Genomic DNA, 60,948 nt, shown 5'->3' on the forward strand with positions numbered 1-60,948 from the left:
ACGCTTTTTGGCATTGTTTTTAGGTAGTTTTTAGTATGATCTAGTTACTTTTAGGGATGTTTTCATTAGTTTTTATGCTAAATTCACATTTCTGGACTTTACTATGAGTTTGTGTATTTTTCTATGATTTCAGGTATTTTCTGGCTGAAATTGAGGGACCTGAGCAAAACTCTGATAGGAGGCTGACAAAGGACTGCTGATGCTGTTGGAATCTGACCTCCCTGCACTCAAAATAGATTTTCTGGAGCTAGAGAACTCCAAATGGTGCGCTCTCAAAGGCGTTGGAAAGTAGACATGCAGAGCTTTCCAGCAATATATAATAGTTCATACTTTATTCGTAATGAGATGATGTAAACTGGTGCTCAACGCCAGTTCTATGCTGCATTCTGGAGTCAAACGCCAGAAACACGTCACGAACCAGAGTTGAACGCCCAAAACACGTTACAACTTGGCGTTCAACTCCAAGAGAAGCCTCAGCTCGTGGATAGATCAAGCTCAGCCCAAGCACACACCAAGTGGGCCCTGGAAGTGAATTTCTGCATCAATTACTTACTTCTGTAAACCCTAGTAGCTAGTCTAGTAAAAATAGGACTTTTTACTATTATATTTTCATCCTGGATTGTTTTTTTTATCCTGTGATCACGTTTTGTGGGCTGGTCTCTTGGCTATGCCTGAAACTTCATCACTTATGTATTTTCAACGGTGGAGTTTCTGCACACCATAGATTAAGGGTGTGGAGCTCTGCTGTACCTCAAGTTTCTGCAATTTACTACTATTTTCTATTCAATTCGACTTATTCCTATTCTAAGATATTCGTTGCACTTCAACATGATGAATGTGATGATTCGTGACACTCATCATCATTCTCACCTATGAACGCGTGACTGACAACCACTTCCGTTCTACCTTAGACCGGGCGCATATCTCTTGGATTCCTTAATCAAAATCTTCGTGGTATAAGCTAGAATTGATGGCGGCATTCATGGGAATTTGGAAAGTCTAACCTTGTCTGTGGTATTCCGAGTAGGATTCCGGGATTGAATGACTGTGACGAGCTTCAAACTCGCGATTGCTGGGCATGATGACAAACGCAAAAGAATCAAGGGATTCTATTCCAACATGATCGAGAACTGACAGATGATTAGCCGTGCTATGACAGAGCATTTGGACCATTTTCACTGAGAGGATGCGATGTAGCCATTGACAACGGTGATGCCCTACATACAGCTTGCCATAGAAAGGAGTGACAAAGATTGGATAAAAGCAGTAGGAAAGCAGAGATTCGGAAGGAACACAGCACCTCCATACACCTATCTGAAATTCCCATCATTGAATTATATGAGTAACTCTATCTTTATTTTCTGTTTAAATTTATTATTATTATTTGAAAATCCAATAATCTCTTAATATAGTTGAATCCGCCTGACTGGGATTTATAAGATGACCATAGCTTGCTTCATACCAACAATCTCTGTGGGATCGACCCTTACTCACGTAAGGTATTACTTGGACGACCTAGTACATTTGTTGGTTAGTTGTGCGGAATTGTGACTAAGTGTGATTCACGTTTGAGAGCACCAAGTCTTTGGAGCCATTGTTGATGATCACAATTTCGTGCACTAGGTTTTTGGCGCCATTGCCGGGAATTGTTCGAGTATGGACAATTGACGGTTCATCTTGTTGCTCAGATTAGGTAATTTTCTTTTTATTTTCTTTTCAAAAATCCTTCAAAAATTTGCCTTTATTTTCGTTTTTCTAAAGAATATTTTCAAAAAAAATAATAAAAATACAAAAAAATCATAAAAACATAAAAATAAAAAAAATTTTGTGTTTCTTGTTTTAGTCTTGAGTCAATTTTTAAGTTTGGTGTTAATTGCATGTTTTAAAAAAAATATTTCTAGCATTTTTCGAAAATTCATGCATTCATGGTGTTCTTCATGATCTTCAAGTTGTTCTTGGTAAGTCTTCTTGTTTGATCTTGATGTTTTCTTGTTGTGTGTCTTTTATTGTTTTTCATGTGTATTTTTGCATTCATAGCGTCTAAACATTAAAGATTTCTAAGTTTGGTGTCTTGCATGTTTTCTTTGCATCAAAAATTTTTCAAAAATATGCTCTTGATGTTCATCATGATCTTCAAAGTGTTATTGGTGTTTATCTTGACATTCATAGTGTTCTTGCATGCATCATATGTTTTGATTCATAATTTTCATGTTGTGAGTCATTTTTATGTTTTTCTCTCTCATAATTAAAAATTCAAAAATAAAAATATCTTTTCCTTAATTTTCTCATAATTTTCGAAAATTTGAGTTGACTTAGTCAAAAATTTTTAAAATTAGTTGTTTCTTACAAGTCAAGTCAAATTTTCAATTTTAAAAATCCTATCTTTTCAAAACTTTTTCAAAAATCAAATCTTTTTTATTTTTATCTTATGATTTTCAAAAATATAAAAATATTTTTCAAAAAATCTTTTCCTTAATTTTATCTTTATTTTCGAAAATTATGCTAACAATTAATGTGATTGATTCAAAAATTTGAAGTTTGTTACTTTCTTGTTAAGAAAGGTTCAATCTTTAAATTCTAGAATCATATCTTTTAGTTTCTTGTTAGTCAAGTAATTAATTTTAATTTTAAAAATTAAATCTATCTTATCTTATCTTTTATATCATATCTTTTTCAAAATTTTATCTTTTTCAAAAATTTGATTTTAAAATATCTTTTCTAACTTCTTATCTTCTTATCTTTTCAAATTTGATTTTCAAATCTTTTTCAACTAACTATTTGACTTTTTGTTTGTTTCTTATCTTTTTCAAAACCACCTAACAACTTTTTCCTCTCTAATTTTTGAAAATACCTCCCTCTTTTTCAAAAAAATTCTTTTTAATTAACTAATTGTTTTAAATTTTAATTTTAATTCTATCTCATCTTTAATTTTCGAAAATCATTAACTCCTTTTCAAAATTAATTTTCGAATTCTCACTCTCATCTTCTTCTATTTATTTATTCATTTACTAACACTTCTCTTCACCTCTCTTCATCTCCAATCACTGCCTCTATCCTTTCTCTTGTGTTTGGATTCTCCTTTCTTTATTCTTTTCTTCTTCTACTAATAATAAGGATCCTCATTACTGTGACATAGAGGATTCCTCTTCTTTTCTTGTTCTCTTCTCTTTCATATGAATAGGAACAAGGAAAAAAGCACTATTGTTGAAGCTGATCCTGAACCTGAAAGGACTCTGAAGAGGAAACTAAGAGAAGCTAAATTACAACAATCCAGAGGCAACCTTTTTGAAATTTTTGAACAAGAGAAGGAGATGGTAGTCGAACCCAACAACAATAATGCAAGGAGGATGCTTGGTGATTTTACTAAACCCACGTCCAAGTTTGATGGAAGAAGCATCTCAATTCCTGCCATTGGAGCAAACAATTTTGAGCTGAAACCTCAATTAGTTGCTCTAATGCAACAGAACTGCAAGTTTCATGGACTTCCATATGAAGATCCTTACCAGTTTTTAACTGAGTTCTTGCAGATTTGTGAGACTGTTAAGACGAATGGAGTAGATCCTGAATTCTACAGGCTCATGCTTTTCCCTTTTGCTGTAAGAGACAGAGCTAGAACATGGTTGGACTCACAACCTAAAGATAGACTGGACTCCTGGGATAAGCTGGTCACGGTCTTCTTGGACAAATTCTTTCCTCCTCAAAAGCTGAGCAAGCTTAGAGTGGATGTTCAGACCTTCAAGCAAAAAGATGGTGAATCCCTTTATGAAGCTTGGGAAAGATACAAGCAGATGACCAAAAAGTGTCCTTCTGACATGTTTTCAGAGTGGACCATATTAGATATATTCTATTATGGTCTATCTGAGTTTTCCAAGATGTCATTGGACCACTCTACAGGTAGATCCATTCACCTAAAGAAAACGCCTGCATAAGCTCAGGAACTCATTGACATGGTTGCAAATAACCAATTCATGTACACTTCTGAGAGGAATTCCGTGAATAATGGGACGCCTCAGAGGAAGGGAGTTCTTGAAATTGATGCTCTGAATGCCAGATTGGCTCAGAACAAAGTGTTGACTCAGCAAGTTAACATGATTTCTCAAAGTCTGAATGGATGTCAAAATGCATCCAACAGTACTAAAGAGGCATCTTCTGAAGAAGAAGCTTATGATCCTGAAAACCCTGCAATGGCAGAGGTAAATTACATGGGTGAACCTTATGGAAACACCTATAATTCATCATGGAGAAATCATCTGAATTTCTAATGGAAGGATCAACAAAAGCCTCAATAAGGCTTTAATAATTGTGGAAGAAAGAGGCTCAGTAATATCAAGCCTTATCCATCATCTTCTCAGCAACAGACAGAGAATTATGAACAGAATACCTCTAACTTAGCAAACTTAGTCTCTGATCTGTCTAAGGCCACTTTAAGTTTCATGAATGAAACAAGGTCCTCCATCAGAAATCTGGAGGCACAAGTGGGCCAGCTGAGTAAGAAAATCACTGAAACCCCTCCTAATACTCTCCTAAGCAATACTGAAGAAAATCAAAAAAGAGAGTGCAAGGCCATTAATCTAATCAATATGGCCGAATGTAAGGAGGAGGGAGAGGACGCGAATCCCAATGAGGAAGATCTCATGGGACGTCTCTCAAGTAGGAAGGAGTTCCCTATTGAGGATCCAAAGGAATCTGAGGCTCATATAGAGACCATAGAGATTCCATTAAATCTCCTTCTGCCATTCATGAACTCTGAAGATTATTCTTCCTCTGAAGAGGATGAAGATGTAACTGGAGAGCAAGTTTCTCAATATCTAGGAGCCATCATGAAGCTGAATGCCAAGTTATTTTGTGATGAGCGGATAATTTATACGCTTTTTGGCATTGTTTTTAGGTAGTTTTTAGTATGATCTAGTTACTTTTAGGGATGTTTTCATTAGTTTTTATGCTAAATTCATATTTCTGGACTTTACTATGAGTTTGTGTGTTTTTCTGTGATTTCAGGTATTTTCTGGCTGAAATTGAGGGACCTGAGCAAAACTCTGATACGAGGCTGACAAAAGACTGCTGATGCTGTTGGAATCTGACCTCCCTGCACTCAAAATAAATTTTCTGGAGCTACAGAACTCCAAATGGCGCGCTCTCAATGGCGTTAGAAAGTAGACATCCATAGCTTTTCAGAAATATATAATAGTTTATACTTTATTTGTAATTAGATGATGTAAACTGGTGCTCAACGCCAGTTCTATGCTGTATTCTGGAGTCAAATGCCAGAAACACGTCACGAACCAGAGTTGAACGCCCAAAACACGTTACAACTTGGCGTTCAACTCCAAGAGAAGCCTCAGCTCGTGGATAGATCAAGCTCAGCCCAAGCACACACCAAGTGGGCCCTAAAAATAGATTTCTGTATCAGTTACTTACTTCTGTAAACCCTAGTAGCTAGTCTAGTATAAATAGGACTTTTTACTATTATATTTTCATCCTAGATTGTATTTTTGATCATGTGATCACGTTTTGGGGGCTGGCCTCTCAGCCATGCCTGAACTTTCATCACTTATGTATTTTCAACGGTGGAGTTTTTGCACACCATAGATTAAGGGTGTGGAGCTCTGCTGTACCTCAAGTTTCTGCAATTTACTACTATTTTCTATTCAATTCGACTTATTCCTATTCTAAGATATTCGTTGTAGTTCAACATGATGAATGTGATGATTCGTGACACTCATCATCATTCTCACCTATGAACGCGTGACTGACAACCACTTCCATTCTACCTTAGACCGGGCGCATATCTCTTGGATTCCTTAATCAAAATCTTCGTGGTATAAGCTAGAATTGATGGCGGCATTCATGGGAATTTGGAAAGTCTAACCTTGTCTGTGGTATTCCGAGTAGGATTCCGGGATTGAATGACTGTGACGAGCTTCAAACTCGCGATTGCTGGGCGTGATGACAAACGCAAAAGAATCAAGGGATTCTAATCCAACATGATCGAGAACCGAAAGATGATTAGTCGTGCTGTGACAGAGCATTTGGACCATTTTCACTGAGAGGATGGGATGTAGCCATTGGCAACGGTGATGCCTTACATACAGCTTGCCATAGAAAGGAGTGACAAAGATTGGATAAAAGCAGTAGGAAAGCAGAGATTCGGAAGGAACACAGCACCTCCATACACCTATCTGAAATTCCCATCATTGAATTATATGAGTAACTCTATCTTTATTTTCTGTTTAAATTTATTATTATTATTTGAAAATCCAATAATCTCTTAATATAGTTGAATCCGCCTGACTGGGATTTATAAGATGACCATAGCTTGCTTCATACCAACAATCTCTGTGGGATCGACCCTTACTCACGTAAGGTATTACTTGGACGACCCAGTACACTTGCTGGTTAGTTGTGCGGAGTTGTGACTAAGTGTGATTCATGTTTGAGAGCACCAAGTCTTTGGAGCCATTGTTGATAATCACAATTTCGTGCACCAGCATGTTGTTTTGGTTTATCTGTCCGATTTGACGCTTAGTTGTTTTCTGTGTTTCGCTACAGTGTCAATGTCTGCTGAGGTGACCGGACTTGAGGGTTTGTATAACACCTTTTTGGCCGATAGTGATGATGATTCCGTTACCCCTACTCAAGAGACCGCTGCCAACAACGTCGTTGAGCCGGAGGTCCAATCCCAGTCAGCCCAGGAGGAGGGGCCCGAGGCCAATGTCTCTTTGGGTCCTCGGCTAGAGGCGGGGGATGGCTCAGGCTCACGACCTGACAGGGCTGGGGAGGAAGGCGATAATCCAAAGAAAAGGAAATCTCCTGCCAGGCTTGAATTTGAAATAATTGAGGAACCAAGGAAAAAGAGACCATCTTCCAGCCCGAAGAGGGTTCTCACCGTTATGGATAAGAACTTTGATGCCGGGAACTTTATCGATTCCCAGCTACTTCTCGGCACGGAGGACTTCTTCTATGGTGGGGACCTTGCCTCGCAGGCGAGGTGGATATATCGCTACTTGCTTTGAGGTGCCGCGGTTGCGAGGAAGGCGGAATCCACCTTGGCGGGGGCACAGACTCTGGAAACGAAGCTTGAGTCTTCAGTCAAGGCCAACTCCAAGTATAAGGATGAAGTGAAACTGCTTCGGGAGCAATTGGCTGCTGCCGAGGAGAGGGCCAAGACGGCCGAAGAGAAGGCTAAGGCCGCTAAGAAGGAAGCCGAGGCTGCTGAGGAGAAGGTGAAGACTGTTGATGCTTCCGTGGCACATCTCACCGAGTGGGAGCTTACTTTGGAAAGTCAGCTTAATGTTGCTCAGGGTCGGGTGGTCACATTAGAGAAGGAGCGTGATGAGGCTCTCTCTTCAGCGAAGACTGCTCAGAATGAAGCTGTTGAGTTCAAGAAGAAGTATAAGGACACCGTTAAGCAGGGAAGAAATGCTATCTTGATGACCGAGGAGGCTCTAAAGGCACAAGTAAAGCTCCTGGCCCCCGAGTTTGACACCTCCACCGTTGGCGTTTTCAAGACCATCAGAGATGGCAAAATTGTTGATATACCGAAGAAGTGACTTATGTGTATTTGTAACTCATGTACTTTTGTGACTTGTATTCCTTCCTTACAATCTTGTCAAACTGTTTGAATTTGTTCGCCGTTGGTTTGGTGACAATGTTTATTTTCTGTCTTGTCGGCGTTTACTTTTTGTTATTTTGTTTACTGTTTGCTGGCATTAACTTATTTGTTCATGAACGTTTTGTCGTTTAGTTGGTAACTCGCGAAGCCAGGTTATGGCCTTTACCGTTTTAACAGCCGCACGTTAGGGCGTTTGTTGCTTTTGTGATCCCCGGGGTGATCAGCCCCGAGACCGTTTATTCGTTATGGTGCCTTAATAACAAGTAGTGTGAAAAGCAAATAATAATAAAGGGGTGGCGAGTAGCAATGGTAACTGATTTGAATGTAACATGATAGCAAATATGACAAGTAAAAATTGGCAAGTGAATTGTCATAAAGTGCTCTTACTAAATTGGCGAGTCTATTCTACGAGTAGAATCTTCTCAGATTATTCGCGTTCCACATTCTCAGGATTTCCTTGCTGTCTAACCGTTCTAACTTGTAGGCGCCCTTACCAGTCACCTCTTTTACCCTGTAAGGGCCTTCCTAGTTAGCCGTCAGCTTTCCTTCCCTGGGGGTCAGGACCCCAATATCATTGCACCTTAGGACCATGTCGTCCCGCTCGAACTCTCTCTTGAGCACCTTGGCATTGTAATGTAATGCCATTCTTTGCTTTAGTGCTGTTTCTGATAAATGGGCCATCTCCCTGGCCTCATCCACCAAATCCTTTTCCACGACCTCTTCAATTCCTTCTAATAGTAGTCGTGGGCTCGGCTCACCGATTTCTACGGGTATCATAGCATCCACCTCATAGGTGAGTCGGAAAGGTGTTTTCTCGGTGGCCGACTGTTGGGTTGAGCGGTAGGATCAGAGAACCGAGGCTAGCTTATCTGCCCATGCTACTTTCTTTTGGTCAAGTCGCTTCTTTAGGCCTTGCAAGATGACCTTGTTCGCGGCCTCTACTTGTCCGTTGGTTTGGGGATGCTCAACTGACGAGAACTTTTGCTTTATGCCCAATCCGGCCAGGAATTCTCCGAATTTTTTATCAGCGAACTGAGTCCCGTTATCCGAGATCACGACTTTTGATATTCCAAATCTTGCTATTACGTGCCTCCACATGAACTTTCGACAATTGGCTAAGGATATGATGGCCAACGGCTCTGCCTCTACCCACTTTGTGTAATAATCAACTGCCACTATTAGGTACTTGACTTGCCCTGGTCCGACCGGGAAGGGTCCTACTAGGTCAATTCCCCATTGTGCGAAAGGTCGGGAAGCCATGAGGAGGCTAAGTTCAGTTGCTGGTGCTTTGTGGAAGTTGGAGTTTCCCTAGCATCTCTTCCACCTTCTCACAAACTCCTTAGAGTCTGTAATCATGGAAGGCCAGTAGTATCCAGCTCTGATGAGCTTCCTAGCTAGGGCCTTCCCTCTGATGTGGTGACCGCAGCATCCTTCGTGGACTTCCCGAAGGACGTACTCCGTTTGGTCGGGGCGCATGCATTTTAACAGTGGTTGGCTAAGTCCTTTTTTAAACAACTAGCCATGTATGATTGCATACTTGGCCGTTTTCCGCCTTGTCGTTTTAGCCACCTTCTCGTCGCTGGGGAGCCTTGCCTTCTCTAGAAAATTAATGATCGGGTCTATCCAAGAGGGTTCTGATTGGGTCAGCTGCAAGACCACCGCTGGTTCCTTTACCAAACTTTGAATGAGAGACCGGTTACCCATCCCTAGTTTTGTGCTTGCTATCTTGGACAGGAGGTCTGCCCGTGTGTTCCTTTCTCTCGAAATGTGTTGGATCGTGACCTCCTCGAATTGTTTGCTTAACTCTTTGACCTTCTCCAAATACTTCTGTAACAGTGAGTTTCTGGCTTGGTCGGTCCCATTGATTTGAGAAGTAACGACCTGCGAGTCGCTGCACACTTCTAGTCATATGGCTCCAACTTCCTTAGCCAGGATTAAGTTTCCCAGAAGGGCCTCGTACTCCGCTTGATTGTTTGACATCGGGAATTCGAACTTGATCGACTATTCATAAACGACTCCAGTCGGGCTTTCCAAGATTATCCCGGCTCTGCCGAACATCTGGTTGGAGGCTCCATCTACATGGAGCTTCCATCGTATGCTCGGTGTCTCGGTTGGGTCTCCCGTTACTTCTACCAGGAAGTCGGCCATGGCCTGCGCTTTGATCATGTGCTTGGGTTCACACTTCAAGTCGTATTGAGATAGCTCGATAGCCCAGGTCATCATTCTTCCCGCTATGTCGGGTTTCTAGAGCACCTGGCAGATTTCCTGGTCTGTCCTCACGACTACTTGATGACCTTGGAAGTACTGTCGTAATCTGCAGGAAGAGGTCAGGAGCACGAGTGCTAGCTTCTCTAACTTGCTGTACCTTAGTTCCGCTTCTTTTAGTGCTTTGCTCACAAACTAGATTGGTTGTTGGGTCTTTCCTTCTTCTCATACCAGGACTGTCGCCGTCGCTTCATCCGTTATGGCCAAGTACAGGTATAGTGGTTCCCCGTCCTTGGGCTTCCTGAGGACGGGTGATGTTGCGAGTACTTCCTTGAAATGCTTAGACGCCTCTTCACACGCCGGGATCCATTCAAATGCTATCCCCTTCCTCATCAAGTTAAAAAATGGTAGGGCTTTAGCAGCTGACGCCCTGAGAAAACGGGACAGCGCAGTGAGCCTTCCTGCCAACCTCTGAACGTCTTTGATGCATCCTGGGCTCTTCATTTGGAGTATTGCTTCACACTTTTCTGGGTTGGCCTCCACCATTCTTTGGGTTATCATAAACCCCAGAAATTTTCCTGCTTCCATGGTAAAGGCACACTTAAGTGGATTGAGCCTTATGCCATGTTGCCGAAGGGAAGCAAACACATTCTCTAGATCGCTTATGAGCTCCTCAGGTCGGGTGGTCTTTACTAGGATATCATCTACGTATACTTCCATTGTTTTGCCTATAAGGTTGCCGAATATCTTGTTCATCAACCTTTGGTATGTGGCCCCAGCATTCTTCAGCTCAAACGGCATTACTTTGTAGCAGTATATTCCCCCTGGCATTATGAACGCCATTTTTTCCTCGTCTGGCCGGTACATTGGCATCTGATTGTAGCCAGAATAAGCATCCAAAAAACTTAGATACCGATATCCCGCCACCACATCAACGAGTGCATCTATGTTGGGGAGGGGGTAGGAGTCCTTAGGACATGCTTTGTTAAGATCGGAATAATCCACGCACATCCTCCGTTTTCCATTGTGCTTTCTGACCAGAACTACGTTCGACAGCCAAGTCAAGTAATCGAGTTCTCAGATAAATCCCGCTTCAAGAAGGCTGGCCATCTGCCTGGCCACCTCCTCTGCCCTTTCTTGTGACATTTTCCTTCTCCTCTGAGCTATTGGCTTGGCTTCTGCCTTAACGGCCAAATGATGTGACATGAGCTGAGGGTCTATCCCTGACATGTCGGCTGGTATCCAGGCAAATAGGTCGCCGTTAGCTCTGATCATTTCCATTAGAGGTTCCTTCAGGTCGTGTGGGAGGTTTCTGTTCACGAAGGTGAACTTCTCCTCTGAGTTGCCAACCCTGAACCTTTCCAAGTTCCCTTCCGGCTCGGGTCTAGGGTTGTCATCGACCCTTGCATCCAGGTTGGCGAGGAACATTCCTGATGCCTCCTTGGATTTCTTCCTTAAGGAGAGACTGGCATTGTCGCAGGCGACTGCCGTTTCCAAGTCTCCCTTTATGGATCCCATGGATCCGTCATCAGCGATGAACTTCATTATCAACATCTTTGTACTGATCACTGCCCCAAGATCGTTGATAGTCTTTCTTCCCAGGATGACGTTGTAGGCCGTGGAGTCTCGCAGAACCACGATCTCTGCCATTACCGACCTTCACCCCTGTCCTAGTCCTACGGAGACCGGTAGGGAGATTATCCCGTCGGGCTTGATAAAGTGGTCGCCCAACCCTACTACACTGTGCTGTGAGTCCTTAAATCAGCATCCTGGAGACCCAAAGCATCGAGGATCCGCTTGATCAGGCCGGTTCCCACTCTGGCCGTGGTGACCATGGGAGGGTTCTCCGCGACCTCATCGAACCACTGGTCCTCCGGACCGAATGATATGGACAGAACCCTCTTGGAGCCTCGCGCGGGGGATGAGGATATTACCAGGACTTTGGCGTCCTTCTTGTGTGCCAATCTCGACCTTGGAGCCACGTCTCTCCCTATTACCATGTTTACTATGGTAAGGCCGTGCGTTGTCCTCTGGATCTTGACGTTGCTTTACTGCGCGGATCTTGTCTTCCTCTTCGCGGTCGCGATCCCGTCTCCTCAGCTCCCTGATGAGGTGGGAGAATTCGGCTAGCTTTCCATCCCTGATCGCTTGCTCTAGTGCATCCGTTAGGTCAAAACAATCATATGTTTTATGTCCATAGCCCTTGTGATAATCACAATAAAGGTTCTTGTTCCCCCCGGTTCTGTCCTTTAGAGGTCAGGGCTTCGACAGAATTTCTTTCTCAGCTATCTGTTGATAAACTTCTACATGGGGATGGCGAGGGGGTGTAATTGGTGAATTTCCCGACTCAGGGAAACAACTTGAATATTTTGGTTAGCCCGCCGTCTCTGGCGTGCTCTTTTAGCCTTTCCCCGCCACTGTGCTGCCAAGGTTGATTGTAGGCAGGCTGCCACTTGTTGGCAGCCACCACTTGACTGACTTCTTCATCGTTGATATATTCCCTAGCCACGCTTTGGATTTCTTGCATCGTTCACACCGGCTTCGTGGTGAGATGCTTTTTAAAATCCTCATTCAGAAGTCCATTCGTTAAGCACAGACTGGCCACCAAATCGGTTAGGTCGTCAATCTCCAAACATTCGTCGCTGAACCTGTCTAGGTATTTTCTGGTCGGCTCTCCAGACCTCTGTGTCATCCCAAGTAGGTTGATCGGGTGTTTCACCTTGGCAATGCGGGTGGTAAATTGGGCTAAGAAAGCGCGGCTAATATCCAAAAATTTGGCAATAGAACCCTGCGGGAGGCTGTTAAACTACCGTATCGTAGATCTTGCCAGAGTGACCGGGAAGGCGCGACACCTCACCTCGTCGCCTACCCCCTCCAAGTTCATTCTGGCCTCAAAGACCGTTAGATGCTCCTGTGGGTCTTGAGTTCCATCGTACCTCATGTCCGTTGGCTTATCAAAGTGCTTTGGTAGCCGGACCTCAAGGACGGAATGATGAAACGGGGTTGCGCCCATTATCACGGGTCATCGCGTTCCCTTCGGCCTTTCTCCGTCGTCTTCCCGATCTCGCTCAGTGGCGCGTCTCCCTTGAGGCCGGGTGTATATCACGGGGTCACGCCATCTTCTTGGACGTTCCTGATCCTCCCAGGTACTTTCAGATTCAAATCGAGGGCTGGGCGTGCTCCGGGAGCGACTTCTCTGAGGAGTTCTTCCACGTCTCTCAAGAGACCGGGAATAGTTTGGTTCGAGAGTTCGTTGACGATGTTCTTGATCTGCCAGCTGGCGTTCCAGGTTCTGCACCCTATGATGCAATTCCTGCATTATTCTGGTGCTATCGCTACCTGTTCCCCCAAAGGGGCGTCTCTCTTGGGATCGTGAAGATGGCTCGGGTCGTCGCAGAGGGGACCTCGTGCGCTCCCGAGAGGAAGCCACGAAGGCTGCCCCCCTGTTCTCGACACCACCACCAGGCTCTACTGGACCTAGTATGCAGTCCATTTAGGCATTCTCACAGACGATACCAATGTTTGGAAGCTCGGGTACCGGACGGTTCGGGGAGATCCCTCGGATGGTGATAAACCCCAATTTTGTGGTTTATCTTGTGCTTAATTTGGGGGTTTTGTCAATATTTCCCGCACTTATTCACAAGAAATACATGGTTTTGTGTTCACTTCCTAATATTGCTCCATGATAGAAAACATGCTTATTTTGCCTTGGAATTACTATATTTTAATCCTCTTTATTGCCATTCGATGCCGTGACGTATTTGTTGAGGGATTTCAAAATTAATAGGATAAGAATGGCCTAGAAGAGAGAAAGAAAGCATGCATAAGAGGAAGGAACATGAAGATTTATATTTTGGAAACTGCAGCGCTGATGAGCGGATAATTTATACGCTTTTTGGCATTGTTTTTAGTATGTTTTTAGTATAATCTAGTTAGTTTTTAGTATATTTTTATTAGTTTTTAGTTAAAATTTACTTTTCTGGACTTTACTATGAGTTTGTGTGTTTTTCTATGATTTCAGGTATTTTCTGGCTGAAATTGAGGGCTCTGAGCAAAAATCTGATTCAGAGACTGAAAAGGACTGCAGATGCTGTTGGATTCTGACCTCCCTGCACTCGAAGTGGATTTTCTGGAGCTACAGAAGCCCAATGGGCGCGCTCTCAACGGCATTGGAAAGTAGACATCCTGGGCTTTCCAGAAATGTATAATAGTCCATACTTTGCCCGAGATTTGATGGCCCAAATCGGCGTGGCAAAACAGCCTCAGAAATTCTAGCGTTTAACGCTGGAACTGGCATAAAACTTGGAGTTAAACGCCCAAACTGGCATAAAAGCTGGCGTTTAACTCCAGAAAAGGTCTCTACACGAAAATGCTTCAATGCTCAGCCCAAGCACACACCAAAACAAGTACTTATTTCACGAAAAGGTCTCTACCATGGAAGGAGCCTTGCGTGCTTGAAGAAGAAGACAGTAGGAAAGCAGAGATTCAGAAGATGGAGCATCTCCAAAACCCCAACCTATTCTCTATTACTGCAAAACAAGTACTTATTTCATGTTCTTTTTCTTTTCACAATCAATCCTGATAATTTCTGATATCCTAACTAAGATTTACAAGATAGCCATAGCTTGCTTCAAGCCGACAATCTCCGTGGGATCAACCCTTACTCGCGTAAGGTATTACTTGGACGACCCAGTGCACTTGCTGGTTAGTTGTGCGGGATTGCAAAAGTGTGATTGCAATTTCGTGCACCAAGTTTTTGGCGCCGTTGCCGGGGATTGTTCGAGTTTGGACAACTGACGGCTTATCTTGTTGCTTAGATTAGGACTGTTTATTTTTGTTGGTTTAGAGTCTTTTAGTTGAGTCTAGTTCATATTTTAAGTTTGGTGTCAATTGCATGCTTTTGTTTTCTTTTAGTTTTTCGAATTTGCATGTCCTTAGTTCCTTTTTGATCTTTAAAAATTCTAAGTTTGGTGTCCTCTTTGTGTTTTTCCCTTAAAAATTTTCGAAAATTAGTGTTTGATTTTCTAAAAGTTTTAAGTTTGGTGTCATTTTGTTGTTTTTCTCTTTCCTCTTTTCAAAAATCAAATCTTTTTCATAAAAATTTTTCAATCATATCTTTTTAATTGCTCCTTTCAAAATCTTTTTAATTAACTAATTGATTCAGTTCTCAATTTGCTTTGATCTTATTTTCTTTTTTATTTTCGAATTTTTATCTTAATTTCCTTTTATTTTATTTTATTTTTTTTGTTTAATTCAAAAAAAAAAAACAAAATATTTTATCTATTTGCAATCCATATCATTTCCCTTTATCCATTATGGACCTAAGTGGAATTGATCAGTCCAGAAGGACTCTGGGGTCATATGCTAACCCCATTACAGCTGCATATGGGAATAGCATCTGTACACCTCCCATCAAAGCAAGCAGCTTTGAGCTAAATCCTCAACTCATTATCATAGTGCAGCAAAATTGCCAGTATTCCGGTCTTCCACAGGAAGAACCTACTGAGTTTCTGGCACAATTCTTACAAATTGCTGACACAGACTATTACTGTTTCCATTTGCTGTAAAAGATCAGGCTAAGAGGTGGTTGAATAACCAACCTACAGCAAGCATAAAGACATGAAAACAGTTATCAGACAAATTCCTGAATCACTTTTACCCTCCAAAGAGGATGACACAGCTAAGGCTGGACATCCAAGGCTTTAAACAAGAGGATAATGAATCCCTTTATAATGCCTGGGAGAGGTATAGAGGTATGCTAAGAAAATGCCCCTCTGAAATGTTTTCAGAGTGGGTACAGTTAGACATCTTCTACTATGGGCTTACAGAAAAAGCTCAGATGTCTTTAGACCACTCAGCTGGTGGATCTATCCACATGAGGAAGACAATTGAAGAAGCTCAAGAGCTTATAGACACTGTTGCTAGAAATCAATATTTGTACTCTAGCAATGAGTTCTCTCCAAAAGAGGAAGTCATGACAGTAGTCACTGACCCTAATCATCAAGAACAGATGATTGAACTTAATCAACAATTGCTCCTGATGACAGAACAGTTAGCAGAATTTAAAGAGATGCTCCATGAAACTAAAGTTGCTAACAAGAACATAGAACTGCAGTTGAATCAAGCAAAACAGCAAATATCTAAACAGATAACAGATGAATGTCAAGCAGTTCAACTGAGGAGTGGGAAGACACTGAATAACACTGCTCAAAAGAGCAAAAGGCCAAATAAGGAACAATTGACAGAGGATAACCAACCCACTGTTCAAAATCCCTCTGAGGACAGTAAGAGCCCAGAGAGGAATACTTTTGGCGTTCAAACGCCAGAGAGGGAAGGAAAGTTGGCGTTAAACACCCATTCCTTGCCCAGTTCTGGCGTTCAAACGCCAGAAAAGGGGGAAAAGTTGGCGTTAAACGCCCATTTTCCACCCAATCCTGGCGTTCAGACGCCAAGGGAAGATCAGACACCTGAGAGTGCTGACAGTAATCCCTCTAACAAGGCTTCTTCAACTACTTCTGTAAGGAATAGACCTGCAGCATCTAAGGTTGAATAATATAAAGCCAAGATGCCTTATCCTCAAAAACTCCGCCAAGCGGAACAGGATAAACAATTTGCCCGCTTTGCAGACAATCTAAGGACTCTTGAAATAAAGATTCCGTTTGCAGAGGCACTTGAGCAAATACCTTCTTATGCTAAGTTCATGAAAGAAATCTTAAGTCATGAGAAGGATTGGAGAGAAACTGAAAAAGTGTTTCTCACTGAAGAATGCAGTGCAGTCATTCTAAAAAGCTTACCAGAAAAGCTTCAAGATCCAGGAAGCTTTATGATACCATGCACATTAGAAGGTGCTTGCACCAAGACAGCCCCGTGTGATCTGGGAGCAAGTATCAATCTAATACCTGCATCCACTATCAGAAAGCTTGGGTTGACTGGAGAAGTCAAACCAACCCGGATATGCCTCCAACTTGCTGATGGCTCCATTAAACATCCATCAGGCATAATAGAGGACATGATTGTCAAGGTTGGGCCATTCGCCTTTCCAACTGACTTTGTGGTGCTGGAAATGGAGGAGCACAAGAGTGCAACTCTCATTCTAGGAAGACCTTTCCTAGCAACTGGACGAACTCTCATTGATGTACAGAGAGGGGAAGTAACCCTGAGAGTCAATGAGGATGAGTTCAAGTTGAATGCTGTAAAAGCTATGCAGCATCCAGACACACCAAATGACTGCATGGGCGCTGACATTATTGACTCTCTGGTGGAAGAGATCAATATGACTGAAAGCCTAGAATCAGAGCTTGAGGACATCTTCAAAGATGCTCAACCTGATCAAGAAGAATCAGTGGAAACAAAGGAATTTTTGAAAATTCCTCAGGAGGGAGATAAGCCTCCAAAACCTGAACTCAAACCACTACCACCATCCCTGAAGTATGCGTTTCTGGGAGAGGGTGACACTTTTCCAGTGATTATAAGCTCTGCTTTAAATCCACAGGAAGAGGAAGCACTGATTCAAGTGCTAAGGACACACAAGACAGCTCTTGGGTGGTCCATAAGTGATCTCAAGGGCATTAGCCCAGCTAGATGCATGCACAAGATCCTGTTGGAGGATAATGCCAAACCAGTGGTTCAACCACAAAGGAGGCTAAATCCAGCCATGAAGGAGGTGGTGCAGAAAGAGGTCACTAAATTACTAGAGGCTGGGATTATTTATCCTATTTCAGATAGCCCCTGGGTGAGCCCTGTCCAAGTTGTCCCCAAAAAGGGAGGCATGACAGTGGTTCATAATGAAAAAAATGAACTGGTTCCTACAAGAACAGTCACAGGGTGGCGTATGTGTATTGACTACAGAAGGCTCAATACAGCCACCAGAAAGGATCATTTTCCTTTACCATTCATAGACCAAATGCTAGAAAGACTAGCTGGTCATGATTATTACTGCTTTTTGGATGGCTATTCAGTCTACAACCAAATTGCAGTAGATCCTCAGGACCAGGAGAAAACAACATTTACTTGTCCTTCTGGCGTGTTTGCCTACAGGAGGATGCCTTTTGGTCTGTGCAATGCACCTGCAACCTTTCAGAGGTGCATGCTCTCTATCTTCTCAGATATGGTAGAGAAATTTCTGGAAGTCTTCATGGATGACTTCTCAGTATATGGAGACTCATTCAGCTCCTGTCTTAATCACCTAGCACTTGTCCTGAAAAGATGCCAAGAGACTAACCTGGTTTTAAACTGGGAGAAATGTCACTTTATGGTGACTGAAGGAATTGTCCTTGGGCACAAAATTTCAAGCAAGGGAATAGAGGTGGATAAGGCAAAGGTAGAGGTAATTGAAAAATTACCACCACCTGCCAATGTTAAGGCAATCAGAAGCTTTCTGGGGCATGCAGGATTCTACAGAAGGTTTATAAAGGATTTTTCGAAAATTGCAAAACCTTTGAGTAACCTGCTAGCTGCTGACACTCCATTTGTGTTTGACACACAGTGTCTGCAGGCATTTGAGACCCTGAAAGCTAAGCTGGTCACAGCACCAGTTATCTCTGCACCAGATTGGACATTGCCATTTGAACTAATGTGTGATGCCAGTGACCATGCCATTGGTGCAGTGTTGGGACAGAGGCATAACAAGCTTCTGCACGTCATTTATTATGCCAGCCGTGTTCTAAATGACGCACAGAAGAATTACACAACCACAGAAAAAGAGTTACTTGCAGTGGTCTATGCCATTGACAAGTTTAGATCCTATCTAGTGGGATCCAAAGTGGTTGTGTACACTGACCATACTGCTCTTAAATACTTACTCACAAAGCAGGATTCAAAACCCAGACTTATAAGATGGGTGTTGCTTCTGCAAGAGTTTGATATAGAAATAAGAGACAGAAAAGGGACAGAGAACCAAGTAGCTGATCGTCTGTCCCGAATAGAACCAGTAGCTGGGGCGTCCCTCCCTTCTACTGAGATCTCTGAGACCTTCCCAGATGAGCAACTCTTTGCCATTCAGGAAGATCCATGGTTTGCAGATATTGCAAACTATAAAGCTGTGAGATTCATACCCCAGGAGTACAGCAGAGTGCAAAGAAAGAAATTAATTTCAGATGCCAAGTACTACCTCTGGGATGAACCATATCTCTTTAAGAGATGTGCAGACGGAATGATCCGCAGATGTGTACCCAGAGAAGAAGCACAAAGGATCCTATGGCACTGCCATGGATCACAGTATGGAGGACATTTCGGAAGTGAGCGAACAGCCACTAAAGTCCTCCAATGCAGCTTCTACTGGCCTACTCTCTATAAAGATTCCTGAGAGTTTGTGCGTAACTGTGACAGTTGCCAAAGAGCTGGTAACTTGCCTCACGGATATGCCATGCCACAACAAGGGATATCAGAGATAGAATTGTTTGATGTATGGGGCATTGACTTCATGGGGCCATTCCCACCATCATACTCAAACACTTACATTCTGGTGGCAGTGGACTATGTATCTAAGTTGGTAGAAGCAATTGCTACACCCACTAATGATACCAAGACCGTGCTAAAATTCCTCTAGAAACACATCTTCAGCAGGTTTGGTGTTCCCAGAGTACTAATCAGTGACGGGGGCACTCATTTCTGCAATAGACAGCTATACTCTGCTATGGTTAGATATGGAATTAGCCACAAAGTGGCAACTCCGTATCATCCACAGACAAATGGGCAAGCTGAGGTCTCTAACAGAGAGCTAAAAAGAATCCTGGAACGGACTGTGATAGCCCGAAGAAAGGATTGGGCAAAGAGCTTGGATGATGCTCTGTGGGCATACAGAACAGCATTCAAGACTCCTATAGGAACCTCTCCATACCAACTGGTGTATGGGAAGGCCTGTCATCTGCCCGTGGAACTGGAACATAAAGCCTACTGGGCAACCAGATTCCTAAACATGGATGCTCAGTTAGCTGGTGAAAAAAGATTACTCCAGCTAAATGAGCTAGAGGAGTTCAGACTCAATGCCTTTGAAAATGCAAAAATTTATAAGGAAAAGGCAAAGAAATGGCATGACAAGAAGTTGTCAACCAGAGTCTTTGAGCTAGGACAAAAAGTTCTACTCTTCAACTCTAGGCTCAGACTGTTTCCAGGAAAACTTAAATCCCGGTGGAGGGGTCCGTATGTGATTACAGGAATATCACCATATGGATATGTTGAGTTTCAGGATATTGATTCTGACAAAAAGTTCATTGTTAATGGACAGAGAATCAAGCATTATCTTGAAGGCAATTTTGAGCAGGAATGCTCAAAACTGAGACTTGAGTGATTCTCAGTAAAGGTCCAGCTAAAGACAGTAAAGAAGCGCTTGCTGGGAGGCAACCCAGTCATTAGGAGGTTATATGATTTGTTCTTACAGAGGCAAGTATCAAAAATGAAGGAATTCACAGAGTTACAGAAGGATTCAGCTCAAAAAGCAGAAAAAAGAGCTTACTGGCGAAAAAACGCCAGTAAGGGGCATTTTGGGCGTTAAACGCCAGAATGGGTACCATTCTGGGCGTTTAACGCCAGGAATGGTGCCATTTTGGGCGTTAAACGCCAGAATGGGCACCATTCTGGGCGTTTAACGCCAGGTGTGCAGCATCCTGGGCGTTTAGAAAAACGCCCAGTGATAAAGGAATTCTGGCGTTTAACGCCAGCCAGGGCACCTGGCTGGGCGTTAAACGCCCAAAAGGGGCAACAAATGGGCGTTAAACGCCAGAATGGGTGCCATTCTGGGCGTTTAACGCCAGAAAGGTGGGGGGGACCACAATTTTGTTTTCAAATCAAATTTTTTTCAAACTTTCCTCTTCTTACCCATATTTTTCTACAAAAACACGTTTCAATCTCTCATCATTCACTTTCAAATTTTCAAAAATCTAAAATCATTCTTCAAATCTCTCAAATCATTCCCAAATTTTATTCAAAAACTCACCCTTCTCTCAATTTCTTTCCATATCTTCTCAAATCTCCTTTCAAATTTTTCTTTTTTTTCGAAATCTCTCCTCCCCACTTTATAAATACACGTTTGGCCCCCCTCATTCCCCACACCATTCGAATTTGCTCTTCCTCTCTCTCTCTTCTTTCCTTTCTTTTGCTTGAGGATAAGCAAACCTCTAAGTTTGGTGTGCTTTTCCGTGATCACTAAGCCAAGATTCATCAAGATCATGGCTCCTAAGGGAAAACAAACCAATTTAAGAGGAAAGAAAGAGAATAATCCAAAGAATCTTTGGAATCAAGAGAAGTTCTTAACCAAAGAACATGAAGACCATTATCACAAAATAATGGGTCTGAGGTCGGTGATCCCGGAAGTTAAATTTGATCTGAAAGAAGATGAATATCCGGGGATCCAAGAGCAAATTCGAAACAGAGGATGGGAAGTTCTAACCAATCCTGAGATAAAGGTTGGAAGGAATATGGTTCAGGAATTCTACTCAAATCTGTGGTTAACAGATGCAGAGAATGACTGGAACTGCTTACCATACCTACAGAACCATGGTCAGAGGGAAAGTTATGTACTTCCATCTGGACAAAATAAGAGAAATCTTCAAATTACCTCAACTGCAAGATGATCCTGAATCCTTTAATAGGAGAATGGTGAGAGCAGATAAAGGGTTGGATCAAGTTCTAGAGGACATATGCCTCCCTGGAACTAAGTGGATAACCAATTCAAAGGGTGTCCCAAACCAACTCAAGAGGGGAGACCTCAAACCAATTGCAAGAGGTTGGCTAGACTTTATTGGGCGTTCCATACTGCCCACTAGCAACCGTTCTGAGGTCACTATCAAGAGAGCAGTGATGATTCATTGCATTATGCTTGGAAAAGAAGTGGAGGTTCATCATGTGATTGCTTGTGAGATCTACACAATTGCAAATAAAAATTCCACTGAAGCCAAATTGGCATACCCAAGCTTGATCTCCTTGCTCTGTAAAGAGGCTGGGGTAAAGATGGGAGTAGATGAATTCATACCCATTGAACATCCAATCACCAAGAAGTCAATGGAAGGACAAATGCAAAACAACTCTATCAAAAGGAGGGCGCAGGAGTTCCTCCCTGAATTCCCTGAAATTGGCTACTGGGCCAGCCTAGAAGCATCTATCAACAAGTTGCAAGAGACTATGGAGCAACTGAAGGAAGAACAGCAGAATCAGAACTGCATGCTCTGCAAATTGCTGAAGGAACAAGAGAAGCAGGGGCGTGAACTCCAAGAGTTGAAACGCCAAAAGCTCTCATCTCAAGTTGAGGGAGCATCTACTTCTCAAAAACAAGGTTGTTGAGTCCTAACTCTGTGAAAACCTCTATCATTAGAAGCCTATTTAAATTTTTGTTTTCTATTTTTATTTTCTAGTCTCATCTTATATTTATTTTTTAGTCTTGTTTTTAATTCATAATTAATAAAATTTAAAATTCATGTCTTAAAGCTATGAATGTCCTATGAATCCATCACCTCTCTTAAATGAAAAATGCTTTAATCACAAAAGAACAAGAAGTACAGGATTTCGAAATTTACCCTTGAAACTAGTTGAATTAGTTTGATGTGGTGACAATAATTTTTGTTTTCCGAATGAATGCTTGAACAGTGCATATGTCTCTTGAAATTGTTGTTTTGAGAATGTTAAAATTGTTGGCTCTTGAAAGAATGAGGAAAAAGAGAACTGTTATTGAGGATCTGAAAAATCATCAAATTGATTCTTGAAGCAAGAAAAAGCAGTGATTCAAAAAAAAAATTTCGAAAAAAAAAGGAAGAGAGAAAGAAAAAGAAAAAGAAAGAAATAAAGTTGTGATCCAAGGCAAAAAGAGTGTGCTTAAGAACCCTGGACACCTCTAATTGGGGACTCTAGCAAAGCTGAGTCACAATCTGAAAAGGTTCACCCAATTATGTGTCTGTGGCATGTATGTATCCGGTGGTAATACTGGAAGACAGAGTGCTTTGGGCCACAGCCAAAACTCATACACTAGCTATGTTCAAGAATCATTATACTTAACTAGAAGAATCAATAACATTATCTGAGTTCTGAGTTCTTATAGATGCCAATCATTCTGAACTTCAAAGGATAGAGTGAGTTGCCAAAACTGTTCGGAGGCAAAAAGCTACTAGTCCCGCTCATCTAATTGGAGCTAAGTTTCCTTGATATTTTGGAATCTATAGTATATTCTCTTCTTTTTATCCTATTTTGATCTTCAGTTGCTTGGGGACAAGCAACAATTTAAGTTTGGTGTTGTGATGAGCGGATAATTTATACGCTTTTTGGCATTGTTTTTAGTATATTTTTAGTATGATCTAGTTAGTTTTTAGTATATTTTTATTAGTTTTTAGTTAAAATTCACTTTTCTGGACTTTACTATGAGTTTGTGTGTTTTTCTGTGATTTCAGGTATTTTCTGGCTGAAATTGAGGGCTCTGAGCAAAAATCTGATTCAGAGACTGAAAAGGACTGCAGATGCTGTTGGATTCTGACCTCCCTGCACTCGAAGTGGATTTTCTGGAGCTACAAAAGCCCAATTGGCGCGCTCTCAATGGCATTGGAAAGTAGACATCCTGGGCTTTCCAGCAATGTATAATAGTCCATATTTGCCCGAGATTTGATGGCCCAAACCGGCGTGGCAAAACAGCCTCAGAAATTCCAGCGTTTAACGCTGGAACTGGCATAAAACTTGGAGTTAAACGCCCAAACTGGCATAAAAGCTGGCGTTTAACTCCAGAAAAGGTCTCTACACGAAAATGCTTCAATGCTCAGCCCAAGCACACACCAAGTGGACCCAGAAGTGGATTTTTACGTCATTTACTCATTTCTGTATACCCTAGGTTACTAGTTTACTATTAATAGGATCTTTTGACATTGTATCTGTACCTCATGACACTTTACATGTTTCTCATTGTATCTTCTACAGCATGAGTCTCTAAACCCCATGGTTGGGGGTGAGGAGCTCTGCTGTGTCTTGATGGATTAATGCAATCACTACTGTTTCTCATTCAATCATGCTTGCTTCCATTCTAAGATATTACTTGTTCTTAAACCGGATGAAGGTGATGATCCGTGACAATCATCATCATTCTCAACTATGAACATGTGTCTGACAACCACCTCCGTTCTACCTTAGATTAAGTAGATATCTCTTGGATTCTTTAATCGGAATCTTCGTGGTATAAGCTAGAACTGATGGCGGCATTCAAGAGAATCCGGAAGGTCTAAACCTTGTCTGTGGTATTCTGAGTAGGATTCAATGATTGAATGACTGTGATGAGCTTCAAACTTCTGAAGGCGGGGCGTTAGTGACAGACGCAAAAGAATCACTGGATTCTATTCCGGCCTGATTGAGAACCGACAGATGGATAGCCGTGTCGTGACAGGGTGCGTTGAACATTTCCACTGAGAGGATGGGAGGTAGCCACTGACAACGGTGAAACCCTTGCATACAGCTTGCCATGGAAGGAGCCTTGCGTGCTTGAAGAAGAAGACAGTAGGAAAGCAGAGATTTAGAAGATGGAGCATCTCCAAAACCCCAACCTATTCTCTATTACTGCAAAACAAGTACTTATTTCATGTTCTTTTTCTTTTCACAATCAATCCTGATAATTTCTGATATCCTGACTAAGATTTACAAGATAGCCATAGCTTGCTTCAAGCCGACAATCTCCGTGGGATCGACCCTTACTCGCGTAAGGTATTACTTGGACGACCCAGTGCACTTGCTGGTTAGTTGTGCGGGATTGCAAAAGTGTGATTGCAATTTCGTGCACCAAGCACCGATACGCACGCGCACATCACGCGCACGCGTGGATGTGGATAGCTGGAAGTGGCGCGCAAGGATGGACGTATCCGCGCAGGCCAAATAATTCCAACCAACGCGCACGCGCACTTGACGCGCACGCGTGGATCACAAAGGCAATCGGCGCGCACGCACGCATGGCACGCACGCGCGGGAAGCTGCACGTGACCTCATTAAAAGAAATCGTGCCTGGCAATTTCTGAGGCTCATTAGGCCCAATTTCAAGCTGTTTCTGCATGGAAAAGACCCAAGGATGCTAGGGAGAAGGGGGGATCAATCATTTTGACACTAAGACACATTTTCTAGTTTTTTGGTTCTTTGTTCTTCTAGAGAGAGAAACCCTTGTTCTTCTCTAGATCTAGCTTTAATTTGATCTTCCCTTGTTGAATTCGAATTGGATTTTGTTAATTACTAGTTTTGATTGTTTAATTTGAATTCCTCAGTATACTTTTGCTTAGATCTTGTGTTAGTTTATAGATTTTTATCAATTGTCACTTTATACCCATTACATGAATGTTGTGAATCTTGACTTGTTGATGTTACATTGATGATTTCTATGCTTAATTGTGTTGTTTGAGTGATTGTAAATTGATATTTGTTAGTGGGTATTTGTTAATTTCAATCCAATTACAAATTGAACATGTCTTTTGTTAATGCTTACCATGTGTTTGATGAATTGTTTACCTTAATTATGGAGTAGTTCTTTCTACTCTTGGCTTAGGCCAAGGGAATTGGGTAAACTTGAGTCATTGGGTCTAATGGATTTGATGATTTGGGAACCCTTAGTGGTCAATTTGATAGCCATTGACACTAGCCTACTACTAGGTTAATTAGTAGTGAGGTCAGACCTTATGGGTAGATGTTGACCAAACCATTTAACATACTTCAAGTATAGAAGTAGACTTCATGGGTTTGGTTCCTCATAATTGTCAAGATATGGTTATTAGACAAGGATAGTGACCCCAATTCTCATGCCTAGCCAAGAGTTGCTTTTATTATTCATATTTGAAAACCCAAATTCTTAATTGTCTTGCTTTAGTTATAGTTCTTGTTTAGTTGAGAGTATAATTAAATTGAATGTTGTCTTCTTAGTTTGAAATTGCTCACATCTTACTCAGTTATTTGAATTAATTCCTTGCAATTTAGATTACTTGTTTGCTAAGATTCCTAGTTTACTTTCTTGCTCATGACTTACAACCCCGGATTTCTAACCAATGTTGAAGCACATGTTTGCCCATTCCTTGTGAGACGACCCGAGGTTTGAATACTTCGGTTACTTTATTGGGATTGAACTTGTGACAACCAATTCCTTTCTAAATTTGATCCTCGAGGATTGTTGTTGGTAGAGCTATACTTGCAACGCAACTTCATTGAGAAATTCTCTTCCGACATGATTCCCTCGATCATCAGATGGTAAGGTGGGGTTTCTTCCTGGTTCAATATTGCGGAGATGGAGCTGGAGCAACCGACTTTCCGAATTCTTGGTGTGGAGAAGGGGTGTCACCTGTAAAGATACTTCGACGCCCAAGTCAGTGTGGTGTACAGGTGGTAAGGGAGAAAAGTTGTGATGACGTACTTTAGGGGAGGGGGTAGGACTCTCCCCTTATATACCTTGTCAGTGGGGTGGGCCCCACAAGGGAAAGCCTCCTTCCAGGAAGCTTTGCTTCCCACAGTTGTCAAGCAGCTGGCAGCAAGAACACGTGTTCGAGCCGGAGACCGAGCAATTCGTAAGCGCCGACCCGGCCATATAGGCCGATTAGTTGCGGGTCGAGCGGTAACTCTACTCAACTGGGTTGGGCCGTAACATATACATAAAAAATTAATTATAAAATATTTATTATGTATTTATATATAATTATATATATTATTTAATTTTTTTTAATATATATTTTGTACTTATACGAATGGTTATATTTTATATATATGTAACATAATAATAATAATAATAATAATAATAATAATAATAATAATAATAATAATAATAATAATAATTGTTAAATATGATTAATCTTTAAAATGTCTAGTTATCAAATTAAAATACTAAAATATTAATTTAAATAATAATGTATAATTTAGAATTTTATTTTTTTAAGTTTTATATTTAAAAAAATTGAATAATTCTTTTCTTAACAATATAATCGAAATATCTCTTTCTTTTTATATATATATATGTCACTAAATGATCATTTAAAAATTTACATCCCATACAATTATTAGCTATTGATGATATTTATAGTTTAAAAAGTTTTTTTCAATTACTGCAGTTATTATAGAAAAAACTAAAACTAATTTTAAAAGAAGAAATATCAATAAATAATATTTTTTTGAATCAATTTTTAAGAAAGAACACTAATCTCATTTAAATTTGAAAATAGATCAGTATAACACACATCTAATACAAAGTTTTCAAATTGAATATCAAATTCTAAAAGTCAAGTAACATATTGTTGTGGAGTCAAAGTAAATAATTTAATGAGGACAAATAAATATTATTATCATGTATTACTAAAAAAAATTTAAATTATAGTGGGACGCCCACACCAATACAAGTAGATCCGTCCTTCCAACAATCTTTATAATTTTATAAAATTTATAATAAATTTTTTATCATACTAAAAATATTAAAATTAATAGAGACCATTCTTTTTCAAATTTAAAATACCCATATTTAAAAGTTAAAATTTTAAACCTGTACATCTTTTTGTTTTTAGAATATTATATTTAATTTATTCTAATTTTTTTACAATAAAATTTAATTATAAAATTTTAAATGATGTAAGAAGTCAATTAGAAACTATAAATATAAAAATTTAATTACAAATTTAATAAAATTATAGAAATCGACAGAAAATTTTAAACACTGATAAATTTACTAAAAAAAACGAAATTAAAATTATACCCATAAAAGATATGCTCCATATGACGAAATTATCCAAATCCTAAAAAACTACTTAAAATCTTTAAATTATCCTTTTTTAAACCCTAATTTTCCTTATCCCTTTTCTATCCTCAGTACAAATACTACAAGCAACACAATAATGTTATAAAATTATCAAAGACTAATTCAATCAAAGAACTAAATCTTAAAAAATTTGTTTTGATTTGATAATTTTTTTTATCATCAACCATGCAACAAAAGACTCTGACAACCTTGTAATATTGATTGAGAGGATCAAAAGAGACAGCAATAATGGCAGTGTAGAGAAAGCAATAGTGACAGGGTCGCAAGAAGCTAACATAGCGGTAGAAAAAAGGGTTGCAGATGACGAGGGAGTGATAGTAGTAGCCGACTACGATGCAAACAAGGCCATGGCTAACTCCAATGACAGAAAAATTTGTAGTAGAGGATGGTAGAAGGGAGGAGGAGGGTAGAGCTAGAGTCGGAAAGGAAGAGATTGTCATGGCAAAGGGAGTAACAAATGACGGTGAATATGAATTTGAGCAAGTGCTTAACCTTCAGTGTCTATCTCCTATCAGCACAAAATGTAGCAAGACATTTATTAATGACCTTTGCTTGATCAAGGTTAGCTTCTGAAAAAAGAATGTGGTCATCCGCAAAGCACATATGAGATAACTTCGACCCATCTCCTTTTATATGGATGGGCTTCTAAAATCCGTGACCGACAGCCGCATTGATGAGTTGAGAGAGCCTTTCAATACAAAGGACAAAAATATAAGAAGAAACGGGGTCTCCTTATCTAATACCTCTCGCAGGAGTGAATTCATTAAGATCCTCACTATTTCATAAGACTCTCATTCTAACATTAGAAATGCAGTGAAGAATGAGATTAATGGTATAGGAAAGGAACCCGATGTCTTTAAGGGTGTCTTCCACAAAACTTTTCTTAAGCCTATTATAGGCTTTTTGAAGGTTAATCTTAATAGCCATCCAATCTTTTGAGCTTTTTTATTTCCCATGAAATAAATCATCTCTTGAGCAATAATGATATTATTAGAACTATGTCTGCCGAAGACAAAACTACATTCGATAGGTTGGACAATCTTATTCATAAGCCTGCGCAATTGATTAGCATGAATCCTGGTAACCACTTTATAAAAAATATTACAACGACTAATAAGACGCATTTGTCTGAGCCTAGTAACAGGGTCAATTTTAGAGATCAGTGTAAGGTCCCACATCGGTTGGGGAGGAAAACGAAGCATGCCTTATAAGGGTGTGGATACCTCTCCCTAGCATGACGCATTTCGACGAGTGAGTGTGGGGGTTTCGGTTATCATCCCTAACGTCAAAGGCAAAATCGTGAGGCCTTGTATGCTAAAGCGGACAATATCGTGCTAGTGGGTGGTCTGGACTGTTACAGATGGTATCAGAGGCGGAGTCCGGATCGATGTGCCAGCGAGGGCGCTGGGCTCCCTTAGGGGGTGGATTGTAAGGTCCCACATCAGTTGGGGAGGAAAAAGAAGCATGCCGTATAAGGGTGTGGATACCTCTCCCTATCATGACGTGTTTTAACGAGTGAGTGTGGGGGGTTTCGCCTATCATCCCTATCGTCAAAGGCAGAACCATGAGATCTTGTGTGCCAAAACGGACAATATCGTGCTAGCGGGTGGTCTGGACTGTTACAATCAGAGTGATAAGGGTTTCGTTAATCTATCCAACCTTCCTTGGATCCAATACAATATGTTGCACTAGAGAATACAAATCCATTCCAACATAATTCCACTAGCTTTGATAAAAAATGGGTTGAATGCCATCTCTCTCTGGCACTTTAAGACTCCCCATATTAAAGGTGGCTTCCTTAATTTCTAAATTAGTAACCACGCTGCCAATACAGTTAATCTCCTTGCCATTAAGATTGGAAAAACAATTATATAGGACAAAAGAGCTCCCGATAGAGTATCCTTATCTATCCATGAAAAAAGTTTTAGCTAGATCCTCCAAGAGACTAGGTTTTGTGATCAAGTTGCCTGCATCATCAACAAGAGAAGATACTTTATTCCATCTTCTTCTAACTATAGTTGATCCGTGAAAGTATTTCATGTTACAATCTCCAAATGTGATTTACTTGCACCTAGATTTTTGGTACCACAAAAATTTTTTGTGGGCCAACACCTCTTTATATTCACTCCAGAGCTGTTTTTGAAGATTCTCAAGGGAATAATTATTGCTAGTAGCCAATTTGAAAGCAATGCCTTGAAGTCTTCTTAATATAGTTCTTTTGTTCTTGAAAATGTCCCCAAACACATCAGTATTCTAGTTTTTAAGGTAGTGTTTGGTGGAGAAACAGAGACGGAAATACCGAGACTAAGAGATAGGGATTGAAATAAATCTCAGTATTCTGTTTGGTGCAAAATATGAGATAGGAATTGAAATAAGAATGAAACTCTAATTTAATTTGCACAAAGGGTAAAATTGGAATTAATTAATTGAAATGAAAGTATTTTAGGTATAAAATGTTATTAAAGTTTCAGTCTCCATCTCTAAAAATTTCAGTCTCCTGTGTCCCTACTTTTTGGAGGTACTAAAATACTAAAATTTTAGAGAAAAAGACATAAATTTTAATACCAGTCTCTGAACTAACAAACATGATATTAAGTCTCAGTCTTTCGGTCTCTATCTCAGTACCTCAAAACAAACGCCACCTAAGAGAATTCTTGAAACTCACAGTACCACTAGTCCAACGGGAAGAGACATCCCAGAAATTCATGACCAAATTATTGAAATTCGGGTGTGACAGCCAAGCCGCCACAAATTGAGAAGTTCGCTGATTCCTGTTATGTATAGAAGTAGCATAAGGTTGCAGGCAGATGGGGGTATGGTCAGTGCAGTAATTCGGCAAATGCTTCAAGATCCCTTCCAGGAAAGTTAATTGCTAATCTAAATTACTCGAGTCTCGATCCAATCTCTCGACAAAGTTCCCCCTTTTCTAAGTGAACGACCAACCAACAAAATCCAGATCAACCAGCTCGCACTCAGAGACGCATCTTTGGAAGTCAGAGCACGCATTATGCGTAGCATTCACAGAATCCCCTTGACGCTCATAGGCATGGAGGATACCATTAAAGTTACCTAATAAACACTAAGGAAGGTTTATATTTCCATCCAGGGATCACAGCTTGTTCCAGAGATTCCTTCTACTGATGCGTTTGGGGCTTCCATAAACCATAGAGAGGAGCCGAGGAATCAAATCAACACCAATAACCTAGAGATGAACCAACTGGCAATTTTGCTCTTAGACATCAATTCCATGTACCAGAGTCCCAAAGGCACCAGACACCACCAGAATGTCCATTGGCTTCGACAATGAAGGAGCTATCAGAACCAATTTTATTTTTGATCTGTAAACCATGCACTCAGTAATTTGAGGTTCTAGCAAAATCATGAAATTAGCATCATACTCCTTTCTGAGGTCTTTGATGAGAGAGTGGAAAGTTTTGCTATCGGCACCCCGGCAATTCCAACAATAACATTCATGATAACAAACTAAAAGGAAAGAAGTCACCAACGACTAAATCAAACCTGGGCATGAGGCCCCGACTTGTCGTGTTTCTTACCCAGGGAATTATCCCTCTTTTTTCTTTCTTGTCACTAGAATCAAGCATAATCACATCTGTAGGTCTTCTGAGGTATTTTCCGGCATCAAGGTCCCCACAAGAGTCAGCTGAGAGCCAGAGGAACTTGCATTAATAGTAAATGATTATTCTTTACTGCAAAACTTTCCTAACCAGAAAGGCTTGCTTCATAGCATCGTAAGCTTTATATTGTTCCTTTTGAAGATGTCACATATAATTTATCACTACCCCTTTCATGTCTTTTGCTTTTGGAGATTTCTTCTTTGGAGTCATAGGAATAGGGATCTTGGAACCTTCAAGAGAGGGAGGTGGAACCTTGCTATTAGGTTTAGAGGTGGGTTTCACCCCGTTCTCAGTACTGTGGGCATCAGTTTTGTTATGAAGGCCCTTTTTACTACTTTGTGAGTTTTTACCGGCTCCAACCTGTAATATTTTTTTTAGTAGATTAACTTTTAGAGAAAATATAGAGAGCCAATGACCTAAGCGTACAATGAAGGTTTAGAAAGTATTAGAGATATGATTATTAGTGTTATATTGTCCTATCAAGTTACGCTTTTGGAATGAGTGATTTCAGAATATGGTATTAGAGTTCTATATCCGGAAGGTCAAGAGTTCGATCCTTGGTGAATCCAAAATTAGCTTCGGATGGTTATTCGGGATAGTATAGGTGATGTTCATTTTATTCATAAACCAAAAATTTAACTCATTGTACACATTGTACGTTTAGGCCATTGGCTCTCTAGCATTCCTCTAACTTTTATTGTTCACAACATGGGCTTTTCAAGGACCAGGCCCATTGGAAATATTCAAGGCCACGATGACATTCTCATGCATGGAATTCTTAGACGTAGTGTCCGTTTCTTCCTCGTGCAAGATATTGAATCGCGAGCCGTTAGCATTAATGGGCATATCCCCCTCATCATCTCTTTCGTGATTTATAGGAAGATCTTGATCAATCATACCTTCGATCTTTCCTTAATTATTCAGGATATTTTTTTGCCTAATATGGCGTTCGACTAATATCCAAGGCCCAAAATTAGGAGGAGCTTGATTTCCTCAAGGATCACTTTCAATTTCTTGGTTCTTTCCATTTTGGTTATCATTTTCACTGGGGATTTGGTCTCGAGAGTCTACTTTATTTTTTTTTTCACGGTCGACCTCCTGGTTTACCGTCTTCTCCATCAAATTATCAGTACATATATTTGTCTGATGACCATATTTGTATTGGTTGGTTGATTCTTCTCAACACATGGAGTAGCAATCTCTATGTCTTTATTTAGTTGATTCAAGTCAACGTTAGATCTAATTCTAACTCTTTTAGTATTACGTTGCACCAAATCTTTTTTCTGTTTAAAAATTCTAGTAGAGCCTTCTTTAATCATGACGGTTCAAATGGTGATTAATTAAAAATAAAAAATATATAAACAAAATATTAAAATAATAAATATATTTAACCTTTTACTTTTTTAGAACATAGAAAATTAATTAGGACAAAGTAACTAAAGCGTCATATAATAGTTTTTAAAAAAAATAATAAATAGGTCTTTGATTTTTTGATTCATAGATATTTATATTTTTAAAGATTAAAAAAATATATTTAAGTTTTTAACTTTTTTAAAATTTGAACATATTGATTCTTAGATCTAATTTGTCCCATTTTAAAAATTTTTCCACTTATACATAAATGCATTTGTATATAAAATAGATCAGTACAGTCTACCAGACCCAAATAAACATAAGATCAATATGTCTAAATTTTAAGAAGATCAAAAATTTAAATGTATTTTTAAATTTTTAAAAAATTTAAATGCCGGGAGGTCAAAAGGTCTTTGCCAATTTCTCTAGTTTGTAAAACGAAAATTCTCGTATTTTATATATTTGATATAAAAAAAGAAAAAGAAAAAGAAAAAGTAACGGAAACGGAAAAAAGTTGTGCTTATTTTGCAGTGTTCCCAGTTACCGGCTAGTTTGGACTGGCCGCAATCGTCGTCGCCAGCCTTCTGTGCTTCCGCCTCTGCCAGTCTACAGAGACCCGAAATTATCTCAATTCCAACATTCAAACATTCGATATTGGTTTCTCCAATTCAATCTAAGAAATCTGTGATCCTCTCTCGAGTTGGGGTTTATCTCAAAACCCAAAATCAAACCCAATCATGGAGGCATTGGCGTCAAACCCCCGAAGAAGCACTGCCTCCAACAAACAGCAACAAGAAGCGAAGATTCCGAAACCCCAACGACCGAACCAATTTCCATCACACCGGGACGCGGTGCACGTGTCCCCAAATGCGAGAAAACTGTGCGAGCTGCTGACGCGAACCCCTCCTAACGACATCGAAACTGCCCTAACTAACTGTGGGATCCGGCCTTCCCACGATGAGGTCCACGAGGTCCTCGGGCTGTCCTACAGCGTGCCGTCGTCGGCCGTGAAGTTCTTCCGGTGGGCCGGGCAGCTTCACAAGCACTCGGGCCATGCCTGGAACTTGATGGTGGACCTGTTGGGGAAGAACGGGGTGTTTGAGTACATGTGGGACGCCATCAGGTCCATGAAGCAGCAAAAGCAGCTGGCATTGCCCACCTTTGTCTCCGTTTTCGAGAGCTACTGCACTGCTGGCAGGTTCAATGAAGCCTTTATGAGCTTCGATGTTATGGACAGGTACGGCATTCAGCCCGACGTTGTTGCCGTCAATTCCCTCCTCAGCGCCATCTGCCGCGAGGACAATCAGACAACCGTCGCATTGGAGTTCTTCCATAAGATCAAGGGCAAGATTCCGCCCGACGGGGATACTTTCGCCATTTTGCTGGAGGGCTGGGAGAAGGAAGGAAATGCCGCCAAGGCCAAGAGCACGTTCGGCGAGATGGTGGTTAGAATTGGTTGGGATAGGAAGAACATGGCTGCCTACGATGCTTTCTTGATGACATTGGTTCGTGCATTGCAGGTTGATGAGGCTGTCAAGTTCTTGAAGGTGATGAAGGACCATGACTGCTTCCCAGGTTTGAAATTCTTTACCAATGCTCTTGATATTATCATCAAGCAAAACGATGCGGCTAATGCTGTCATTTTGTGGGATGTCATGCTTGAGAGTGCCTTGGTAGTGCCTAACTTAGTAATGTACAATGCTGTCATTGGCTTGCTTTGCAATAACAATCAGATAGATCACGCCTTTCGCCTGCTCGATCAGATGGCGTTTCAGGGTGTTTTCCCTGACTCCCTCACTTATAACATTGTTTTTGAGTGTTTGGTGAGGAACAAGAAGGTTCATGTGGCCGAGAGGTTCTTCAACGAGATGGTGAAGAACGAGTACCCGCCCACCAGTACCAACTGTACCTCGGCCATTGCAATGTTCTTTGATCGTGATGATCCTGAAGCAGCGCAATCGATTTGGACTTACATGGTTGAGAATCATATTAAGCCGCTCAGTGATGCTGCCAATGAGGTGCTACTTGGTCTTTGTCAGCTGGGCCGGCTCTCGGAGGTGAAAAGGTCAGCGGAAGACATGCTGGATTGGAAGATCATGATATATGAGTCCACAATGGCAAAGTTGAAGGATGCATTCTATAGAGATAGTAGGACTGCAAGGGACAGATATGACAGTCTGTCCAGGAGGTGGAAAGCTCATGGCAAATTGTAATTTAGACAAACCTTTTCTTTTTGTGTTGAACTTTTCAGTATATAGCCATCACTGACTGAGATAGTGTTAAATGAGTTTTATCCTTTCACTCCCTCGCAGTAAGCCCTTCCCTTTGAAATTCTTTTGCATCGGGAGTTATTTTTGCTGTCTATAGTCTTTTCTTCCATTCATATTACATGTTTATGTTAAATGTTTACAGGTGGTCATTATTCTTGATTCTTCTGTCTTCTACATGTTCATGAGGTTGGTATTTTTGAAGTTGGCAACAGTGCTACTTGAGATGAACTTCATTGAGGCTCCTGAATTGTAGTTTCTTTGTGCGTGAGGATTTTGAGTTTCCATATATTATGGAGTTACCATAATATGAATTGCTTTGTATGAGTGAATAATTTGCTTTGAAAATAACGTTAGTATTTTAGCTGGAGGTTAAGTCTTCACCTCAATGGTAGGGGGTGATGACTTGTGATGCGGTAGTCACAAGTTCAAATGCTGGAAATAATCTCTCCACTTGTGGTAGTAAGGTTGCAAATAGGCCTACCTTCCTTAAACACCATCCACTGGGAAAGCCTAATGCTTTTACAGTTCTGCCCAGCTTTATCTTTCACTCATTCACACTCTGGTTCTCTGGCTTTTTTTTATTTGTATCACCCGTACAACCATGGTGGGGTTTCTATATTTTCATTCTCCAGCAATTTCCCCCTCTTCTTTTACTCAAAATGCTTTAATATGTGAGCTTACCAAGCTTGGCAATTTTGTTTGCCTTCCATTACAGTTCAGATTGCAGAAGTACTGTGATCTAATACTCATGAAGTATTAAGTTTTACAAAGGGGTAGCAGCATATCTGGTTACTATTTGTTATATGGAATTTTTACTATTTATATGTGGATCTTGAATGCAAACGCCTCATGTATCATGTCCTGTCATTTTTGTTATCACTTGGTGATGCAAATGGGGAACATGGTATTGAGGATCCAACTTTTATAGTTGAAGGATAAAAGCTCCTTTAGTGGTCTGCATGCCACTCTGAGGGTCTTGTTTTCTTTTAAGTTTGGCAAACTTAGAAGGAAAAGTTCAATACCAGATGGATACCTTAGATATTGTTCTTCAATTTGGAGAGATCATCAATTTATTTTTGCAAGTTTGCCATGCTCTTGAAGAGATTAAGAATTGATTGACAGGAGCAATCTTTCTCCGGAGCCACAGGACTTAACAATAGTCCTTGTCTCTGTTTTGGTTAGTTTGTCTTTATCTTCCATTTTTCTGATCTTCAATTACCTTTGAAAGTCGTCCACAAGATTGTGCTGTAAATGCCAAGCCCAGGCAGTTGTCATTGCAAATATTTGACAAGCATGAGCAACATTAGATGGTCAACAGTTGGCGCAAGGGTTGATGTTTGAATTCTCACATTTTATTCAAGGTTTCCTGTTTAGTTATTCTTGTGATTTGTGAATGTTCGGAACGGTGATCATTCTTATAAAAGCTTTACTTTTACCAAATGTAAGCGTGAGGCACTAGTGCACTAAACTAATGTCAAGTGCGGTCTGTTTATTCGGTTTTCAGTATCAAATTATGCACAGGAATTATCATTGTTTGTACGATGTTATGGTTCTTTCTATAGTTCACACATTCGTCGCTTAATGCGTGCAGCTATCGTTGTAATGTATGATTGAATATGTAGTACAAACTTGCAAGCAAACTGTTATTAGTTACCTTGGTTTGTTCTATTACACTGCACTAGTGAAAATTTTCATGGATAAAGCTGATTCGTTTCTAGACCTTATTAAGGCTTCTCATAGTTTGCGAATCATTCTGTTAGTTTTGTACCCTTAACATTTATGCGTCTGATAAAGCAATTGCTGCTTTTTTATGTAAAAATGGTCTAACTAAATTCATGTATATATATTTTTATAAAACATAAGTTGTACTTGATAGAGTGCTTAATCAGGTTTAAAGAAGAGGGGGAATTAGTATATAACTGAGTGTGATTCATACGCGTTACATATCCTAGACATAAGATTTGCAGTGTTTATTTTGAATGTGTAACTCTGGAAACAGTCACCTAAAAATAGGAAAACGTTCTTTTACAACAAGCTTGTTTTTAAAGCAAGGGGGAAAATGTATATTTACTATTTCTTTAAAAAATTTTATGCGAGTGTTTGCTACTAAGACGTAAAGATAAGATGTTATTTGCTAATCTAGAAGTGTGTATAAGGTTGTAAATTGTAATTCTCCCCAAGTAGGAATATGTACTAGTTAATATATGCTTTACGCATGCAAGTGTGGACCCACTTATACTTGAGAACAGAATTTGCTATGAAGGCAGAGTAAGAAGAAGGATTTTGCATCTAGCAATGCAAGTTTGGTATTTTACCTTTTCACAATTAACATATAAATCAAGATTCCCAGTTCATGGGTAATATTTGCTATATGGCTATTGAAGTTTCTAATCATATAAACAGTAGGAGAATCATAGTCTCACAAAATTTGAATATATTCTTAAGAAATAAACTTGTTTTTTCATTATTTGGAAAAGAGTGTATATTAATCCTCTTTCATATATGTACGAATTTTACATTGAAATGATTAATCCATCTCTTTTTCTCTTAAAATAGTGGAAACAAATTTATCATTTTACACAGTAAGATTATTTTATGACATGGTTAGGAATTTAAAATATATGAAAATGCTAGAAAATGAAATGGGATATAGTAATTTGCGCACAGGATCAAATGCTTTAAAGTTGGGAAAGGAATTAAACGAAGATACTAAAACCCCATTGTAAATAGAGTTAAAGAACTCAAATTGTTTATGTGCTTCATGTTCTGAAGCCAAACTACTCTCTTTTCATCACAACACAGAACAAAACAGAGAGAAAGCAGAGCAGTGGGAAAAAGAATGTTTTAGTCTCTCAAGACTGATTGATTCATGCTCTATGCCTACGGCTTTCAAGAGAAAACTCGATCTCCATCGGCGGCAGGGCCGAACGAACCCCTTGATCTGGCTAGCAGCGATCCTATGCACCATCATAGCCATAGCAGTTGTGATTGCAGGGATAGTAGTTTTCATCGCATACTTGGTCATCCATCCAAGAGTACCTGTGATCAGCATCACCAATGCTCATTTAGACCTTCTCCGGAACGACTACGCCGGCCTCCTCCAGACACAGCTCACAGTCATTGTGAGGGCTCACAATGGCAATGCCAAGGCTCATGCTACTTTCTCTGACATAAGCTTCAACATCAGCTTCCAAGGCCAAGGCATAGCCGTCCTCGTTGCGGATTCTTTGGAGGTTCCTAAGAATAGTACTAAGGATCTTAACTATGTTATTCAGTCTTCTTCCATTCCTTTGACTCCTGATCAGATGGAGAAAGTAGATGATTCTTGGAAGAAGAATGAGATTGCCTTCGATTTCAAGGGAAATGCAAGGACTCGGTGGAGGATAGGGCCTGTAGGATCTGTTAAGTTCTTGTGCCGCTTGAACTGTCAACTCAAGTTCCATCCTTTGAATGGCAGCTACATTCCAAATAGGTGCACCTCAAAATCAAAATGAATCTCTTCTTATTCTCCTCCTTCTTTCATAATTCAACTTACATATTCTTAGTTTTCTTGCCTATGTAGATATTATTTCAGCTAATAAAATTCAGTATCTATTCTTAGATTCTTTGCTTTTCAAGTAGATTGTCATGTTTTAATATTTCTTCATGTGTAACTCAGCAAACATGTCTCAGTGTTTCATAATATATTTCCGCCATGAAACCCTTCTCCTTTTATTTTTATATTTCGACTAACAATAAAATAGAGTGAAAATTGAAAAGAATTTTTTTTTTGTTGTACTTAAAAGTGAGAAAGTTTGATATATTATTTTGCAGAAATTACAAAATAAGTTCATCTTTTATTTATTTAATTTATTTTATAGTTAATTTTAGCTGGCCAACTTTATTATTAATATTATTTTTGTTTTCAACTTACACTCAAGTAAGCAAACCAAGGAAGAGGGAAAATATTACGAAATTTAAATTGAGAGTTAATATTGAAAGATTCATCCGGAAGGAAAAGACAAGTAAAATCCAGATCCTTTCTTTAACGTTGAAAAAGTGTCAATGATTTGCACCTTTTGCTTCTTTTTGGAAACTTTCTAGTGAAGCTTTGCTCTCTCGAGCATATTGTAGGGTAAGTATTAGGTATTTGGCAATGCCTTTGTTGTTAAGTTTAATGGTAACACCTATATTGTTTTTAATTCATTTCCCTCTTTTTGGATATCTCTAATATATTAGTATTTTAATATTTCAACTTTCAAGCTTGTATTATATATTAAAAAAATTGAAAATAAAAGTTGTTATAAAATAAGGGATAAACAAGAAGACAATTACTGAAATTGAAAAAAGAAAAGATAAATTAAAATTAAAAAAAGTTTAAAATTAAATACAAAGAGAATTATTTTATTTTTTTATTTAATTTTTTGATACAATAAGATAAAAACTCACTTAACTTAACTTATTCACATCTAGTTCGTAATTGAATCAAATGGACTTGTTACGGTAGGTAACCGGAGATTAATAACGCGGATGGCGTTAGGCGGCCCAAGTGTATGATGGAGGAGGACTTCGGGCAGGTCCGTGACTCGGAAGGCTCCGTCCGACTTGTGCTCGCGTGTGAATGGGGGGTGGTACCTGCAAAGACACTCCGATGCCTAAGTTAGCAAGAGCGTAAGCAGGTCTTAGAGAGTATTGGACTTAGAGATACCTGAGGGCGTGTCAGTGTATTTATAGAGATGAGCCAATAACCACCGTTGGTGTAGTGCCGTATCTTTAGGGTGGTAACCGTCCCTATTATCTTGGGGAGGTTAAGATATGGCTTTATGAGGCGGTTAGAGAGATTTTAGGGGCGGTTACTCATTTGAATGAGTGTTTACCTGCCAGCTAATCTTTCGTCCGACCTCTTCTGACCAAGTCGTGGTTGATACCGACTTCTTATGTGAAGGTCGGTACTTAGCTAGGCTCTAATCCTTTAGATTAGGCCTTTTGATTGGACCTGGGCCTTTGTATTGGGCCAGGGTATGAACATTGCCCCTACTTGAGCCCAAATTTTCTTTAAAGTTTGGGTTCAAGTATTCAATTCGGGTGCGTAGTCGACTTGTTTGAAAGAACACGGATCTTGGAAACCGACGTGATTTCCGCGACTTTTGGTTTCTGACAGTTACGTCAATTCAAGCGTCGTGTCCGTTGAGGGATCTTTTAGGGATTGAGGGCTTTGGTAACGGTGCAGTCTCATTAATGACTGCTTCGCTTTTTACCATTATGCCCCTTAGCCTTTTTTATAAATACTTTCCCTCTCTTTCCATTTTCCGTTTCTGCAATCTTTCAAACTTTTTCTTTATCTTGTTCGTATTGCATCCTTGCGTTCGAAGACTTCTGCCCTTCACCAACCTCCATTTTTGGATAAAGGTTAGTTTTGCTTTTTCCATGTCATGCTTTATGTTTGCATGTTTTGCTTTGCGAGTAGATAGGTTGACCCGTAGATTCTAGTTTCGAATCTCTCTTCTTTGGTGGCCGTGTTTTTTTATTTTCTTTTTTCTTTTTCCTTTTTGTAGGTTTTCTGCCACTTTCTTCTTTATATAAAAAATGGCTTCTGTAGACGTCCTGTCTCAGTGGGTTGACGATACGGTCCTTGGGGAGGAACCGTTGGTTGACGCTGAGTTCATCACCCACCTTCGTACTCATCATAGGCTCTGTACTTCGGATGAGGACGAGCCCAAATATGAACTGATAATCCCAGGTCCTGAAGACCGGGTCTGTTTTGGGAGAGTTGATGAGGCGGTCCCTCACTTTTTCTTTATGTATGAATGTATGATCACCCGTTTGGGTGTTTTTCTTTCTTTCTCGGATTTTGAGATATCCGTTTTGCACCACTGTAAGGTTGCCCCTACTCAACTCCATCCCAATTCCTGGGGTTTTTTGAAGATTTACCAGTTTATAAGCCACGCTCTGGACTTTCCGACTTCCTTGAGAATCTTCTTTTATCTTTTCCATATGACTAAGCCCTTTAGTGGGCTAAATAACAAACAACAATGGGTATCCTTCCGAGCCATTCAAGGTCGGAGGATTTTCACCCTTTTTGACGAATCCTTCCACGACTTCAAAAACTTCTTCTTCAAGGTTCAAGCTGTAGAGGGTCACCACCCCTTTTTTCTGGACGAGCATTCCTTCCCTCGTTTTCCCCTTTATTGGCTGCCGGCCACCCCTTGTGAAAAGATTGGTCTAGATGACCTAGGCGAGGTGGAGGCGGCCATTGTGGGGTTTTTCCGAGAAGCATGGGGGAAGGCCCCATACTTAGATACGAGGAAAATCCTTCAGGGGACGTCGACTTTTGTTCAATCTTGCATAGGTAGCACATGCATTCCCTATTTCCGAGTTGTATTTTACCGACTTCTTTTTTGCCGACTTGTCTTTTACCGACTTATGACTTAATTGTTTCTTTTGTAGATATGGCAAAAAGGAATGCTCAGGAGGCTTACCAAAGGGTCCAGGAAGCTAAGGCAAAGTCCCGGACTAGGTCCGGGGGTGGCAAGGCGGTCGTCTCTCCTCCTCCTCCTCCTCCTCCTCCTAGGAATGTTGGTACTCCCTCTCAACCTATTATCATCTCCTCCTCAAGTTTGGCTCGACCACTCCCTTCTGCCCAATTGCTCTCCGAGCCGGAGAAGAAGAAGCGCAAGACTTCAGAGTCTGGCCCTTCTTGGGAAGGTGGTGTTAAGGCGGATGCTCAAGCATTCGTCCGAAAGAACATCTATCCTCTTATAGGTATGGATGATGCTTCTGTTCGGAACCACCTTACCGCTCTGGCCGAGGAGAGCTTTAGGGCGGCGGGAGTTTGTGGCAAACTTTTGGATATCTTCGAGAAGACTCCCCTCAGCTCCTTGGGGACTACCTCAAAGGTTGCGGAGCTGGAGGAGAGGCTTCTCATGTTTGAAAAACATGAGAGGGAGTTGAAGGCGGAGAGGGATAAGTTGAGGAAGGAGAGAGATGACCTTCGGGAGAAGGAGAGCCAGCTGCGAGCCCAATGTACTATGGAGGTGAATCTCAGGAAGGCAGCCCAGGAGAGTTACCAAAGCCTATTTAAAGATATGGTGGAGGTGAAGAAGGATTTGGTGAACTCTCGGAATGCTTATGCTGACTTGGAGGACTCTATCGCCGATGGCGCCGAGGAGTCTTGGAGAATTTTCCTGGAGCAGGTCAGGGTTATAGCCCCCGACTTGGATCTTTCTCCACTACATCCTGACAAAGTAGTGATTAATGGCGCCATTGTTGATCCTCCTGCTCCCGAGGTCCTTTCCGAGTCAGACCTAAAGACTCGGGGGCAGAGGATTATAGAGTCTCCTCCTCATTCCAAAGATGCTCCGAGTTCTTCAACCCTTGCTCCGACTTCCTCCTTGGCTCCTCCTTTCGGTCCTGGTGGCGTTCCTCCTGGTGGTGATTCCTCTACTCCATCCAAGAAATGACTTCTTTTTATTTTTGTGGCTATATGGGGGCCCGGCCTGTGGGTCCCCCCTTTTTTAAACTTCTATTTATTTGCTGGTGGTTGTGAACAATTTGCTTCTGGCCTTTTAAGGCCGTAAACAAAACATTATGTTTGTTGCCCTTTTTGGATAAGGGTTTTCTAATCGAAGTAGGTGCCCTTTTTTTGGATAAGGGTTTAAGTTACTTTGTGCGTGTGCATGCTTTTCTGTTTTGAATATGTTTGATCTTTTTCGGGAAAACCTTTTGTTAGCTTGCATTGTTTTCTTGAGCCTTTTTCGTGCAAAGGCTTGTCTGCAAACTTTAAACTTTTCAGGTCTTCATATCTCTTTTGTTATCCTTTATACTCAACTTTGCTTTAGTGAGCTTTTATGACTTAGGTTATTTTTGCGATGCGTTTTTCGTCTACTCGGAGCTCGGTTTTCTTTTACTCGGAGCTCTTTCGAGTTTGCGTTACTCGGATTTCCTTTCGACTTAAGAGTCGGATAGTTTCTGAGTTTAATACGATCAACTCATATAACCTCTTTACACCGACTTGTACCTCGTCGTTTCATCCTGACGACCATGTAAGGTCGGTTCATGGGATTTTCACGCTTTGTCGAGCTTAAGTCGGCGCGTTTCGTAAAAAGACTTATAAAAAATAGAGGAGGATATTTAAGAGAAATATAGTAATGAAAAAAGATCTTTATTAATCGGGAAGGTACCTTTTGCTACTAAGGGTCTTGACAGCATATTTTCCCTTAGCCTCTACTATGATGCCTCGTTAAAAACCCCTCTCCAGAAAAAACCCTTTTTTGGGAAAAAATCATGAAGCTGGGAAAAGAGTACATCAGGGAGTAGAGTTCGCTTCTAGCTGTAGTACCTTTTCATATTACATGCATGCCACGACCTTGGTAACTCAGTGCCATCCAGGTCGGTTACTTTATAATAACCTTTCCCCAACACTTCCTTGATTTTGTATGGCCGTTTCCAGTTTGCGGCGAGCTTTCCATCTCCTGACTTGTTGACTCCAATGTCGTTTCTGATTAGGACCAAGTCATCCACGGCGAATGTTCTTCGAATGACTTTCTTATTGTATCGGGTAGTCATCCTTTGCTTTAATGCCGCTTCTCTTATCTGGGCGTTCTCTCGGACTTCGGGGAGCAGGTCGAGCTCCTCTTTGTGCCCCTGTACATTTCCGACCTGATCATGGAGAATTACCCTTGGGCTTTGCTCACTGATTTCTATAGGAATCATGGCTTCTACGCCGTATACTAGTCGGAAGGGTGTTTCTCCTGTGACGGAGTGGGGGGTTGTCCTATAAGCCCACAACACTTGAGGGAGCTCTTCAGCCCAAGCTCCCTTCGCTTCCTGTAATCTTTTCTTCAAACCTGCCAGTATGACTTTGTTAGCTGCCTCGGCTTGCCCATTGGCTTGTGGGTGCTCTACCGAGGTGAATTGATGTTTGATTTTCATACTGGCTACCAGGTTTCTGAAGGTGGCGTCGGTGAATTGGGTTCCATTATCTGTGGTGATGGAATAAGGTATCCCATACCTTGTGATGATGTTTTTGTAGAGGAACCTGCGACTTCTCTGAGCGGTGATAGTGGCTAACGGTTCTGCTTCTATCCACTTTGTGAAGTAATCTATTCCCACGATTAAGTATTTAACTTGCCCTGGTGCTTGGGGAAAAGGACCTAACAGATCCATCCCCCATTTTGCGAAAGGCCAGGGGGAAGTTATACTAATGAGCTCTTCTGGTGGAGCCACGTGGAAATTTGCATGCATTTGGCATGGCTGACATTTTTTCACAAAGTCTGTGGCATCTTTCTGCAAGGTTGGCCAATAGAATCCTGCTCGGATCACTTTTCTGGCCAGCGACCTTGCTCCGAGATGGTTTCCGCAGATCCCACTGTGTACTTCTTCCAACACCTCGGTGGTTCTTGAGGTCGGTACGCACTTCAGCAATGGTGTTGATATCCCTCTTCTGTAAAGGATATTTCTCACCAAAGTATAATGTTGTGCTTCCTTTCGGATCTTTTTAGCCTCCTTCTCCTCTTTGGGGAGGATGTCGAATTTCAGGTATTCGACTAAGGGATTCATCCATCCGAGGTTCAGGCCGACTACCTCAAGTACCTCTCGTTCATCTTCTGCTTTTGATACCGAGGGCGCTTGGAGGGTTTCTTGAATCAGGCTTCTGTTGTTCCCCCCGGGTTTGGTACTTGCTAACTTGGATAGGGCGTCAGCTCTGCTATTTAGATCCCGAGTTATATGCTTGACCTCGGTTTCCGCAAAGTGCCCTAGGTGTTCCAAGGTTTTTTCCAAGTATTTCTTCATATTGGGGTCCTTTGCCTGATATTCCCCACTTATTTGGGAAGTCACCACTTGTGAGTCGCTGTAGATCGTCACCTTTGCGGCGCCAACCTCTTCTGCTAATTTTAATCCTGCAATCAAGGCTTCATATTCTGCCTGATTATTTGAAGCCGGAAATTCAAATTTTAAGGAAACCTCTATCTGGGTTCCTTTTCCATCTACCAATATTATGCCTGCGCCGCTCCCTGTTTTGTTGGAGGATCCGTCTACATATAGTTCCCATGTAGTCGGTTTTTCCTCTTGTTCACCTGCGTATTCTGCAATGAAGTCGGCGAGGCACTGGGCTTTAATTGCAGTCCGAGTTTCGTATCTCAAATCAAACTCGGAGAGCTCTATCGCCCATTGAACCATTCTCCCTGCAACATCCGTCTTTTGAAGGATTTGCTTCATGGGCTGGTTCGTACGAACTCTTATCGTATGAGCCTGGAAGTAAGGTCGTAGCCTCCGTGAGGCTATCACTAAGGAGTAGGCAAACTTCTCTAGTTTGTGGTACCTTAGCTCAGGACCTTGTAGAACCTTACTGGTGAAATAGACCGGGTGTTGCCCGACCTCGTCTTCTCTGATTAGGGCTGATGAGACAGCTCTGTTTGCGACGGATAGGTATAGGACGAGGTCTTTTCCCGGTACTGGTCGGGTCAAGATAGGAGGTTGGCTTAAGAATTTTTTGAACTCTTGGAACGCCTCCTCACATTCCGGAGTCCATTCGAATTGGCATCCCTTCCTTAATAGGGAGAATAGTGGAAGGGATTTTAGTGCCGATCCTGCCAAAAATCTGGAGAGGGCTGCAAGTCGGCCATTGAGCTGTTGAACCTCTCTCAAACAAGTCGGGCTTTTCATTTCTAGGATGGCCTTGCATTTGTCGGGATTGGCCTCAATCCCTCTTTGTGTTAGCATGAACCCCAGAAATTTTCCTGCCTCTACTGCAAAGGCGCATTTTGCGGGATTTAGTCTCATCCCATGCGACCTTATAGTGTCGAAAACTTGTGAGAGGTCGGTTAAGAGGTCGACTTCTTGCTTGGTTTTTACTAACATGTCGTCGTATACCTCCATTAGGCTCCCTAGATGGGGAGAAAACACTTTGTTCATCAGCCTTTGGTACGTGGCTCCTGCATTCTTCAGTCCGAATGGCATGACCACGTAGCAGTAATTGGCTTTTGGTGTGATGAACGATGTTTTTTCCTGGTCAGGTTCATGCATCGGGATTTGATTATACCCCGATTAGGCATCCATGAACGATAGGTATTGGTACCCTGAGCTGGAGTCCACCAGGGTATCAATACTCGGTAGGGGATAAGGGTCCTTAGGACATGCCTTATTTAAGTCGGTATAGTCGACGCACATTCTCCATTTACCATTTTGCTTTTTGACTAGCACTACATTGGCTAGCCATGTTGGGTATTTGACCTCTCTGATAAAGCCGGCTTCCAGGAGCGCCTGTACTTGCTCTTCTACTATGGAGGCCCTTTCTGGGCCGAGCTTGCGTCTTCTTTGCTGTACAGGTCGGGATCCTGGGTAAACCGAGAGCCTGTGAGACATGAGCTCGGGATCAATCCCGGGCATGTCGGAAGCCTTCCAGGCAAAGAGGTCGGAATTAGCTCTTAGGAGTTCACCCAACCTTTGTTTCAGGGTTTCCCCTAGGTTGGCTCCTATGTAAGTGTTTTTTCCTTCCTCCTCTCCGACTTGTATCTCCTCGGTTTTTCCTCCCGGCTGGGGTCGTAGCTCTTCTCTGGTCCTTGCACCACCTAATTCTATGGTGTGGACTTCTTTGCCCTTCCCTCTCAGATTTAGGCTTTCGTTATAGCACTTCCTTGCCAATTTTTGATCTCCCCTTACCGTTGCTATTCCTCCTGGAGTCGGGAATTTCATGCAAAGGTGGGGAGTTGATACCACTGCTCCAAGACGATTAAGGGTAGTCCTGCCAATTAGGGCATTGTAGGCTGACCCTTCATCGATGACTATGAAGTCTATGCTCAGAGTCCTTGATTTTTCCCCTCTTCCAAAGGTGGTGTGAAGGGGTAAAAATCCCAGTGGTTTTATTGGCGTATCCCCTAACCCATATAGGGTGTCGGGGTAAGCTTTCAATTCTTTTTCATCCAACCCTAGCTTGTCGAAGGCGGACTTGAAAAGGATGTCCGCCGAGCTTCCTTGGTCTACTAGGGTTCTGTGGAGATGGGCGTTGGCTAGGATCATGGTTATTACCACGGGATCGTCATGCCCGGGGATTATCCCTTGCCCATCTTCTTTTGTGAATGATATAGTGGGGAGGTCGGGTGTCTCATCCCCGACTTGGTAGACTCTTTTGAGATGTCTTTTGCGAGAAGATTTAGTGATTCCACCTCCCGCAAATCCTCCTGAGATCATATGGATATGTCTCTCAGGGGTCTGTGGTGGTGGATCTCTTCTATCCATATCATCTCGCTTTCTTTTTCCATGGATGTCCGACCTCTCCATGAGATATCTGTCAAGCCGACCTTCTCTAGCCAGCTTTTCTATCACATTTTTGAGGTCGTAACAGTCGTTGGTGGAGTGACCATATATTTTATGGTACTCGCAGTACTCGCTGCGGCTTCCCCCTTTTTTATTCTTAATAGGTCTTGGGGGTGGCAGCCTTTCAGTGTTGCAAATCTCTCTGTATACATCCACTATAGAAGTCTTTAGAGGAGTATAAGAGTGATACTTTCTGGGCCTCTCGAGACCGGGTTCTTCCTTTTTCCTGACTTCCCTCTCTCTTTCCCTAGAGGAGGAAGTAGGTCCAGGTCGTGAACTCAAGTCTCTGAGTCTTGCATTCTCTTCCATATTGATGTACTTTTCGGCCCTTTCTTGTACATCACTTAGAGAAATGGGATGTCTTTTAGATATGGACTGTGAGAAGGGACCTTCTCTAAGTCCATTGACTAACCCCATTATTACTGCCTCTGTCGGCAGATCTTGAATCTCTAAACATGCCTTATTGAACCTTTCCATATAGGCTCGTAAAGACTCTCCGACCTCCTGTTTTATTCCCAGGAGGCTCGGTGCATGTTTTACTTTATCCTTTTGGATTGAGAACCTCATCAGGAATTTCCTTGAGAGGTCTTCAAAACTAGTGATGGATCTTGGGGGGAGGCTATCGAACCACTTCATAGCTGCTTTCGATAAAGTGGTCGGGAAAGCCTTGCATCTCGTAGCGTCGGAGGCATCGGCTAGATACATCCGACTTTTAAAGTTGCTAAGATGATGCTTGGGATCCGTAGTTCCATCATAGAGGTCCATATCAGGGCTTTTGAAGTTCCTTGGAACTTTTGCCCTCATGATGTCTTCGCTGAAAGGATCTTCTCCGCCCGGGAGTTGATCTTCTCCTTCATCACGGGAGTTCTTGAGGGAGGATTCTAGCTGTAAGAGTTTCCTTTCTAACTCTTTTCGCCGTCCCATCTCCTCTTTAAGGTACCTTTCGGTTTCCTTTTGCCTCTCCCGCTCTTGTTCTAATTGCTCCAAGCGGCTATGGACCAATCCCATTAGTTCAGTTACGTGAGGTGGTCCGCCCTTTTCTGATTCACGTCCATCTGAGGAATTTACCTTCGGATTCTTTACTCCGGAGGTACCCTCTCTGTGTTGATCGTTATCTTGTTGTTGGGCTGTGTCTTCATTGTCATTTCCCATGTCCAGATTCTCTTGGTCAGAATCTGTTTCCACATGGCCCTCTTCGTGGGATCTATCCGCCATCGTTGAATGATCTCTCGGGTCCCCGGCAACGGCGCCAATGTTACGGTAGGTAACCGGAGATTAATAACGCGGATGGCGTTAGGCGGCCCAAGTGTATGATGGAGGAGGACTCCGGGCAGGTCCGTGACTCGGAAGGCTCCGTCCGACTTGTGCTCGCGTGTGAATGGGGGGTGGTACCTGCAAAGACACTCCGATGCCTAAGTTAGCAAGAGCGTAAGCAGGTCTTAGAGAGTATTGGACTTAGAGATACCTGAGGGCGTGTCAGTGTATTTATAGAGATGAGCCAATAACCACCGTTGGTGTAGTGCCGTATCTTTAGGGTGGTAACCGTCCCTATTATCTTGGGGAGGTTAAGATATGGCTTTATGAGGCGGTTAGAGAGATTTTAGGGGCGGTTACTCATTTGAATGAGTGTTTACCTGCCAGCTAATCTTTCGTCCGACCTCTTCTGACCAAGTCGTGGTTGATACCGACTTCTTATGTGAAGGTCGGTACTTAGCTAGGCTCTAATCCTTTAGATTAGGCCTTTTGATTGGACCTGGGCCTTTGTATTGGGTCAGGGTATGAACAGGACTCATTAAATATTCTACCTATTTTTCTGATGTAATAAGATAGAACTTCACTTATCTACATTATGATTTTATCACGAAACTAAAATGAGAGTTTTCACACCTCTAATCACTCAATCACGGCTATAATAATAATTTAAAAAGTATTTATAACATCTTATTAGATTAAAATTAAAAAAAATCTTAAACTTATTAAAATAAAATTCAATCTAGTAATTAAATAAATAAAATCAAAATACAAAAAATTAAATTTAACATTCTAATACTTAAAAATATAAACTAATAACTATTAAATAATACTTAAACTTTTTATATCACGAACATTTAAAACACATATCAAAAGTATATCATAAAACATATCATATCTTATATTTTTAAAATAAAAAAAGCTCAAGACTCAAGAGCCAACAAATTTTATTATTTTTTATCAGCATTTTTGATCATCAATTTAATTTTTTTAGTCTGAACCTATTTTTAATTTACACTTTTAAATATTGATGACTAAATCATAGCACAAAATAATAAATTTTATTCATCCTCTAACATTTTTGTTTTAATATTTTATTGCTATCTGTGACTTTTTATTTTTGAAGACTAAAATCATTATTATTGAAATATCTATAGCTATATCTTCACTTATTTTATTTATGAAGAAAGCATAATTGAAATTCAAGTATAAGTGTATAACAAAACATTAATAACCTAACAAAAGTGAGATATAAATATTTATTGCACTCCCTTTTTCAAATTCAAATTCTTAACTTTCTTTTTAAAATAAGAAAACTAAAGACAAACCTACTCCTTGATTTTGTAGTGTAGGCCACTAAAAATAAAATTATAAAATGTAAACGTTAAGAATTGAATTGTTTGGGCCAAGGAAATGAGAATATTAGGCAACTTAGCTTAAGATGTAGACACATCATACATGGAATGGTAATGACGGCGCTATCGTTGAGCCCCTAACGGATAGGGCCCACTTTGGACCCAAACGTAAAATGGGCCCACTTGAGCCCGATTTCTCGCGGTCGCTGTTCCTACAATCGTGACCGTAGAAACTTTGACGATGAAGATTTATTTGAGAAGAATGCATTGGGTGGCATCACGTTCACATCACATCACATCAAACTTTGAATGCTTGATATGCTGCTCTTGTTGTTTCTCTCACTATTAAATGTAAACTCACATCGCTCCATTACTGCATTTCTTCTTGAATTCAATTCAATCTCGTTTTCATTCTTCATTCCTCTATCCTCGATAAGCTCGTATAGAAACTTGAACCAAAGCACCTTCAGAAAATTAAAAACGCCATTGAAGAAGTAGTGAACAATTTTGGTGTGCTCAGGTATAAAATTTTCTTAATGCTTGTTACGTTTTACGCTTCTTTAATTATCTCTCCAAGTGTTCTACTATAACTTCGCCATTTTGAAAGTTTAATGAGTCTGAAACTCTTGAGGTCTGAGCTGAGCTTCTTCTCCATTTTCTTTTGATTTAATTTTTTAGTATCCGTTGAAACATTTTGATTTTGAATAAAAAATATTATTATAAAAAGAAAATGAAGAAGGAAAAGGTGTAACTGTAACGTGTAAATCTGGGATGGGCACATGGTTGGTGCAGATCCCTGTTTTCTTGGCTTTTTTGACCTCATTTTAATTACTACCTTCAAAAGGTTTCCATAAGTAGTGCCTTTTTTCCGCTCAAACACACTGCTTTTTCTATTTTACTTTCCCCTAACTTTGCTTATTGCATAATTAATTAATCCCTTCTTAACATAACACGTGACATCTGTGTACTTTATGATGAAGATTAATATGATTTATTATAATAAAGTTATGTAGAAATATAATATTCTCACATGAATGCATATGATCAAACCAAACATTTTGCGTAGCCTTAGATATTTGATATGAGGATACAATTAATTGTTGGAATAACATATATTTGGGATATAATTAGTGAAGAAGAAGGCACATTGGGAGAGTTATTGAAGCAACAGTGTCGTTTCTTTGAAGAAGGAAAAGGATGTTAGTGATGAGGAAAAGACTAGCTTGCTGCACCAGGACATCCAAAATTAGCACTGACTTTGATCATGACCACCAAGCCAGTAAGTTCCCATACTCCTCTTAATAAAATATTATTATTATTCAAAAAAAATGTTTATCGTTAATATGACCATATCATCAGGGCGGGACAATCCAAATTAAATCAAGTAACGATAAATGTTGCATATACACGTACACCTTTCTTTTCTAGTATTAAGAAAATTAAGAAAAAATATAAAAAGTTGTCTTTTAAGTTTTAACATAAAAAAAGGTACAGATATGAGTAGAAAATTTCTAGTATGATTTCTCAAAAATAAATAAATGAAATCTCTCCCAAAAATTTGAATGGTTATAGTAGAAAATTTCACTGAAAGAGTTTATATATCACTGTCACTACCTAGTACTATACTAAGTTCCCACGTAAAATAAATAAATGATTGCTTAGTGTCAGTTTAAGACGAGAGTATAAGCGCCTAAGATTTTCAAAGATTCATGATGTTGCACGTCAATTGATTAGGTGCATCTATAGAAGCAAATGTTGCACGTCAATTGATTAGGTGCATCTATAGAAGCAAATTTTAGAAGTATACAGCGTAGAATGAATGAAGCGAATGAAGGGTGTAGTGTGTGTACCCCACTTACTAGTTAGTAGCTTGGTCTCTGGGTCAAATGTACATTTATTTAATTGGGTTGTGCCTACTTACTGCCTCTGCAACTCCCCCTGCCACAGGCAAATACAAATTCAATTGAGGACTTTCAAAAATTGAAAACTATGCATACACTGTACTGTATTTTCGAATTTGGATTTGGATGGAGATTGTGGATTGTACCTTTCTTCCCCACCTTTTACGAGCTATTGGATCATATGAAGGAGTGGACTAGTCACCAAAAGAAAAAAAATATGGAGTGGACTCATTTATGCATCCGAAGGTCATAATACTTTCTATAATACTTTCTATGGTTTAAAATAATTGAAAAAAAAACATATAAATAAAATTAATACATAGGTTTTAATAAAGTATAATGCTGCAGAAATAGATAAAATTACTTCTAAATAAATACGGGTAATTACTGCTTGAGTAATCAATACATTAAATTAAAAACTTTTAGTAAATGTTGGAACATTTAAGTTAAAAATATTGGGCTCAACACCAAAAGATTTTATACTTTTGAGTTTGAGAATAAAATTAAAACTTTTAGTAAATGTTGGAACATTTAATATGTTTTTTCCTTTTCCCTAAAATGAAAAGTTCTCACAGTGCTATTTAATTTTTATTCAAAAGGTTAAACACGTATTGATAAAAAGGATTAGCGTCCAATCTCTTAAATCGAGTTGCATGCGACAAACTTGACTAATGCTCTCTTGTGTGATTGTGAACCTGAGTGCCTTATTGTGTGGCATGTCTTCGTGGAAGCATTTCATACAACAACTCTGTACTAAGATTATTTTGTCTAAACATATTTAAGTATTAACTATAACCAACTGCTTATGTTTGTGTTATAGTTTATTACTTCACATGTCTTTAGATAAACAATTTCTCAACATTTAAGACTGAAGAGGACAGGATAACTAACACATGTTCTATTTTCTTGTCCCTTGTCAATGCTTTCTAAATCGTCCAGCAGAGATGTTTGACCTGCTAAATAATTATTGATCTTGAATATAATGACCTTGGTATAACTCTGACTCCTTATGAGCTCGTGCTTTTAAGAAGCTTGATAATAATAACTTTGTAAAATGCTGCTGAGTAGCTATTGTTAAATAGCAACAACCAGCAAACCACCCAATTAATTGTTTGACAACTTTTGACACTGGAATGTTTCAGGGATTATGACATATGATGGCCTTGAGAGTTGCATTCTTGACAACCAATCTTCTGAAGATGAAAGCAGAACTAGCAGAGGAGATGGATGTATAACCGATTCATTCAATGACGATGACTTCAGTTGTTCATCCAGTAAAGATACTTTCAGATCATTCTCTTCACAATGTTTGAAAATGAAAAGGGATGACGAACAAGGATCGGAAGAATGGGAACTCTCTCAGAGTCCTCAACATTTTTATGTCAAAGAGAAGCCTGCTTATGCTATGCAGTGTTCGGATGTGGAAGCCATGAGAGAAAAGTTCTCAAAGTTGCTGCTAGGTGATGATATTACAGGAGGAACTAAGGGCCTCAATACAGCTTTAGCTTTGTCTAATGCCATCTCTAGCCTATCAGGTTTGCTTTCGATGCTTTTTACCTTTTTTCAATCTCTCAGTTCCATTTATATTTGAGAAACTTACATATATTTTCAAAAAATTTGTCTCTGATTTTAATGCCAAAATATGCAGTGACGGTGTTTGGCGAGTTGTGGAAATTGGAACCGTTACCTGAAGAACGGAAGAGCAAATGGCAAAGAGAAATGGACTGGTTGCTGTCTCCTACAAACTATATGGTTGAGTTGGTTCCTGCAAAGCAAAATGCTGCCAATGGTGGAATCTTTGAGGTATTGTTTCATTTGATCTGGAATGGAAATGATTTAACATTTTATATGAATCACACTTCAGTACAATAAGATAGTCATCGTGTTTGAACAGATAATGACCCCGAAAGCTCGTTCTGATGTCCACATGAATCTTCCAGCACTTCAGAAATTGGACTCTATGCTTATTGTAGGTCAAAATCTTCATTTTATAAACATCCTGTGGAATCACTATGTAGACTGTATCGACATCTTAATGTTTTGATTGACAGGAGACACTAGAATCCATGGTGAATACTGAGTTTTGGTATGAAGAGGGAGGAAGCCGGGCAGAAAGGAGGAGCACGAGTGTAAGACAAAGCAAAAGATGGTGGTTGCCCTCACCCCAAGTACCAAGTACTGGGCTTTCGGACACTGAACGAAAGAGGTTGATTCATCGGGGAAGGGTGGTACACCAAATATTCAAGGCTGCCAAATCGATAAATGATAATATTTTGCTTGAAATGCCTGTTCCAACAATTATTAAAGATGCACTTCTAAAGGTGAGACTTGGAACTCTGGAGACCCATGTTTTTGTTAACCTCAACCACTATATTCCCAATAGTGATGATTAAAGATACCAGAAAAATAGGATGAATCTATCGTTAGGTATAAAGTATGAACATGAATAGAACATTCCATTATAAGGAATAGTATTGGTTGTTAATTCTTAATCTGGTAACACAAGAAAATTTGCAAGTTTTTTCATTCTTGGATCAAGAAATATGCAATCATAATGCTAGATAAACTTTCTGTGCACTGTAATGCAATCTTCATTGAATCATCGACTAAAATAATCTCTCTGCATTTTCAGTCTGGAAAGGCAAGCCTGGGAGAGGAATTGCACATGGTTTTGACAGCTGAATCAAGCAGTGGAGAAGAAATGCTCAAGTATCTTAATTTAAAAACTGAACATAAAGCCTTAGAGACTGTTAATAAATTAGAAGCTGCTATGTTTTCATGGAAAGAAAGAATGAGAATTACACAAGAAGATAGTGGCAAGTCCCCACTACGAACCTCATGGCCTTTCATGAAGGACTCCATGCCAAGTACCGAAAAGGTGGGGCTGTGGTTGGACCGTGCACAAACTCTTTTAAAGCTGCTTAAAAGTAGATACCCAAACCTTCCTCAAACATTTCTTGATGCTGCCAAAGTTCAGTATGGCAAGGTGAGTTTCTAAATGTTACTTATTCTGAGTGTGGAAAGTTTCCTACATATGCTTTCATTTATCTGCTTCAATAACAAGCATGTTACTGTTATTTGTCCCCAAGAAAAATGAAAAATCCATGTCATATTGAATTATTGCCTACAACGATCTTTTTTAGATTGATCTTGGTTTGAAAGATCTTTTCAAACTGTAAAATTAATTTACCTTAGAATGTCATACTAAAATATCTTAAAACATCTTTTTTTGTGTTATAAAATGAAGATCTTTTTTCCTACAAGAATGAAAAGACAGAATTATGAGTTGTTGAGGTCCAAAAGTTTCTCCTTATCAACGGCGAGGAAAATTTTCAAACATTAAAGTGGTAATGTTAGCTGCTTCTTTCTGCAGGATATTGGGCATTCCATTCTGGAAGCATATTCCAGAGTTCTTGCAAGTTTAGCCTTAAGCATACTATCTAGAATAGGGGATATACTGCAGGAGGATGCTTTAAGCAATCCGAATTCCCCCATGGCATCAATTAATTCTTACTCTCCTGGGACAAGTCTTTCAGAATCTTGGGTGGCTAGCTCACATGTCAAGCACTCGTTGATTGATAAGATGAACAAGGCAGATGTACAGTACTGTGAATCTAGCTGCGATAGTAATTCTGATTTAGAGCTTTCATCTGCAGAGGCCAAAGCCAACTCTGTAACTAGCACACCAAGCCGTAATCGAGTTTGGTGCATTGGTAGAGAGGCTTGTAAAAGTGTGTCTCCCTGAATATCCCCATAGGAGGGTTTTGGAGCCTAATTTTGTATATGACTAAATGTTGATAATTGTTGTTAACATATGCTTATTATTAATGCAAGCAAATTAATAGATTTTGCCTCATAAACTCTTTTATTATGTACCATGGTGGTATATAAGAGTTTCTTTCTGACTAGGCTAAAATAAAATATCGAACATCTCAGTTATTGTATTTGGAACAAGTAGGCAATTAGGCATAACACGAAAAGAAAAATGAAAGGAAAAGACGTAGCAAATCAAGTAGAAAAAGCACAAAAATAAAAAAATAGTGTGATCATATGCATAATACATGCAGTCTAGTCAATCCTGAAGGAATTCTTTATCAGGTTTAGCTCTATGATGACATCCTCCATGCTCATTCTTTCTTTTGATGGCTCCACGGAAGAGTGAAGTACCAATCCGGCTCCTGTCCATTTCTAAAAATGACAACATGATCCCTCAAAATAAAATTGATCCACTTCGGTCCCTATCTCCTGATTCCGTCACACTCCTGATTCCGTCACACAACGCGGTCTCTGTGGGTATTTTTCCGTCAACTCATAATATTAATAATTTACTCATAGTGTATTTTAGTATTCTTTGGTGACTGATAGTGTATTTTAGTATAAAGATATCAAATAAAATTATTAATTTAGTTTAAAGAGATAAAAAATTAAATTTGTTATTACTTTTACTATATATTAAATAATGTATTCATTAGTTTTCACTTTATTGTGAAAAATTATCTAGATCATAATACTAATAGTATATCATAGGGTTATTATTATTAATGTATTAACTGAATTTTAATGTTTATTATTTATATATTTAAAAATTATATTTGAGAATGATTTATTTAATTTCATAATAAATGATATTTTTAAATTTAAATAATTTATTAATTAATTTGTACTTATTATACCATATATTTAATAATTTATTGAAAAAAGAATATTAATATAATAAATAAAAAAATAATCTAAAAAAATATTGTTTAAAAAATTATAAGGACAAATAAATCTCTAACCAATTTAAATTTAGAAACAATTAGATCCCTGTCCATTTCTGAACCTGACACGTCAGCATTTTCTGTTCAGAGTTGACAGAAAAATACCCACAGAAACCGCGTTGTGTGATAGAATCAGGGGACAAAGACCAAAGTGGATTGATTTTATTTTGAGGGATCGCGTTGTCATTTTTAAAAATGGACAGAAACACCGGATTGGTACTTCACTCCCACGGAACAAGCAAGTCCAATCTTAAACGGTGATTGTAAACACTTCTCTCCATCAGAACGTCTTATTGTCGAGTTGCCCCTGCTGTTTTCTGCTGCTGCTGTTTCATCTACTAGAATGAGACCCGTGCAATGCGCAGGACGGTAAATTAATGATAGTATATAATAAATATTAAAAATTGTTATATTTTGTAGAAATAAATTAAATGTGTAAATTGAAGCTAAATTTAAAAAGTGTTTTATTTTAAATAATTTGTTGTACAAAAGATTTGGATGTTGGAGTTGTACAAAGTGACATTTTTATTTGGTGATTTGATTTTTGCATTTGTTTTAGTTGATAGACTTAGTCATCTTATGTGGCGCTCGTCCTCCTTTTTTCTTTTTGTCTAGGTTTTTGCGAAGACATGTTCTTTATGAATTGTTGAGTTTGATGCACTTTTTATTGTGTTATTTGGTTCCATCTTTGTATGTATCATGTATGTTCTTCTTTCGAAGATGTGTCTTGAATTTGTATGGTTTTCTTTCTCCTTAATCTCTTGATGGGGTAGTGCTTCAATGTCATTATTTTTCTAAAATGTCATTAGTGAGTTATTTATAAAAATTAATAAATTAATTGTTGCGGTTAAAAATTTATTGTATTGTTTATAACGATAAAATATAATAAATATAAAAATATAAATTCAATATATTTGGAGGTTACAAATTTATTGGATTCTATTTTTTAGTTTTTTATTTGTATCTAATATGAAAATGTATGTCTAATATCATATTTTTTGGTTTCGTTTTGATACTCTTTTAATAAATTTGTTTTTTTTTTTTTAGTTTTCAAATATTCTTTTCAAAATTTATATTGATAAAATTAAATAGAATTTGTTTTTAATAATAAGTAAAAACTACAATAATAGTTCTTTGTACCTAATGTTATTTCTAAAAATTAAAATAATTAATTTTTCTTTTACCAAAGATACAGAGACTCGAATTCGCGACCAATATAGGAGACTATGCTATTTGAGGTATAACTCATTGGCAAAAATTAAAATGATTATAATAAACAATTATTATAATAAAATATAATTTTTATTTTTTAAACTTTTAATTTATAAATTAATTATTGTGGTTATAAATTTATTGTATTATTTATAACGGTAAGATATAATAAATATAGGAATATGAGCCAACTTTATTCTTTAAGAGATCATCTCATTTAAAAAGAAAAAGTAGTAAATAAAAAGTATATACATTTGGCGACATTGGTGGTTTACATGAGAGGCAACCCCCAAGGATTAATTGAAGATAAGCAGATATATAGAGCCTGAGAGTGATTACAAGCAGAGAATATTTTGCAGTACCAAGTATCTTAGCTTATTAACTTTTTGAAATATACAGGCAATCCCAATATACGTTTTGTATTTGCTTGTATTTTTATTAGTGAAATGAAAGAATACAGCTGACTGTGAAATACTTACTTTAGTTTCTTGATTATTGTTAAGCTATCCTTTTTATCATCGGTGAAAGATGATTAAAGAAGATTACAACAATAATAATAATGTTTATTACTTATCACATTGAAAATGGAAGATCATCTAGATTTCAGGGTGGGCTTTGACATTTAAGACAGGTTTACCACAAGTAGGGTTGCATGGAAAGGCACAATCAATGTGTTGGAAAGGCTTTCGTTCATAAAACCAGTCACCAACGGCCTTAGCAATAGTCTGCAAATTAGTAATAAGATAAGCAAAGCAGAAAGAAAGAGTGAGTGCGTGTAAGAAATACATACAGTATTTGCAAGCTGAGGTGCATCAGGATTGAACCAAAGCTCTTGCATTCCCGTTTGGCAGTGGATGTAGCAAGAATCTATGAACATTCCTTTTGATGGAGAGTTCTGCACCCCACTCAATGCCTTTATGAAATCCTCTCTAAACCCTGAACAAATCAAACACGTTACTCATATTAACATACACACATTCATTGATTCTATTCTTTTTCACCTTGCACAGCATCTAGTTCATCAGGTGTGCAATTGCTTAAGTTCTCTTTGCAGTTTTTCCAGCTTCCGTGTGGATCCGCCATCCCCGGTACCAAAATGTTTCTAATCTGAATGAAAATCACACAGATAATGTTGGGATCTTCCTACTATGATCCGCAATTTAACAGAATAATATGATCATGTCACCTGCCATGAGTCATAGGCTGCATTTACAACGAAAATGGGCGTGGCGATATCTTGTGCCACATATTGTGGGAAAAAGCACTGCACCAGAAGCAGAGGTATCAGTGCTTGCTTCTTGCTTGCACAGTTACATAAATCAATCATAGACTTACCAGGCCAGCACCATATTTTGAAGTGCAGGATTTAGACAAATACTTTGCTGATCCCTATAACATGGAAACCTCTTATCTTACTCATTATGGTGAGAAGTAGGAAAAATAAATTCAAAAGTTAAAGTAGGCCAAGAGTAGAGTAGAGTACATGTGTTTCAACAACTCCTTTGTAGAAATTTTCAATGTGCTTTGTTCCAGAGACATCTGGTCTGTTACACAACATATTTAAGCAAGTATCAAGTATGAAGAAGCAGAGCAAAACTAGGTAAGGAGTCATACAGATGGATAAAATAGCCGGCATCTGGCACGCATTTCACTCTGGCACCATTTGGTAGGAAGGATTTGAAGCGATCGCAGTTCAATATAGCAGCCAATCCTCCAGCAGAGCATCCGGAGAGAATAGCCTGTGTAATAAGTAATTGAGTGAGTGAGTGAATCATAGAATAAGAATAGTCTTAATGTAATGTGTGTGTCATTCTTTTACCTTTTCAGCATTCTCCATTCCTTTTGCAAGTAAATGCTTAATGACTGCTTCAAAAATTCTTGCTCCTCTGAAGTGCAGATTGTTTGTCTGATTTCACAATATAAATAATATCATGTCATAAAAATGTAATAGATTTTCCAAATACATTCAAAATTTTGAAAACACTTACTGGATCAACTTCTTCCACATCACCAGTAAATGATGATCCATCACAGTACCTAATCTTGATTCTGTTCCAGTTGTAGAAATCTGGAAACAAATGCATAACATTAACATAACACAATATGAATATGAATATGTGTAGTGTAACTCTGGATATACCAACCTGGATTATAAACTTGTTGGTTGTTAAGTATTCCATAAAAGCCAGACTGCGTATCCATTTGTTTGGATGAACCTAAGCGAGTGTCCTTGCGTTGAAGGCAAGTAGATACATCATTGCACCATCCTCCTCCCTATTAGCAACAAAACACAACTGCTTTAAAATAATGAGCCTTTCACTTTAACTTAAATTATGCATTCATCTTCCTATTCTCTAAGCATCCTAACATTTCAATTTTTGGAAAGGGATATACCTCAAGAAAAACAATCCAGCTGTTAACACCTTCGCCGGATCCCTTATCGAAGTGGTAGGCCGGTGGACTACCATCCAAACAAACTGCACAGACGTGCTTAACTTGAATTTCCCAAACTAAATAAATATCATTGAAAATTGAACACAGTTATAATGCTCAGGATCAAGATGATCCCTATAATCAACCACCAAAACAATTGTTCGTTACCAGCTCCTTTTGATTCTGCATCCTCCAAGTAAGTGATTGGAACAAAACCAGATCCTTCTGACTTTACCAATAACAGTACACATACTGGAAGATTTAACCATTGCCAAATTCTTGATATCTCCATTCAGCAAAATCAAATAACAAAACTTATGCATTTGAAAACAAAAACAATGTGCGTTAAGTACAAGTATCAAGATACATACATAATTAACATAATACCAAAAGATTTTGGCCTGTTAGAATATATTATGATAAATTAACATTCATTCTAATTCTTTAGCATATCTTAGTATTTATTATAGGATATTACGTTTTTATTATTTCGATTCTCTTGCCGCTTATAAATATCATTGTATATTGAATCATTACACACAACTTGAATACACACAAATCTTTCTCTACTTCTTTCTCTTACCTTTCTAACATGGCCAAAGTGAAACCATAGATGACATCCTTGAATCATATATGAATAGTGTAACCATCAAAGTTGGCACTTAACAAACAGAAAGGAAGAAAATATTTCCTACACTTCCAATTCTTTTATTGACAGATATAGAGATAAAAGTTAAATATAAAGGAAAGAAAGGAATAAGAGAAGATCATTTTTAGAATGATCTTGGTTGGAAAGATCTTTTCAAACTGTAAAGTTAATTTATCTTTGAATACCGTAGTAAAATATCTTGAACATCTTTTTTTGTGTTATAAAATGAAGATCTTTTTCCTACAAGAATGAAAAGAGATAATTATTAGTTGAGGTCCAAAAGTTTC

General features: G+C 39.5%; 4 protein-coding genes across 4 annotated transcripts; 3 read left to right on the forward strand and 1 right to left on the reverse strand.

Annotated features, from left to right (window-relative positions):
* The first annotated feature begins 33,006 nt into the window (after positions 1-33,006).
* Positions 33,007-34,837, forward strand: LOC112797801 (pentatricopeptide repeat-containing protein At5g15010, mitochondrial). The gene has a single exon (XM_025840896.3). It carries the CDS (start codon positions 33,274-33,276, stop codon positions 34,747-34,749), a length of 1,476 nt encoding a protein of 491 aa, XP_025696681.1. The 5' UTR covers positions 33,007-33,273; the 3' UTR covers positions 34,750-34,837.
* Positions 34,838-37,246: 2,409 nt separating this feature from the next.
* Positions 37,247-38,423, forward strand: LOC112797808 (NDR1/HIN1-like protein 13). The gene has a single exon (XM_025840909.3). It carries the CDS (start codon positions 37,683-37,685, stop codon positions 38,298-38,300), a length of 618 nt encoding a protein of 205 aa, XP_025696694.1. The 5' UTR covers positions 37,247-37,682; the 3' UTR covers positions 38,301-38,423.
* Positions 38,424-49,991: 11,568 nt separating this feature from the next.
* Positions 49,992-55,467, forward strand: LOC112797817 (rop guanine nucleotide exchange factor 14). Its single transcript, XM_025840921.3, has 8 exons — positions 49,992-50,226; positions 50,838-50,985; positions 52,750-53,142; positions 53,256-53,410; positions 53,502-53,576; positions 53,659-53,928; positions 54,240-54,593; positions 54,981-55,467. Exons 2-8 carry the CDS (start codon positions 50,904-50,906, stop codon positions 55,350-55,352), a joined length of 1,701 nt encoding a protein of 566 aa, XP_025696706.1. The 5' UTR covers positions 49,992-50,226; positions 50,838-50,903; the 3' UTR covers positions 55,353-55,467.
* Positions 55,468-58,175: 2,708 nt separating this feature from the next.
* Positions 58,176-60,336, reverse strand: LOC112695534 (pectin acetylesterase 8-like). Its single transcript, XM_029288844.2, has 12 exons — positions 60,181-60,336; positions 59,974-60,056; positions 59,724-59,853; positions 59,568-59,647; positions 59,399-59,485; positions 59,194-59,318; positions 59,063-59,123; positions 58,915-58,968; positions 58,766-58,843; positions 58,581-58,686; positions 58,370-58,515; positions 58,176-58,304 (listed from the first exon to the last, which is right to left on the reverse strand). The coding sequence occupies exons 1-12, from the start codon at positions 60,302-60,304 to the stop codon at positions 58,176-58,178; spliced, it is 1,203 nt and encodes a 400-aa protein (XP_029144677.1). The 5' UTR covers positions 60,305-60,336.
* Positions 60,337-60,948: the final 612 nt, after the last annotated feature.

This window comes from Arachis hypogaea, chromosome 1 (genome assembly GCF_003086295.3).
Source record: "Arachis hypogaea cultivar Tifrunner chromosome 1, arahy.Tifrunner.gnm2.J5K5, whole genome shotgun sequence".
Lineage (NCBI taxonomy): Eukaryota > Viridiplantae > Streptophyta > Magnoliopsida > Fabales > Fabaceae > Arachis > Arachis hypogaea.

Excerpts from the sequence above, each read along its gene's own strand:
- LOC112797801 (XM_025840896.3), top strand. The coding sequence starts at position 33,274 with ATGGAGGCATTGGCGTCAAACCCCCGAAGAAGCACTGCCTCCAACAAA.
- LOC112797808 (XM_025840909.3), top strand. The coding sequence starts at position 37,683 with ATGCCTACGGCTTTCAAGAGAAAACTCGATCTCCATCGGCGGCAGGGC.
- LOC112797817 (XM_025840921.3), top strand. The coding sequence starts at position 50,904 with ATGTTAGTGATGAGGAAAAGACTAGCTTGCTGCACCAGGACATCCAAA. Across the intron at positions 50,986-52,749 it reads TGATCATGACCACCAAGCCA|GGATTATGACATATGATGGC; the intron begins GTAAGTTCCCAT and ends GGAATGTTTCAG. Across the intron at positions 53,577-53,658 it reads AATTGGACTCTATGCTTATT|GAGACACTAGAATCCATGGT; the intron begins GTAGGTCAAAAT and ends TTTGATTGACAG.
- LOC112695534 (XM_029288844.2), bottom strand. The coding sequence starts at position 60,304 with ATGGAGATATCAAGAATTTGGCAATGGTTAAATCTTCCAGTATGTGTA. Across the intron at positions 59,648-59,723 it reads CCAACAAGTTTATAATCCAG|ATTTCTACAACTGGAACAGA; the intron begins GTTGGTATATCC and ends ATTTGTTTCCAG. Across the intron at positions 58,305-58,369 it reads CACCTCAGCTTGCAAATACT|ACTATTGCTAAGGCCGTTGG; the intron begins GTATGTATTTCT and ends ACTAATTTGCAG.